Source organism: Camelina sativa, chromosome 12 (genome assembly GCF_030686135.1).
Source record: "Camelina sativa cultivar CO46 ecotype springtype chromosome 12, ASM3068613v1".
In the NCBI taxonomy this organism is placed as follows: Eukaryota; Viridiplantae; Streptophyta; class Magnoliopsida; order Brassicales; family Brassicaceae; genus Camelina; species Camelina sativa.
The window spans coordinates 29,034,084-29,106,172 of record NC_141891.1 but is presented as its reverse complement, the minus strand read 5'-3'; the positions used below and the strand labels follow the sequence as shown (position 1 = coordinate 29,106,172).

General features: G+C 38.1%; 5 protein-coding genes and 2 long non-coding RNA genes across 9 annotated transcripts; 4 read left to right on the top strand and 3 right to left on the bottom strand.

Annotated features, from left to right (window-relative positions):
* The first annotated feature begins 1,097 nt into the window (after window positions 1–1,097).
* Window positions 1,098–1,793, top strand: LOC147931035 (uncharacterized). The gene has a single exon (XM_087477149.1). The coding sequence runs from the start codon at window positions 1,098–1,100 to the stop codon at window positions 1,791–1,793; it is 696 nt and encodes a 231-aa protein (XP_087333275.1).
* Window positions 1,794–32,472: 30,679 nt separating this feature from the next.
* LOC147931034 (tyrosine aminotransferase) lies at window positions 32,473–34,874 on the top strand. Of its 2 annotated transcripts, XM_087477508.1 has the most exons (8): window positions 32,542–32,652; window positions 32,733–32,879; window positions 33,174–33,513; window positions 33,675–33,893; window positions 33,991–34,050; window positions 34,156–34,311; window positions 34,391–34,484; window positions 34,570–34,874. In XM_087477508.1, the coding sequence occupies exons 3-8, from the start codon at window positions 33,328–33,330 to the stop codon at window positions 34,683–34,685; spliced, it is 831 nt and encodes a 276-aa protein (XP_087333634.1). In that variant the 5' UTR covers window positions 32,542–32,652; window positions 32,733–32,879; window positions 33,174–33,327; the 3' UTR covers window positions 34,686–34,874. The 2 variants fall into 2 exon arrangements, with proteins under 2 accessions (XP_087333633.1, XP_087333634.1); XM_087477507.1 differs by having other exon boundaries at window positions 32,473–32,879.
* Window positions 34,875–36,167: 1,293 nt separating this feature from the next.
* Window positions 36,168–36,655, top strand: LOC147931033 (uncharacterized). Its single transcript, XR_015573803.1, has 2 exons — window positions 36,168–36,288; window positions 36,421–36,655. It is a non-coding gene; the product is annotated as an uncharacterized LOC147931033 (long non-coding RNA).
* A 4,874-nt stretch (window positions 36,656–41,529) lies between these two features.
* Window positions 41,530–42,148, bottom strand: LOC109128086 (uncharacterized). Its single transcript, XR_002034537.2, has 2 exons — window positions 41,891–42,148; window positions 41,530–41,803 (listed from the first exon to the last, which is right to left on the bottom strand). It is a non-coding gene; the product is annotated as an uncharacterized LOC109128086 (long non-coding RNA).
* Window positions 42,149–56,256: 14,108 nt separating this feature from the next.
* On the top strand, window positions 56,257–57,179 carry LOC104732577 (protein COFACTOR ASSEMBLY OF COMPLEX C SUBUNIT B CCB3, chloroplastic). 2 transcript variants are annotated; one of them, XM_010452136.3, is made up of 2 exons: window positions 56,257–56,481; window positions 56,567–57,179. In XM_010452136.3, exons 1-2 carry the CDS (start codon window positions 56,431–56,433, stop codon window positions 57,041–57,043), a joined length of 528 nt encoding a protein of 175 aa, XP_010450438.2. In that variant the 5' UTR covers window positions 56,257–56,430; the 3' UTR covers window positions 57,044–57,179. The 2 variants fall into 2 exon arrangements, with proteins under 2 accessions (XP_010450438.2, XP_087334442.1); XM_087478316.1 differs by having other exon boundaries at window positions 56,350–56,485.
* A 261-nt stretch (window positions 57,180–57,440) lies between these two features.
* Window positions 57,441–59,918, bottom strand: LOC104732576 (cytochrome P450 716A1). The gene is made up of 4 exons (XM_010452135.2): window positions 59,222–59,918; window positions 58,734–59,140; window positions 57,982–58,166; window positions 57,441–57,884 (listed from the first exon to the last, which is right to left on the bottom strand). The coding sequence occupies exons 1-4, from the start codon at window positions 59,758–59,760 to the stop codon at window positions 57,585–57,587; spliced, it is 1,431 nt and encodes a 476-aa protein (XP_010450437.2). The 5' UTR covers window positions 59,761–59,918; the 3' UTR covers window positions 57,441–57,584.
* Window positions 59,919–70,298: 10,380 nt separating this feature from the next.
* On the bottom strand, window positions 70,299–71,348 carry LOC147931032 (uncharacterized). Its single transcript, XM_087477148.1, has 5 exons — window positions 71,129–71,348; window positions 70,844–70,919; window positions 70,621–70,763; window positions 70,451–70,541; window positions 70,299–70,368 (listed from the first exon to the last, which is right to left on the bottom strand). Exons 1-5 carry the CDS (start codon window positions 71,346–71,348, stop codon window positions 70,299–70,301), a joined length of 600 nt encoding a protein of 199 aa, XP_087333274.1.
* Window positions 71,349–72,089: the final 741 nt, after the last annotated feature.

The following is a 72,089-nucleotide window of genomic DNA, read 5'->3' as shown; positions in this document are numbered from 1 at the left end:
AGGTTTTGGGACAGTGACTTTCCGGCGATTTTCCGGCCAAATTCCAGCCAAATGGCTGATCGGGATTGTCGGGTCGATAGTGCAATGGAAATCTGGTAACGAGTACTACAAGATGGTATACTCATACGTCCAAAACGGAGTTGATTTGAATGCAAAATAAGAGTGTGAAGTGAGCTACTTGGGATGTTTGGGAAAAAGCCTCACATCGGAAACAGGCCGTGGCCTCTTGGACTCTTGGGCTTTTGGGCTCTTGGGCTCTTGAGACTGTTGTAGGCTCATTTTTTTTTTGGAAAGACTTGGTGTGAACTCCAAGCAAACTTGGGCAGTACTCCGAGAATATTCAGTGAATATTTTCTTGATGCCTCCCTCCTTCCACTATATATAGAGACATAGCCTCTCATTATTTCTCACAATTAAAAACACAAACCCTCCTTCTAATAAGTCCAGCCGCAGAGCTCTCTCTCTCTCCCTCTCCTTTGCTTAGTCCAGAGTAAGTTAGTAGTCTTGAGAGTATAACGTAGATCTGTTCGCTTAAGTTCTATTACTGGTGTGCTACTGTAATAGTTCGTGATTGGTTGTATCCTCGGATTCATAAATCGTGATTGTCCGAAAGCACTTACGGCCGATTTATTGAATTAATGTAAGAAATATCATATCTTGCCTCCGTGATTTATTTTATGCTTTATATTATGCTGTTGTAATTCGTTTTTGATTTCGTTAATTTAAATATAATTCGCATCTTTTCTCAATTCGATTTTTGTGCTCCTAACAGTCTTAATTCAATAAATCCGCTTTCTGCTTATCGCTTTAAACGGATTGAGAATTTTTCGAATTTTTTGTTTTAAAATTGATTTCAAAATCTTCTGCAAAACTGTTTCTGCTTTCATATTTTGGTGCTTACCCGGAAAGTTTTTAGTTCTTTATTCTCTACTCCATCTGGTTTCCACGAACGCTCTTAATTGAGTGAGTTTGTGAAACAAGTTTCTGCGAACGCTTGTTAAGCGAGTTTGCAAAACTAATTCAGTGTAATTTAATTACTTGAATTGTTTGATTAATATATTAATCAGATCTGTATCTGTTTATTGTGAAACAGAAAAATGTCTAGAGACAACACCAACAACGTTGACGGTGCTAGGGTTCCTGCAACCCCTGTTGAAACTCCTGCGGAGTTGGCTTTACGCCTTGCTAAAGAACTTGAAAACACGAAGCTTACCGATTCGGGTATGGAAAACGTGAGCCGAAATCTGTTCGGTAATGGATCAACCCACATGGGGATACCACCTTCGGCTTCCCAAGAGATGATGCCAGATAAGTTCGATGGCAAAGCTGGGTTCAAAACGTGGCAAAACAAGATGCGCTACTACTTGGCCAGCATGAACATGGAACGATACCTCACAGAGGATCCACCAACGCTTCCACAAGGTGATACTGATGTGTATGTAGTTGGAAATATGGATAGATGGGCTCAAGGAGACTATTGTTGCAAAGGTCAGATTCTGAACCATTTGGTCAATGATTTGTATGACCTCTACAGTATGTACAAGACTTCAAAAGCATTGTGGCTAACTTTGGAGACCAAGTACAAGACTGATGAGTCTGGGATGCAGAAATTCTCAACTACAAAGTTCCTAAACTTCAAGATGGTGGATTCGAAACCAATTATGGAACAAGTGGAGGCTCTTCAACGCATCTTTCAGGAGATCGATTTGGAAGGGATGTCTATCTGCAATGTCTTCAAAACGAATTGCTTGATCGAGAAGCTACCACCAGGCTGGTCGAATTTCAAGCATTAACTTAACTTCAAGCGTAAGGCAATGTCTCTTAATGATCTCATCCGTCGGTTGAGAGTTGAGGACAACAATCATGAAGCTCATTCGGATGCTCAAAGCAAGGGGCATGATGTTCATGTAGCTGAGCATAAGGCCAAGTATAAAGGTAAGGGTAAAGGGATCTCTATTCCTCATAAACCGTTGAAGGTGTCATCTGGACCAAACTTCAAGAAGAGCAACCTTGAGAGGAAGTTCAAAGGAAATTGTCATCATTGTGGTAAGATTGGACACAATGCTGATGTTTGCAAAAGCACAGCAAAAGATCTCAAGTTGCAGGCAAACGTAACTGAAAAAGACATGGTTGCGGTGGTTACGGAATTTAACATGGTGGAAGACAACCCAGTGGAGTGGTACTACGACACTGGTGCTACCACACACATACACTCTGATAGGACCATGTTCACCACCTATGTGCAGAACAAGTCAAATGAGCAGCTTTTCATGGGAAACAAGGCGATGTCCAAGATTGAAGGTAAGGGCAAAGTGGTTTTGAATCTAACTTCTGATCAGGAGCTCACATTGAAGAACGTGAAGAACATACCTAATATACGGAAGAATCTCATCTCTGGAACAGTGCTAAGCAAGCATGATTTCTCCATTAATTTTGAGGCTGATAAGTTAGTTCTTAAGAAAAATGGGATGTATTTGGGAAAGGGTTTTGTTAAGGGTGGACTGATCAAAATGTCTGTAACGACAGTCCATCCAAAAATTGTAGCTTCTGCTTCTGTTGCTGAAATGAAAGAAAACCCTATTGCTTACTTGGTTGAGTCGTTTACTACTTGGCATGAACGTTTAGGACATGCCAATAACAAAACAATCCAAAAGATGCAAAACTTGAATTTGATTCCGAAATTCAAAACTAACCAAGAAAAATGTGAAGTTTGCGTACAGGCCAAACTTACTAAAACTCCCTCACCACGCGTTGAAAGAACAACCGAACCTCTAGGCTTAATTCACACAGACTTATGTGATTTAAAGTATGTGCAAACTAGAGGTGGGAAAAAATACTTTGTTACCTTCATTGATGATTGCACAAGATATTGCTATGTATATCTCTTGCATAGCAAAGAAGAAGCACTGGAAAAACTCAAAGAGTTCACCCTCGAAGTAGAAAATCAGCTTCAGAAAACTATAAAAGTAGTTCGAAGTGATAAAGGAGGAGAATATAATGAGCCGTTCAATGCATTTTGCAGAGAAAAAGGCATTATACATCAGACAACCACTCCCTACTCGCTAGAATCTAACGGAGTAGCGGAACGAAAGAATCAAACTCTGAAAGAGATGATGAATGTGTTATTGCAGGAATCTGGGTTAGCCCAGAACATGTGGGGGGAAGCTTTGCTTACCACATATTACATCGTCAACAGGATACCGCATAAGGTGACTGGCAAGTCACCATATGAGCTTTGGAAAGGTACAGTACCTTCGTAAAAATACCTCAAAGTGTGGGAGTGCCTAGCAAAAGTGGCTGTACCATCTCCTAAAAAGGTCACAATTGGGCCAAAGACCGTAGACTGTATCTTCATCGGATATGCACATAACAGTAGTGCATATCGATTGTTGGTTCATAAATCAGATATTCCAGATATCCATGTGAATACAGTTATGGAATCGAGAAATGCTTCATTTTTTGAAGACATTTTCCCCTTTAGGAAAACTCAAAAACGAACTCGTGAACAGCGAGATGCAACGACTTTGGAAGCTGGCAATACTTTGAGTACTACTTCTGTAGAAACAGAACTGGAACCTAGACGAAGCAAACGAGCTAGCAAAAGTAAATCGTTTGGTGATGATTTTCTAATGATGGCATTTCTAGTTGAAAATCTACCAAGAACATACGCAGAAGCTATGTCTACACCTGATGCACCTTATTGGAAGGAGGCAGTCAAAACTGAAATAGACTTTATCATGCAACATCATACTTACGAGATGGCAGATCTACCACAAGGATTTAAGCCTTTGGGGTGTAAATGGATTTTTACGATAAAACAAAAACCCAATGGCGATATTGAGCGGTACAAAGATAGGCTTGTAGTGCAAGGATTTTGGCAAAAAGAAGGCTTAGATTTCTTTGATACCTATTCACCGGTAACAAGACTATCTTCGATCAGGATGTTCATAGGTATTGCAGCCTTGAGAAATCTTGAAATCCATCAAATGGATGTAAAAACTGCTTTTCTCCATGGAGATTTAGAAGAGGAAATCTACATGAAACAACCTGAGGGATTTGTTATTCCAGGAAAAGAACACAAAGTGTGTAAACTTGTAAAGTCATTATATGGACTCAAACAGGCTCCTAAGCAGTGGCATGAGAAGTTTGACAGTATGATGATGTCTAATGGTTTTCGCATTAATGAATGTGACAAATGCATATACTAAAAAACTACTCCATCAGGGTACATTTTGTTATGCTTATATGTAGATGATATGCTCATCATTGGAAGCAACAAAGACATCATAACACAAACGAAAAACATGCTCAAAAGAAATTTTGACATGAAGGACTTGGGTTTAGCAGATGTAATTTTGGGGATAAAAATCATCAGAACTGATGAGGGTCTTATCTTGTCTCAAACCCACTATGCTGAAAAAGTGCTAGATCGATTCAAGCATTACTCAAATGGGACTGCAAAAACTCCAGAGGATCCTCAAATTCACTTGACCAAAAATTCTGGTGAACCTGTGCAACAGGTGGAGTATGCAAGGGTAAATGGCAGTCTAATGTACTTGAAAAACTGTACAAGACCAGATTTAGCACACTCTGTAAATGTACTTAGTCACTACACAAGTAATCCATTCCATGACATAAGCATTGGATGGCTATAACTAGAGTTTTGGACTATCTACGTTATACCAAAGATCATGGTTTGCACTATGGTAGAGAACTCAGAGTTTTGGAAGGTCAATTAGTGGCAACTTGTCATGTGGCAAGGTTGTTAAAGGGTGGGGACCAGAGTTCGAGGAACGCCTGGCGCACCAATAACCTACTGGTGGATTGGGAACTGTTAGGAGCGCGAAAATCGAATTGAGAAAAGATCCGAATTATATTTAAATTAACGAAATCAGAGACGAATTACAACAACATAATTTAAAGCATAAAATAAATCACGGAGGCAAGATATGATATCTCTTTCATTAATTCAATAAATCGGCCGTAAGTGCTTTTGGACAATCAAGATTTATGAATCCCAGGATACAACCGATCACGAACTATTACAGTAGCACACCAATAATAGAGCTCAAGCGAACAGATCTACGTTATACTCTCGAGACTACTAACTATAAGAACTTACTCTGGACTAAGCAAGGGAGAGGGAAAGAGAGAGAGCTCTGCGGCTGGACTTATTAGACGGAGGGTTTGTGTTTTTGAGTGTGAGAAATAATGAGAGGCTATGTCTCTATATATAGTGGAAGGAGGGAGGTCTCAAGAAAATATTCACTGAATATTCTCGGAGTACTGCTCAAGTTTGCTTGGAGTTCACACCAAGTCTTTCCAAAAAAAAATAAATGAGCCTACACCAATCTCAAGAGCCCAAAAGCCCAAGAGTCCAAGAGGCCACGGCCCGTTTCCGATGTGAGACTTTTTCCCAAACATTCCAAGTAGCTCACTTCACACTCTTATTTCGCATTCAAATCAACTCCGTTTTGGACGTATGAATATACCATCTTGTAGTACTCGTTACCAGCTTTCCATTGCACTATCGACCCGACAAATCCGATCAGCCATTTGGCTGGAATTTGGCCGGAAAGTTGCCGGAAAATTACTGTCCCAAAACCTGCAATTTTCTTAAACTTGTTTCTGAAAACTCAGTTCCAACACTTACATCATTGGAGAGAATGGATACTTGAAAAAAATGAATCTTGTTGTTGGAGGAAAAACAATTTGTTAACATGTATGTGCTCTTATTTCCCAAGTTTAGTGCAAATTGCATGACGTAAAGGGGGAGAGAATAACAAGAAGAGCAAAAGGATAGGGAAGAAGAGTGAGGGTGGAGCTAACCAACAAGGTTTAACACTAACCCAGTCGTAAGAAAACAAGAAGATGATGACTATACACTAAACAAGTCGAGATTTAAGGAAACAAGAAGACTAGTGATTCATATATAATGCGACAAATAAAGTTTGAATTTTTTTATAATATTGCCAGCTGATGCCTACATATTTAGTCTAGTTGTTGACTTGTTTCTGTAGTAAACATCAAAATCGTTTCATCACCCTACTCCTCTCTTTTCAGTTAAGTCCAAGATGCACTTATATTAACAAAATTACAGACAGTATTTTGATTTGCTATCCACCTGCAACATAATGATAAGTAATGAAAACAGAGGCCATGTTGAGAAATCAGAATCGTGATCTGGTCAGAACCTTTATCAAAACGTTACTTAAAAACTGAATACCATGGCACGCGATTATTTTTATTTTTTTATAAACCAAAAGCTGTTTAACAATGAAGGACATGTGAAAGCCTTAAACAGACAAGATTTCTCTAACGAGCAAAACTAAATAGAAAGAAAGACGAAACGCCCGTGGATAGACCTCGAACCCCTAGAATAATCGTCTATCTAGAAAGAACTCAAGACGATGCATAGAAACAAAATATAAACCCCAAAATACCCAAAACCGAAGATAATCCGCTGATGCTTTCCCAACAAGACGTTATACCAAATCGACATACATAAACATATTTTCATGACAGAATAAAAAAAAAAACAAAATAGAACTTAACACAATATATGCTATATTTATTTAAAATTTATAAAAAATACATTAAGATTATTAACTCGTGCTCTACCACGGATCCTATTCTAGTCTAAACTTCAATTGAATACACATAAAATGATTAATTTTAAACTTAAATATGTTTTTGTTTTTTTTAAACCCAACCTGAATGCATAAAATAAAAAACATTTACATTTTAAAGAAATTTTTTATGTATATTCAATCAAGTTTAGCCCACACAAAACTATGCTAAACTAAAAAAAAAAACAAATATATAAGGAACATGTTACGTATCCTTAAATCCCCTATATAATAAAACGGAAGTACACAACCTTTTTTGATAGACTATATAATTTTTATAAGTTGCTTACAAAATAAGTTATAGATTAAATATAGGTTGGTTACATGGTTACAAAAAAATGGTTATAGATTTAATTGGTCAATCTGTGGGCTATATGAATACAATTAAAAATATCCCAAAGAATCCTCTAAAAAAAATCTTGAATATTCCATATATTGTTATACTGTTAGACATAAAAATATATTGTTAATCGTAAAAAAGAATAAAATATTGGCAATTAATCACATTTAATCATGATTTCCAAGAATTTATTGTGCAGTTGAAAATAATATCTTACCTAACACCCTTCCAAGTTTTTAATATAAATCATTCATATCTCCATTCACCAAAATACATCTCTCATATTCATACCAAAAAAAAAAGAAAATAAAATGACAATCGTTTCTCAGTTTACAATGTTAAACCGTCATATAAATTAATTATATAAAATATATTTTATTTTAAAATTATAATATATATATAAATAATTTCAACCCGTACATCTAGTATGTTTTATTAAAACGGAAATACATTTACTAATATAACATTGTGTTTCTAAGATGTATACAATAAATCCTTGCCATTTAAATAAATACCACAATTTAAAGTTATTATTCGTAATACAATAAATATATATACATTTTCCTTACAAATGGATGCCCATCTTAACAAATCTATAAACAAATCATTTTTTATACCTAATCATTTAACCAAATTCCTTACGTTTTCCACAATATTAACAAATTTAACAAGATAAAAAAAATATACAAAATCTTCAAGATCTTTACCTTCTGAAATTTCTTTTGTAAACTCTTTCCCTCCGGTTTGGGCAACCAATCTTGGAGTTTTATTTTAATTTAATTAATGTTTGGTTGAAAAAAAAATATATACAAAATAAGATTAAAAATCTAAATATATCCACCAAATTAACAAAGTAATAATCACCTATATAATAAAACGGAAGTACACAACCTTTTTTGATAGACTATATAATTTTTATAAGTTGGTTACAAAATAGGTTATAGATTAAATATTGGTTGGTTACAAAAAAAGGTTATAGATTTAATTGGTTAATCTGTGGGCTATATGATTACACTTAAGAATATCCCAAAGAATCTTCTTAAAGAAAAAACTTAATTATTCCATATATTGTTATACTGTTAGACATAAAAATATATTGTTAAGCGTAAAAAGAAATAAAATCTTGGTCATTAATCACAATTAATCGTGATTTCCTAGATTTTATTGTGCAGTTGAAAATAATATCTTACCTAACACCATTGCAAGTTTTTTTTAATAAATCATTCAGATCTCCATTCACAAAAATACATCTCTCATATTCATACAAAAAAAAAATGGCATCGTTTCTCAGTTTACAATGTTAAACAACCATATAAATTAATTATATAAAATATATTTTATTTTAAAATTATAATATAAATATAAAAAATTTCAACCTGTGCTCTAGTCTGTTTTATTAAAACAGAAACACATTTACTAATATAACATTGTATTTGTAAGATTTATATAATAAATCCTTACCATTTTAATAACTACCACAATTTAAAGTTATTATTCATAATACGATAAATATATATACATTTCCTTACAAATGGATGCACATCTTAACAAATCTCTAAACAAATCATTTTTTATACCTAATCATTTAACCAAATTCCTTATGTTTTCCACAATATTAACAAATTTAACAAGATAACAAAATATACAAAATAAGATTAAAAAATCTGGATATATCCAACGAATTAACAAAGTAATAATCGGTTATACCAAATCGACATAAATAAACACATTTTCATGACATAATAAAAAGAACAATATAGAACTAAAACAATATATGCTATATTTATTTAAAGTTTAAATAAATTTATAAAAAAATACATTAAGATTTATTAACTCGTCCTATTCTAGTCTAAACTTGAATTGAATACACATAGAACGATTAATTTTAAACTTAAATATGTTTTTGATTTTTTTAAACCCAACCTGGATACATAAAATCAAAAATATTTAAATTTTAAAGAAATCGTTTATGTATATTCAATCAAGTTTGGCCCACACAAAACTACGCTGTATTAAAAAAAAAAGGAAAAGAAAAAATCTTAGGAAGACGTTACGTATCCTTAAATCACCTATATCATAAAACGGAAGTATACAACCTTTTTTGGTAGACGATATAATTTTTATAAGTTACTTACAAAATATATTATAGATTAAATATAGATTGGTTACAAAAAAAGGTTATAGATTTAGTTGGTCAATCTCTGGGCTATATGAATACACTTAAGCATATCCTAAAGAATCCTCTTAAAGAAAAAATCTTGATTATCTATATATATAAAGTTAACTTTGCTCACTTCTCCTTCCTCCACATCAGCATCCACCTAATCAATTTTTTTTTTTTCATAAAAATATATTATTTTTAATATTCATTAATTGCATATTTATTAGTTATAATTAATAACAGTAAAAAATAAATAAAAAATGAATTAACTAAAATTAATTAAATTTTAGAATAGTATAAACAATAATATAACTTTTTTAGTAAATAATAAAATTAATAACTATCTAAAAAATGAATTAAGTAAATTCAATGAAAATTTTAAAATAGTAAAAATAATACTATAAATTTGTTTTAGTAATAATATTATTATTAAAATTATAACCAAAAATGATTATATTCCAAAATTTAGAATGGGTTAATGGGTTTTAGAATGTAAGTAAGATTTTAATGCATGGTGGAATAAAAAAAAACAAGTTATGTAATTGTATTTATAAAAATCTAAACATGAAAATAAAATTGAAGTGAAACATTAGTTTCTAAGAAACATATACCATAAAGATTTATTATTAAATTTTACTTATAAGAAAGAAAATATTAATTACTTAACTTAACTTAACTTAACTTAAAATTTTTGATCTAAAACAAAGGGGCACACTTTTTTTTGGGAAAACTATGAAAAAGAATTTTGAAAAAAATCAAGAAAACAAAATCAATGGTCAGGAAATATAGAAAAAATAATATGCAAGCCGTTACAAAAAGTGGCATGTGATCTATGTAGCATATCTCATAAGGGGGAGCTACAATTTTATAACATGATATAAAATATATATAACAAATATAACATATATATATATCTATATATAATCAAATGCTTTTAACCCAAAACATTGGAATTTGTTCAAAAAAAAAGAAAAAAACCCAAAACATTGGCAAAAACAACATATTTAAAGTACACTATATTTTTTTTAGAAGACGAAAATGAGGTTATATCACAATATTAACATCTCCAAATAGCATATGAGATTTTAGAAATATATGTAGCTTGGAATAATGAATAGATATTCATTATGGGGTTTAAATGTTTCATCATTTAAGCATTTTTAACTTAGTCTGAAATTATATTATGACAGATGATGCATTTGGACAACCTCATTTTAGCGACATAGCAGTAAAACTGTTCATGAAACTTTGTATATTCGCATTTAATGTTGGATATCAATATGTTTAAATAGTCTCTATAATTAGGTCAATGATCGACATTGACGTTAGAACTTTTAAAATTATGTTTTCATGGGATATGAATATGGAATGAACTCTTTTAAAGATAAAATGTCAAAAGATTATCGACAATATTATTGCGACACCAGACAATATATGTTATATATAGATTAGTAAAATAAGTACGGCATTTATATAGATTTATCTTTTAATCTTTAAATTATATTCATATTCAATGATTCTTATTGATAAAAATTTTAACTAAAATCCCACGTAAAATCGCAAATAGATTTAACAAAGAAATGTTATCTTAAAAAATATATATGTTGTATATCATTGAGTAAAATAAGTTATATATTTATACTCAAAAGTCAGAATTATTATATTTGAGCTCAACAATTTTTGTTGATAAGAAATATTATAAATTAAAATCCCGCGCGTGAGCGGGTGCAAATTCTAGTTCCATATAATATTATACTGTTAGACATAAAAATATACTGTTAAGCATAAAAAGGAATAAAATCTTGGCAATTGAAACAACCAGACCCGTTTTTTTTTGTTGTAATAAATACAATACATAATTAAGCATCTCATACTACTTAATTAACCAACCCAAACCACAACTCATCATTAAACCAGCAATAACCATTAAGCACAGCGGAAACATACCAATAATACAAAACTAATACATCATCAATACAATAGCACTCCTAAACATCCTATCCAACAACCTAGCATAACTCTATCCAAGGTTCCAACATAAACAATATAACCAACAACACACAAACGAGACCCTAGATTATCCTCCTCCTCATCGCCATAATTCCACGTCACATACCTGCACACCACAAACAACAATCAAGATACGTAAGTATTATCATAAATACTTAGTGAGACAATCCTCCCATCTACTAAGCTAGACACACAAGCAACTGAGAACAAATGTTTAACAATTAACAACCAAACACAAACAAACCAGGGAAAACGAACATCAATCAATGATGAACAGGTTGGTGTCGACCAACACTACCTAAGTGTCGATCGACACACCTCACTTGGTGTCGATCGACACCGCCTCTGCAACTCGATTTGCACGAAGCCAAAAGTCGAAAAATCGCTTCCCAAATCCTCCAAATCGTCCGAAACTCCTCCAAAAGCCCTGGGAACACATGGGAACCACATCCTAACCACAAACATACAAGGAAACACCACAAACAACAACAATACAAGCAAAACAAAGAATTCTCAGGCTTAGATCAGCAATGGTCACGCACTCACCTCTTTTGCAGGAGATTTGATTGAAAAACGGTGGAAACAACTCCTCAAGAAGCTTCTCCTTCGTTCCCAGCAACAACCTCACCTTCCACAGCAACAGATCTCACCAAAAACCACCAAGAACAAGCCAAAATCTCACAAGAACACTCTCAAACACTTTCTCTCCTTTTTCTCTCTTTTTCTGATTCAACGGCAACCAAGACATGAAACCCTCGACTTGGGTCGATTCTCCCCTTATATATCCGGTTTAGGCAAACCAATTAACCCAAACCAACCCAAAATTGCGTAATTAAATTAATCTGGTCGAACCAGAAAAGCTGGTGTCGATCGACATTCCCATGGTGTCGATCGACACCCACCCCCAAATCACCAAATTTGGTTTGCAGGTGTTACGATTCTCCCCCACCAATATGGATTTGTCCTCGAATCCCGCAACGTCGTCCCTCCACCAAGGACTCTCGTGCAACTGTCACCATGGCCCGCAAATCCACGTGACCAAATGGCCACACAACCCTGACCCCACTAGTCAGCACAACACAAAAACACGAGATCAATCCCGACCTCCGAGGTCTACATCCAGTCACTACGCTCATAACCATGTTCTAGACATTGTTTGTTCTCACACTCACACGTTCTCAGGTTGCAACCTTCGAACTGCACCGCCTGCACTCTCAGACCGTCATCCTCGAACCATACCGTCTTACTCTTAGATCGTCACCCTCGAGATCTCGGTACCAGGGGAACTACTCATCCCCTCTAGGGAACTAATCATCTCCTAGGAGAAATAATCATCTCCTCTGCCGCTCTCAGGGTCGCAACCCGTCAAGCCCGCGGTACACCAGGAGAACTAATCATCTCCCCAAGGAGAACTAATCATCTCCTCCGAAGAACTAATCATCTCCTCCGAAGAACTAATCATCTCCCGAGGAGAACTAATCATCTCCTCATGAGCAAACAAGTCCTAACGTTTATAAGCATCTCCCGACCGGAACTACCTCCCGTGGTTTGCGTAAAACATCGCAGTGTCCTACCAACCACCATATTCCCTCACCGGAATATCACCCCCACCATAACCACTCCTCACGCCAACTCTAAAACATTTCAACCATTCGGGTGTTTACACATGCCCTTTCCAAGATAGACAAGTTCTAACTATTCATAGAACTTTCTATTTATTTGCAAACGTGTTATCCATAAATAGGCAAGGTTTAACTATTCATAAAACTTCCCATTTTTAGAATCCGCTATTCTCTTAGCACCATGACCTTACCAATCAAAAATCTTTGAGAACTGATCATCTCATAAGTGACCACTCTTCAGGTCAACTTCTGAACATTCCTGCCACTCTAGGCATTTCACACCTACTTTCCAAAAATAGACAAGTCCTAACTATTCATAGAACCTCCTATTTATGGAAACTTTCCTTTGCTGGATCTTTCTATTTTTCTTTTGCAACGACACTTTCCATAAATAGCAAAATTCTAGCTCCCTAAACACTTTCCATATTTAGTAACTTTCTATTTATGGAAACTTTCCATTTATAGAACTCCCGAGCGATTTCCTTTTTCCACAAGATCCACAAATGACAAAAACCAAAGAACTCCATTTTTATTAAAACCTCAAATGCAATAATCGTTTACAACTCCAAACGAAAATACATAACTGAAATAAAAATAAATAGAAACCAAACTAAATTCCGGGATTGGTGCCCGACCCTTCCTTCAGCTGCACCCCTCCCACTGTCAACTGCTGCAACTTTGGACACTGAGGCCTGATATGTCCCACCTCCTTGCAGTAGAAGCACACTCGAATGTTCCCTTGCGTCCCGATCCTCTTGGGACAGCTTGCCAACCTGTGATCCATGCTCCCGCACCCATAATATCCCTGACCGCCTTAGTTGGTCACCGATATGTCCTCCCGCTTCCTCTTATGCCTTTGCTCCGACCTGTTACCCTTGCTCGAAATGCTCTACTCCAATGTCTCCTCTGTCTGAACCGCTGGACTGACCACCACTACCTGTGACCTCAAGTCATCCTCTATCTCAGCTGCAGTCTCCACTAGCAACGCCTGCGTAGCGTAACCCCTCCCTCTGCAGTGGATCCTAAGTTCTCACGAAGCACCCTCATGAACCTCCTGATCTGATCCACCTCAGAATCCATCGTCTGACCCCCATAAGACAGAACTCGACTGAACTCCAGGTCCAGCTCTCGCGCTTACCGAGTTCCCTGAGATAACTGAAGGAACTGCACCTCCAATCGGTCTAACGCCTCTCTCGGAAAATACTTGCGGTTGAACTCCTCCACAAAGTCTGCACAAGTCATCTCCCTCTGCACTCTCCTAGCAGCCACTGATCTCCACCATACCTGAGCATCACCAATCAGATTGTGGACGCCTATGTCCACCTAAAACTCCTCAGGACATCTGAGTGTCTGGAAATTACGTTCCACACTCGTCCTCCATGCATCTGCAGCAGTAGGATCTGTACCACCCGAAAAGACGCACAGTATCAAGATTAGGCATCTCCCTCAGCATAGACAAATAACGAGCATGAGCTCTCACATCCGCAGCCATTGGCTGCTGTTCCTCTGCCACCACTGGTGGCACTACCTGAGCCTGAGCCGGACCCACTCCCGTTATCCGCTCCAATAGCTGTGTCAACAAGCCTGCCAGGTCCACACCTCCTACAGGGGCTCCACATGCTGGGATTCCCACACCCGGAACCCTAGCACCACCGGCCACTCGAGCACCGACACCGCCCGCACCGGCCCCCTCAGCGCCTACGGTCCTATCAGTACCACCACTGGCCACGCTTATGGACCCCTCCTCAAAGTCCTGCGACTCGCCGACACCCTCAGCTTTCACACTCTGCTCAACAGACTCACTAACTGCTGAAACTCTACCCCTACCATGACCACGACCGCGTCCCCCACCACGTCCGCGTCTATGACCAGCATCAGCTCCACCCTTAACCATCTGCACTACCGAGAACAAAAAGCTAAGCACACAATTCGAAACCGCACACAAAGCACACATCTTACCGTGGAATCTTATTGAAGGCTCCAAGAGGATGATACTAGGACTCCATACTCACTCAAATTGACTAACTACTCATAATCAATTTCCATCACAAAACAACCATTCACAAACATCAAGCAACAGGAAAATAATTCACCCAATTAAATTTCTAACCGCTCTAAACCATCCACTTAACCATCCTAGAACCGTAAGGGCTATGATACCAAATTGAAACAACCAGACCCATTTTTTTTTTAATAAATACAATACATAATTAAGCATCCCATACTACTTAATTAACCAACCCAAACTACAACTCATCATTAAACCAGCAATAACCGTTAAGCACAGCGGAAACATACCAATAATACAAAACTAATACATCATCAATACAATAACACTCCTAAACATCCTATCCAACAACCTAGCATAAGTCTATCCAAGGTTCCAACATAAACAATATAACCAACAACACACAAACGAGACCCTCGATCATCCTCCTCCTCATCGCCATGATTCCACGTCACATACCTGCACACCACAAACAACAATCGAGATGCATAAGTATTATCATAAATACTTAGTGAGGCAATCCTCCCATCTACTAGGCTATACACACAAGTAACTGAGAACCAAATTTTAACAATTAACAACCAAACACAAACAAACGAGGGAAAACGAACATCAACCGATGCTGAACAGGTTGGTGTCGACCGACACTACCTAAGTGTCGATCGACACTCCTCACTTGGTGTCGACCGACACCTACTTGGTGTCGATCGACACTGCCTCTGCAACACGATTTGCACGAAGCCAAAAGTCGAAGAACCGCTTCCCTAATCCTCCAAATCGTCCGAAACTCCTCCAAAAGCCCTGGAAACACATGGGAACCACATCCCAAACACAAACATACAAGGAAACACCACAAACAACAACAATACAAGCAAAACAAAGAATTCTCAGGCTTAGATCAGCCATGGTCACGCACTCATCTCTTTTGAAGGAGATTTGATTAAAAAAACGGTGGAAACAACTCCTCAAGAAGCTTCTCCTTTGTTTCCAGCAACAACCTCACCTTCTACAGCAATAGATCTCACCAAAAACACCAAGAACAAGCCAAAATCTCACAAGAAAACTCTCAGACACTTACTCTCCTTTTTCTCTCTTTTTCTCATTCAACGGCGACCAAGACATGAAACCCTCGACTTGGGTCATTTCTCCCATTATATATCCGGTTTAGGCAAACCAATTAACCCAAACCAACCCAAAATCGCGTAATAAAATTAATCTGGTCGAACTTGAAAAGCTGGTGTCGATCGACACTCCCATAGTGTCGATCAACACCCACCCCCAAATCACCAAATTTGGTTCGCGAGAGTTACAGCAATTAATCACGTTTATTCTAAGATTTTAAACTTAAATATGTTTATTTTTTAAAACCCAACATGAATACTTAAAATCAAAAACATTTAAATTCTAAAGAAATCATTTATGTATATTCAATCAAGTTTAGTCCCCACAAAACTACGTTGTATTAAAAAAAAAAAAGGAAAAGAAAAATTCTAAGGAAGACGTTACGTATCCTTAAATCACCTATATAATAAAACGGAAGTACACAAACTTTTTTGATAGACTTTATAATTTTTATAAGTTGGTTACAAAATAGGTTATAGATTAAATATAGGTTGGTTACAAAAAAAAGGTTATAGATTTAATTGGTCAATTTGTGTGCTATATGATTACACTTAAGAATATCCCAAATAATCCTCTTAAAGAAAAAATCTTGATTATTCCATATATTGTTATACTGTTAGACATAAAAATATACTGTTAAGCGTAAAAAGAAATAAAATCTTGGCAATTAATCACATTTATTCATGATTTCCAAGATTTTATTGTGCAGTTGAAAATAATATCTTACCTAACACCCTTCCAAGTTATTAATATAAATCATTCAGATCTCCATTCACCAAAATACATCTCTCATATTCATACCAAAAAAAAAAATGACAATTGTTTCTCTGTTTACAATGTTAAACCGTCATATAAATTAATTATATAAAATATATTTTAAATAAAAATAATTTTAACCCGTGCTCTAGCACAGATCCTGATCTAGTCTGTTTTCTTAAAATGGAAATACATTTACTAATATAACATTGTATTTGTAAGATTTATATAATAAATCTTTATCATTTAAATAAATACCACAATTTAAAGTTATTATTCGTAATACAATAAATATATAAACATTTCCTTACAAATGGATGCGCATCTTAACAAATCTCTAAACAAATCATTTTTTATACCTAATCATTTAACCAAATTCATTAGGTTTTCTACAATATTAACAAATTTAACAAAATAAAAAAATATACAAAATAAGATTAAAAAATCTGGATATATCCACCGAATTGACAAAGTAATAATCGGTTATACTAAATGGACATACATAAACATATTTTCATGACAGAATGAAAAGAACAATATAGAACTTAAAACAATATATGCTATATTTATTTAAAATTTATATAAATTTATAAAAAAATACATTAAAATTATTAACTCGTCTTATTCTAGTCTAAACTTGAATTGAATACACATAAAACGGTTAATTTTAAACTTAAATATGTTCTTGATTTTTTTTTTAAACCCAATCTGAATACATAAAATAAAAATTTTTAAAGAAATCGTTTATGTATATTCAATCAAGTTTAGCACATACAAAATTAGGCTGTATTAAAAAGAAAAAGAAAAAAAAAATTCTAAGGAAGACGTTATGTATCCTTAAATTAAGAATTTAAGATGAGATTAGTTTGGCGTTTTCGCTCATGTCATTAGTAAAAGAAATTGTTTACTAACGACAGCCACACCAGTCCCACTCACAAAATCATTGACAATCACACAACTTAATAGTTAGTTTCAGTTCTGTCTCGCTTCTGCTGAAGAACGAAAATGGGAGATAACAAGGAAGTCAAGCGATGGAACTTCGGAGCTAACGAGGTAGTCGAACGATCAAGCTCATTTACCATTCGTGATTATCTTAACAACTTAATCAGTAATCTCGATGGTCGCGACAACAGGCCTGTCATCCCCCTCGGACAGGGCGACCAGTAAGACCCCGACCCTAAAAATCCATACTCGGACCAAAACTGGCCGATAAAAATTTTCTAGGGCCGACGAATTCTATGCGATAATTAACTAAGTACAACAGCGGATATGAATAACAGGTGAACTAACTTAAACTTGCGAATTTATTAAATTATTAAGAGGTTCAATTCAACGAATAACAACTTGTCCCATGCATGGAAATAACGAAAAACTAGATAAAAATAACGCCATGAATATTTCTACCCAAAGCCACACCATCCTTCCTCCTCCCTTGCCTCCGTCACACGAGCTGGTCAGCCACTAAAGTCCCGATCATCGGACCTATCTTTTCCTGCGTCCATAAAAAGGAGGCGTAAGCAAACAAAGTTTACTTAGTGGAGCGGTCATCCCGTCTCACTAGGCTCAGTTCAACGATCTCAATCTAACACAGGGAATATTCCAATCAAGTCACGCAAGTCAATCAAATACCATGGATAGTCGCCTAAATCTCTTAGACCAACCATCATTCATATTGCAATAGTGTAACATCCGCGAACCAATTTTTGTAATTTTGGTGTGGGTGTCGATCGACACCCTTGGTGGCATCGATCGACACCATGTTTTTCCGGTTTGGTCGGGTTTGATTTTTAATTGCGGATTGGTTCGGTTTTGGTTCAATTAAATCCCTAATCGTGTTGTTAAGTGTCTGAGATGAGATTGAGGGTTTGGGAAAAGTCTTTTTGTCGCCGTTTTGTGAGAAAGGAAGAGAGAAAAAGAGAGAAAAACGTTTCTGAGTTTTCTGGGCTTGTTCTTGGAGATTTTGGAGAGATCTGAGGCTGTAGGAGGGTTATCTGTTGCTGGAAACGAAGGGGGAGCTTCTGGAGGTGTTGTTTTCCACGTTTCTCAATCCAATCTTCCTGTTCTTGAGGTGAGTGCTTGACCATGGTTGATCTAAGCATGAGATCTCTCTTGTTTGTGTGTTTTCTTTGCTGTTGTGTTGTTTTGTTGCTTGGGTTCGTTGCTTTTGTGATTCCCAGTGATTTCTGAGGTAATTGGGTGAGTTTGAGACGGATTCGAGATGATTGGGAAGGAGAGTTCGATGTTCGGTTTCGCGCAGATCGTGTCTGCAGAGGAGGCATCGTTCGACACTAAGAAGCATCGGTCGACACCATTTGGAGTGGCATCGGTTGACACTGTTTAGCATCGGTCGACACCATTGTTTGTAGCATCGATCGACACCGTGAGGCATCGGTCAACACTGGTCTCAGTCGAGACTTGTTTTCCTGGTTTGATGTATTGTTGTGTGTTGTTTGTTTTGCTTAAACTTGAGGGTCTCATATGCTTGTGTGTATAACCCAGTAGATGGGAGGACGGCCTCACTAAGTATTTATGATAATACTTACGCATCTCAATTGTTGTTTGTGGTGTGCAGGTATGTGACGTGGAATAATGGCGATGAGGAGGAGGATGAACTAGGGTCTCGTTTGTTGGTTATGTTGTTGGTCTTTGTTATAATGTTTAGGATGGAACCTTGGATAGAGATATGTTAGGTTGCTGGATAGAATGGATAGAAATGTTATTGTATTGGTTTTGTATTATTGATATGTTTCCGCTGTGCATGTAATTGGATGTTGGTTTATTATTGGTTGGTTACTGTGTGTGGGTCGGTTTGTTTAATTAAGTAGTATGGGATACTTAATTATTTATTGTAATTAATTAATAAAAAGAAAAAAAAGGGTCGGGTTGTTTCATTTTGGTATCAGAGCCTTTACGGTTCTAGGATGGTTAAATGGATGGTTAGAGCGGTTAGGAATTTAATTGGGTGAATTATTTTAATTTTTGCTTGATGCATGATGTTGTGTGATGGAATTGATTATGAGTAGTTAGTCAATTTGTTTGCGGTATGGAGTCCTAGTATCATCCTCTTCGAGCCTTCAATGAGATTCCACGGTAAGATGTGTACTCTATGTGCGGTTTTTGAATTGTGTACTTAGCCTTCTGTTCTGGGTAGTGCAGATGGCTAGAGAGGGTGCTGTGGGTCGTGGTCGTGGTCGGGGACGAGGTCAGGTTCCTGAGGCCAGTGTGAGTGTAGCCCAGAGCATGGCCAGTGAGGAGGTGGCGGAGTCACAGGTTCATCCTAGTGTGTCTGGAGACCAGGCTGGTTTGGGTGACGGCAGGGCGGATGGGCCCGGTGTCGGTCACGGTGTTGCCCCGGGTGTGGGGGTTGCAGCGGGAGCTGCTCCAGGCAGGGAGGATGTCTTGATGGACTTGCTAGCTCAGGTTTTGCAGCGACTTCCAGCAGTTGTGCCGCCAGTGGTTGGTGGGCAGGATCCAGTAGTGCCGCCAGTGGTTGGTGGGCAGGGTCCAGTAGTGCCGCCAGTGGGTGGTGGGAAGGGTCCAGCGGTGCAGCCTGTGGCGGGTTTGCAGGCAGGTGTGCAGCCGGGGGCCGAGGTAGTGGATGCACAGTATGTGCGGATGATGGAGCAGCTGCGGCATGTGGGAGCCGGGTATTTCTCAGGAAGTACCGATCCGAGTGTAGCGGATGAGTGGAGAGAGCGGATGGAGGATATTTTCCTTTCGCTTAGGTGTCCCGACCGGTACAGGGTGGATCTGGCAGTGTTTTACTTGTCAGGAGATGCTCGTGTGTGGTGGAGGTCGGTGACAGCACGGAGGGTGCAGCGGGGTATGTCTTGGGGAGATTTTGTGGGGGAGTTTAACTCGAAGTATTTTCCTCAGGAGGCTCTTGATTGTATGGAGGCACGGTTCTTGGGTTTGACTCAGGGGGACCGTACAGTGCGGGAACTGGATGCAGAGTTCAGTCGGCTTGTGGGGTATGCGGGCCGGGCTTGGGAGCCAGAGTCGGCTCAGGTGCGGAAGTTCTTGCTGGCTTTGCGAGATGATCTGAGGACTCGGTGCAGAGTGAGGAGCTATGCCACGAGGGCGGAGCTGGTTGAGGTTGCAGCTGGGATAGAGGATGACTTGAGGTCACAGTTAGTGGTGGTCAGTCCAGCGGTTCCTCAGAGGAGACATTGGAGCAGAGCATTCCAAACAAGGATAGGCAGTTGGAGCAAAGGCGTAAAAGGAAGCGGGAAGAGACGACAGTGGCGAACCAAGGTGGCCAGAGAGGTTATGGGAGTGGGAGCATGGATCACGTGTCGGCAAGCGGGGCCAGGGGAGGTGATTCGCAGGAGTACCGTCGAGTGTGTTATCATTGCGGGGAGGAAGGGCATATCAGGCCTTTCTGTCCTAAGAGGAGGCAGATGATGGAGGTTGCGGCGCAGCCGAAGGGAGGACCGGGTGTCCATTCCGGCGCTTAGTTTTAGCTTATGTATTCTTTCTTTCATTATGTATTTTCATTTGGAGTTGTAAACGATTATTGCATCTGAGGTTCTAATAAAAGTTGGAGTTCTTTGGTTTCGGGATTTGTGAAAAATCACTGGAAATGAAATAGCACGGGAGTCTATAAATGGAAAGTTTCCATAAATAGAAGGTTGCTATAAATGGGAAGTTTCTAAAAATAGAAGTTTCCAGAAATGGAAAGTGTTGAGGTAGATCTAGTCGGGAGATACTCGTTGACATCGGACTTATTTGCTCAGGATTGTGTGGGTCCAACTCATGTGATACCGATAGCTCACTGGACTTTGTGGCCAGAGAGTGGGAGTGGTATGTTTGCTTCGGATGACGATCCGTGAGCGCGCTTTAGGGTGACGACCTTAGAGCGGGATTTTGAGACTCCCTGGATACCGTAGCTGTGAGCCGTGGCTCGGCAGTGAGCCGGTATGTCTCGAGGGTTGCGACCCGAGAGCGGGGGGAGTGGGCGTGTAAGACTCCCTGGATACCAAAGCTGTGAGCCGTGGCTCGGCAGTGAGCCGGTATGTCTCGAGGGTTGCGACCCGAGAGCGGGGGGAGTGGGCGTGTGAGACTCCCTGGATACCGTAGCTGTAGGCTGTGGCCTGGCAGTGAGCCGGTATGACTCGAAGGTTGCGACCTGAGAGCGGGGGGAGTGTGTGTGTGAGTGACTTCCTGGATGCCGTAGCTTAAGGCGGTTGGCCTGATAGCGAGCCGGCATGATTCGTTGGTTGCGACCACGGACGGGGGAAGCACTGAGTTGTGAGCAAATAGTGTCTTTTATGTGAGTATGTTGACTAGAGGGAGACCTCGTGGTTCAGTCGGAGGTGTGCGGGCTCTTGCGACAGTGCGGGCTGTTGCGACAGTGCACGGTATTTAGTCCGGTCGGGGACGTGCGGGCCGTGTTGACGGTGGCACGGAGGTCCTTGATAGTTGGACGGTTTTGCGGGATTCGAGGACGAATCCATATTGGTGGGGGAGAATTGTAACATCCGCGAACCAATTTTTGTAATTTTGGTGTGGGTGTCGATCGACACCCTTGGTGGCATCGATCGACACCATGTTTTTCCGGTTTGGTCGGGTTTGATTTTTAATTGCGGATTGGTTCGGTTTTGGTTCAATTAAATCCCTAATCGTGTTGTTAAGTGTCTGAGACGAGATTGAGGGTTTGGGAAAAGTCTTTTTGTCGCCGTTTTGTGAGAAAGGAAGAGAGAAAAAGAGAGAAAAACGTTTCTGAGTTTTCTGGGCTTGTTCTTGGAGATTTTGGAGAGATCTGAGGCTGTAGGAGGGTTATCTGTTGCTGGAAACGAAGGGGGAGCTTCTGGAGGTGTTGTTTTCCACGTTTCTCAATCCAATCTTCTTGTTCTTGAGGTGAGTGCTTGACCATGGTTGATCTAAGCATGAGATCTCTCTTGTTTGTGTGTTTTCTTTGCTGTTTGTGTTGTTTTGTTGCTTGGGTTCGTTGCTTTTGTGATTCCCAGTGATTTCTGAGGTAATTGGGTGAGTTTGAGACGAATTCGAGATGATTGGGAAGGAGAGTTCGATGTTCGGTTTCGTGCAGATCGTGTCTGTAGAGGAGGCATCGATCGACACTAGGAAGCATCGGTCGACACCATTTGGAGTGGCATCGGTCGACACTGTTTAGCATCGGTCGACACCATTATTTGTAGCATCGATCGACACCGTGAGGCATCGGTCGACACTGGTCTCAGTCGAGACTTGTTTTCCTGGTTTGATGTATTGTTGTGTGTTGTTTGTTTTGCTTAAACTTGAGGGTCTCATATGCTTGTGTGTATAACCCAGTAGATGGGAGGACGGCCTCACTAAGTATTTATGATAATACTTACGCATCTCAATTGTTGTTTGTGGTGTGCAGGTATGTGACGTGGAATCATGGCGATGAGGAGGAGGATGAACTAGGGTCTCGTTTGTTGGTTATGTTGTTGGTCTTTGTTATAATGTTTAGGATGGAACCTTGGATAGAGATATGTTAGGTTGCTGGATAGAATGGATAGAAATGTTATTGTATTGGTTTTGTATTATTGATATGTTTCCGCTGTGCATGTAATTGGATGTTGGTTTATTATTGGTTGGTTACTGTGTGTGGGTCGGTTTGTTTAATTAAGTAGTATGGGATACTTAATTATATATTGTATTTAATTAATAAAAAGAAAAAAAAAGGGTCGGGTTGTTTCAAATAGAAACCATAACCATAAGACAAGCAATTAACAAGATTAAATAAACCACGGGTCAAGAGAATCAACCATGGAACTCGGCCACAGTCACGCACTCACCTTCAGTATCGACCTAAGGTGTTGATCTCTCGGTTTCTATGCTCGGATCTGATCCCCGCTTCTACACGGACAAATCGATACCATTAATATCCGAGATAAATCCCCTAACTATAACCATACCATCGACGGATCAAGGTGGAAAAACACTTACCGTTCTTCTCGACTCTAGACTTAGGATTTCTCTCGCTCGACCAAAACTCTCCTCTTTCTCTCTCGCGGCGGCTCTCGGATTCTTATGCGGAACTAGAGAAAATTCTTAAGGGTTTTATCCCTTATATAGGATCCACGAACCGCCCTAAGTTTCCTTGGAACGATAAGTCTCACCGCCCATAACTTCCCATAATTCTCGCATCTATCCTTATCCGATCACCTTTCCATTACCGCGAGTTTCCATTTCTCTCGGGTTTCCCTTTCCCGTAGGTCGGCTTAAATCTCCGCGAGATTTCGAGTCCTTTTAGTCCACTATCGGCCCATCGGCCAAACCATGCCACCTTGTCCATCGGCCCGGTCCATCGATCGCCGATGCAACCATTTCCGGATAGTGCACTTCACTATCACTATCACTTCACTACCACTATCACTACACTATCACTATCACTAGGACTTTCATTCCTATTTTACTCGGACTGTCTCCCAGACTAAGTACCGAAACCTCCCATCCCATTTCTCGGCAATTTACAGACCCGTTCGTCCTAACCAATTTTCATCCAGAAACTTGCAAGCCTGAATGATCTGATCACTGTAACTTGGGATTCCATTCCCTTAGTTCCAACATCTGCTCACTACTTCAGTAGTCTCGAACTCTTCATTTCTGTCGCCCAATCCCCATAATTTATCGAGTCTTAACGTCGGACTCTATCGTCGCCGGTTACCGCGTTCTATCGGCAACTCTCGATACCAAGTATCGGCAACTCTCGATACCAAGTATCGGCAACTCTCGATACCAAGTATCGGCAACTCTCGATACTCCTCGATAAAAATCCTTGATATAATTTCTCGATCCTCGATGAAATTCCTCGATACCATTCCTCGATCCTCGATGAAATTCCTCGATACCATTCCTCGATCCTCGATGAAATTCCTCGATAGAATCCTCGAGAGAATCCTCGAGAGAATCCTCGATAGAATCCTCGAGAGAATCCTCGAGAGAATCCTCGAGAGAATCCTCGAGAGAATCCTCGAGAGAATCCTCGATAACTCGACTCGGATTTCTCGACCCTCCCCTACCGAGGTTCCGGGTCGTTACATTTCTCCCCTACTTAGGACTGATTCATCCTCGAATCTTTACTCTCCTTACGAGGGATCTCTCTCTTGTCGAACCACTTCTTGAAGTTTACTTTCATAACTTCTTCTGGTTCACACGTCGTCTCCTCTATCCCTTCACAATCCCATACGACCTGAATTAACTTCGTCTTTTTCTTCTTATGCGGACCCCTCATCTTCGTACCAGTTATCCGAACTGGCCGACCGATGATGGTCATATTGACTTGTAGGTCAGGTGGGGGTTCGGAGATCACATTCTCCCATCCCGTGATGCACTTCCTTAGCATCGACACGTGAAACACCGGATGAAAAGCTGACATAGCCGGAGGCAACTCCAACTGGTAGGCCATCGGACCAATCCTCTCCAGGATTCGGTACGGTCCCATGTACCTAGGTGTCAACTTAGTGTTCAGTGCTACCCGATCCTTACCCTTATAAGTCACGGTTTTGAGATAAACCATATCTCCAACCTGAAACTCCAACTCCCTTCGGCGCTTATCCGCATAACTTTTATGTCTATCTTGTGCTTCCTTCATCTTCAGCTTCAAGATTTTGATCTTCTCGGTCGTTTCGTCCAAGAAATCTCGACCGTAAACACTTCGCTCCCCTACTTGTGTCCAGCACAAGGGTGTTCTGCAAGGTCGACCGTATAAAGCTTTGTACGGTGACATGCCTATACTAGCGTGGAAGCTATTGTTGTAGGCGAATTCTGCTAACGGCAGATGCCTTACCCATCTGTCTCCCCAATCCAGGACACTTGCTCGCAAGAGATCCTCGAGCGTCCGTATGGTACACTCGGACTGCCCGTCCGTTTGCGGATGGTTGGCCGTACTCATATCCATTCGCGTCCCAAAACGCTTTTGTAAGGCCTTCCATATCCCCGAAGTAAACTTTGAGTCCCTATCCGACACTATGCTCGCTGGAACACCATGCAACCGTACTATCTCTTGTACGTACACCTCGGCCAATTTCTCAGCCCCGTCCTTTTTGTTGATGGCCAAGAAATGTGCCGATTTGGTCAGTCTATCCACGACTACCCAGATGGCATCCTTCTTGTCGCACGGCGGCAAGCTCGTGACGAAATCCATGGTTATCATGTCCCATTTCCACTCGGGTATCGGTAAACTTTGCAACAAACCGCCCGGGACCTGATTTTCTGCCTTAACTCTCTGACATGTCGAACAAGCTGCGACCCATTCTGCCACATCTCTCTTCATGCCCGACCAATGGTAATACCTCTTCAAGTCTTGGTACATTTTGGTGGATCCAGGATGGATCGCCAACTGAGACTGATGCGCCTCCCTAAGGATTTCACCCCGAAGGTTTTTATCCGAAGGAACACACACTCGTCCCTTAACCAAAATGGTACCGTTATTCGCTGTCTCATACTCGGTTCCGTCCACCTTGGACAACCGTATCAGCTCTGCGTCTTTCTCCTGTGCTAACCGTACCCGTGTTAGCAAATCTGCCTGGTTCGCGGCCCCAAGGCCCAACGGTTCCAACTGCTCTGTCAACGCATTCAACCGCAAGGTTCTGATCATACCAACTAATTCCTCAACTTCTTTTTCAGCACTGATAGCCGACCCTCTCCTACTCAAGGCGTCCGCTACTGAATTGGCTTTACCCGGGTGGTAACTAATCTCTAAGTCGTAGTCCGCGACTAATTCCATCCATCTCCGCTGGCGTAGGTTCAGCTCTGACTGAGTGAAGATGTACTGTAAACTCTTGTGGTCCGTGTATATTTGCACCTTACCTCCATACAAGTAGGACCTCCAAATCTTTAATGCAAATACTACGGCCGCCATCTCCAAATCATGGGTTGGATAATTCGCTTCATGCTTCCTCAATTGTCTAGAAGCATAAGCTATCACCTTCCCATTCTGCATAAGTACACATCCCAAACCTCGACCCGACGCGTCCGTGTACACTACGTACGGGTCGTCCGGATCCGGTAGTGCCAACACCGGCGCACTAGTCAACATATCCTTAAGTCTTGAGAAACTCTTCTCGCACTCAGCCGACCACACATACGGTTCGTCCTTTCCCGTTAGCTTGGTCAGCGGCTGCGCCATACTCGCGAAACCTTTCACAAATCTACGATAGTATCCGGCCAGTCCTAGGAAGCTTCTGATTTCCGAGGCGTTTCGCGGTCTAGGCCACTCTGCTATGGACCGAATCTTCTCCTGATCCACGGACACTCCTTTGTCCGATACTACATGTCCTAAGAACCCAATCTCGCGCTTCCAAAAGCTGCACTTGCTTAGCTTGGCGAAAAGCTTCTGCTCCTTCAATTTTTCTAGCACTGTCCTCAAATGTGCGGCATGCTCCTCTTTACTCTTCGAGTAAACCAAAATGTCGTCTATGAACACAATCACAAACTCGTCCAGATATTCTCGGAAAACATTATTCATGAGCTTCATGAATGCTGCTGGGGCGTTGGTTAACCCAAACGGCATGACCACAAACTCGTAATGGCCGTACCTTGTCCTAAAAGCTGTCTTCCGAATGTCGGACTCCTCTATAGGGATTTGGTGATATCCCGAAGCCAAATCAATCTTCGAGAAATATGTGGCTCCTCGAAGTTGATCTAACAACTCGTCGATCCTTGGTAAAGGATACCGGTTCTTTACCGTAACCTTATTCAATCCTCGGTAGTCGATGCAAAGTCGAAAGGTACCGTCCTTCTTCTTTACAAAGAGTACCGGTGCACCCCATGGTGAGCTACTCGGTCTCACGAATCCTTTCTCCATCAGTTCTCCCAACTGTTTCTTTAACTCGGCCATCTCTGCCGGTGCCATGCGATACGGAGCTTTCGATATCGGAGCCGTACCAGGTTCCAACTCAATAGTGAACGAATCTGACCGTGATGGTGGTAACCCGGACAAAGGTCCGAACACGCTCCCAAACTCTCGTACCACTGGAATCTCCGCAATTTCTGTACCCGTGCCTACTTCCTCTATCATGATCGAAGCCAAGTAAGCTTCGCACCCATTACTAATCAACTGTTCGGCCTGCGTCGCCGAGACTAACAAGTTTCCCGGCAATGGCCTGATGCCCTGATATACTACTATCTCCTTAGCAGTCTCAAACAATACTCGCCCGCGATAGCAGTCCAAGTGAGCTCGGTATTTGCTTAGCCAGTCCATACCCAATATCACATCGTGTGCCTTTACTCGACATATGACTAAGTCCGCCGGCAAATCCATGCCGCATACCATGACCGAGATATTACGCACCACTCCGTACGTAAACATCACTTGACCGCCCGCTGCTTGTACTAAACCGAAGTGATCCCCGGGTTCCTTCCGGAAACCACCCTTACCAATCATGTCCGGACTCACAAAGCAATGCGTAGCCCCGGTGTCAAACATCACATGAGTTTCCACACCGCCCATGAGTAAAGTCCCTACACAATTCTACTTGCTAAGAACCTACACAAACAACACACGCACACACGCACACACGTACACAATATTCACGCAAGAAATTCACTAAGGTGAGTATCCAACTTACCAGTGATCTGCTGTGAAGTGCTCGCTTCCACCTGCCCGTCCGCGATCGAATACACCCTAGGCATAATCGCCGGCCGTTTCGGCGGTGGTGGCAACGGCAGCACCTCGCTGGCCCGTTTCTGCCCTTGCGTTCCTAACTGCGGACAATCCGGCCGAATATGACCCGGCTGTCCACATTGGTAGCACACTCGTGTGTCGCTCCCCCTCTTTGGACAGCTGCTTGCCATGTGACCCTTCTCACCGCAATTGAAACAAGCGCCCATCAACTGTCGGCACTGACCCGAGTGTCTCTTACGGCAAGTCGGACACAAGCGCACACTGCCCTTACCCGTAGGTTTCCGACTCCCACTCTGCTTGCCCCCGGTTCCCGGTTCAGTTTTCACCATCGGCGCCTGCTGCACCGTGATTCCTCCAGGATTCTGCCGAGCTTCCTCAGCCAGTCCGTCCTCCAACATGGCTGCCTTCTCCACCAGCTCAGCAAGACTCCCAAAGTTCCGAATCATACACCGGTTGCGGACATCCACCCTCATGCCCCGCAAGAACCGACGAATCTGAACTTGCTCCTCTACCATCTCATTCCCACCGTACCTCTTGAGTCGGTTGAACTTGGTCTCATACTCTCGCATGGACCAGTCCCCTTGCTTCAAGTCTAAGAATTCCGACTCAAGACGGTCGATAGCTTCTTGCGGAAAATATTTCGCAAGAAACAACCCGCAAAAAGTCTCCCAAGAACAATTCGGGTTGACCATACGGTTCGCCATGCCTGTCCACCACGCATGGGCTTCTCCGGACAGGTAGTGGGTAGCGATGTCCTTCCGATACTCCATCGGACAACGCACCGAGTCAAGTTCCTTTCGAGGCGACTTCTCCATTCGTCAGCCTCGGTCGGATTCGCTCCCCCACTAAAATACTGCGTACCCAACTTAAGCATGTGGTCAATGATAGTCAAGTACGAAGGAGCTGCCACCACTGGAACCACATTAGGTACAGGCGGGTTTGCGGCTTGAGGTGGTGTCATTTGGTTCAGTATTTGGACCAAGGTCTCCAATACTTGCCCCATCCCCACGTTCACAGTCGTATTAGCACCCGTACCCCCTACTGGTATCGCTCTCGTACCGACTCCCTGGGTTCCATGCCCTCCGGTTTCCGTCCCGGTCCTCGCACCCACTTGCTCAACATTCACCGCCGCAGTGTTCGGTGCTTCCTCAGTGTTCCCTCCGACCCCTGGTCTAGCCGAGGTATTAGCCGAGTTGCGAGTGTTAGGTGCCATCTGAAATACCATAACCGATTCTAAGTTAGCGTCCAAACCATCTTAGCCTATCACCCTATAATCTATACATGACCAGTCTTACCGTGAGACGTTATCGGCAAGGAAGGGATGGCTTTTCCGTAACAATAACCCATGCACCCATTATATGAACATGTCCTAGAACTATAACCGTGCTCTGATACCAAATGTAAGACCCCGACCCTAAAAATCCATACTCGGACCAAAACTGGCCGATAAAAATTTTCTAGGGCCGACGAATTCTATGCGATAATTAACTAAGTACAACAGCGGATATGAATAACAGGTGAACTAACTTAAACTTGCGAATTTATTAAATTATTAAGAGGTTCAATTCAACGAATAACAACTTGTCCCATGCATGGAAATAACGAAAAACTAGATAAAAATAACGCCATGAATATTTCTACCCAAAGCCACACCATCCTTCCTCCTCCCTTGCCTCCGAGATAAATCCCCTAACTATAACCATACCATCGACGGATCAAGGTGGAAGAACACTTACCGTTCTTCTCGACTCTAGACTTAGAATTTCTCTCGCTCGACCAAAACTCTCCTCTTTCTCTCTCGCGGCGGCTCTCGGATTCTTATGCGGAACTAGGGAAAATTCTTAAGGGTTTTATCCCTTATATAGGATCCACGAACCGCTCTAAGTTTCCTTGGAACGATAACTCTCACCGCCCATAACTTCCCATAATTCTCGCATCTATCCTTATCCGATCACTTTTCCATTACCGCGAGTTTCCATTTCTCTCGGGTTTCCCTTTCCCGTAGGTCGGCTTAAATCTCCGCGAGATTTCGAGTCCTTTTAGTCCACTATCGGCCCATCGGCCAAACCATGCCACCTTGTCCATCGGCCCGGTCCATCGATCGCTGATGCAACCATTTCCGGATAGTGCACTTCACTATCACTATCACTTCACTACCACTATCACTACACTATCACTATCACTATCACTATCACTAGGACTTTCATTCCTATTTTACTCGGACTGTCTCCCAGACTAAGTACCGAAACCTCCCATCCCATTTCTCGGCAATTTACAGACCCGTTCGTCCGAACCAATTTTCATCCAGAAACTTGCAAGCCTGAATGATCTGATCACTGTAACTTGGGATTCCATTCCCTTAGTTCCAACATCTGCTCACTACTTCAGTAGTCTCGAACTCTTCATTTTTGTCGCCCAATCCCCATAATTTATCGAGTCTTAACGTTGGACTCTATCGTCGCCGGTTACCGCGTTCTATCGGCAACTCTCGATACCAAGTATCGGCAACTCTCGATACCAAGTATCGGCAACTCTCGATACCAAGTATCGGCAAAATAAAGTTAAAATATTTGGATATATCCACTGATTAACAAAGTAATAATCGGTTATACCAAATCGACATACATAAACATATTTTCATGACAGAATAAAAAGAACAACATAGAACTTAAAACAATATATGCTATATTTATTTAAAATTTATATAAATTTATAAAAATACATTAAGATTATTAACTCGGTCTCTACCACGGATCCTATTCTATTCTAAACTTGAATTGAATACACATAAAACGATTAATTTTAAACTTAAATATGTTTTTTTTTAAAACCCAACATGAATACTTAAAATCAAAAACATTTAAATTCTAAAGAAATCATTTATGTATATTCAATCAAGTTTAGCCCTCACAAAACTACGCTGTATTAAAAAAAAGGAAAAGAAAAATTCTAAGGAAGACGTTACGTATCCTTAAATCACCTATATAATAAAACGGAAGTACACAAACTTTTTTGATAGACTTTATAATTTTTATAAGTTGGTTACAAAATAGGTTATAGATTAAATATAGGTTGGTTACAAAAAAAAGGTTATAGATTTAATTGGTCAATTTGTGTGCTATATGATTACACTTAAGAATATCCCAAATAATCCTCTTAAAGAAAAAATCTTGATTATTCCATATATTTTTATACTGTTAGACATAAAAATATACTGTTAAGCGTAAAAAGGAATAAAATCTTGGCAATTAATCACATATATTCATGATTTCCAAGATTTTATTGTGCAGTTGAAAATAATATCTTACCTAACACCCTTCCAAGTTATTAATATAAATCATTCAGATCTCCATTTACCAAAATACATCTCTCATATTCATACCAAAAAAAAAATGACAATTGTTTCTCTGTTTACAATGTTAAACCGTCATATAAATTAATTATATAAAATATATTTTAAATAAAAATAATTTTAACGCGTGCTCTAGCACGGATCCTGATCTAGTCTGTTTTCTTAAAATGGAAATACATTTACTAATATAACATTGTATTTGTAAGATTTATATAATAAATCTTTATCATTTAAATAAATACCACAATTTAAAGTTATTATTCGTAATACAATAAATATATAAACATTTCCTTACAAATGGATGCGCATCTTAACAAATCTCTAAACAAATCATTTTTTATACCTAATCATTTAACCAAATTCATTAGGTTTTCTACAATATTAACAAATTTAACAAAATAAAAAAATATACAAAATAAGATTAAAAAGTCTGGATATATCCACCGAATTGACAAAGTAATAATCGGTTATACTAAATGGACATACATAAACATATTTTCATGACAGAATGAAAAGAACAATATAGAACTTAAAACAAGATATGCTCTATTTATTTAAAATTTATATAAATTTATAAAAAAATACATTAAGATTATTAACTCATCTTATTCTAGTCTAAACTTGAATTGAATACACATAAAACGGTTAATTTTAAACTTAAATATGTTCTTGATTTTTTTTTTTAAACCCAATCTGAATACATAAAATAAAAAATTTTAAAGAAATCGTTTATGTATATTCAATCAAGTTTAGCACATACAAAACTAGGCTGTATTAAAAAGAAAAAGAAAAAAAAAATTCTAAGGAAGACGTTAGGTATCCTTAAATTAAGAATTTAAGATGAGATTAGTTTGGCGTTTTCGCTCATGTCATTAGTAAAAGAAATTGTTTACTAACGACAGCCACACCAGTCCCACTCACAAAATCATTGACAATCACACAACTTAATAGTTAGTTTCAGTTCTGTCTCGCTTCTGCTGAAGAACGAAAATGGGAGATAACAAGGAAGTCAAGCGATGGAACTTCGGAGCTAACGAGGTAGTCGAACGATCAAGCTCATTTACCATTCGTGATTATCTTAACAACTTAATCAGTAATCTCGATGGTCGCGACAACAGGCCTGTCATCCCCCTCGGACAGGGCGATCCTTCTCCGCTCCCGAGCTTTCGTACCGACCAAGCCGCTGTTGAAGCCATCTGCGATGCTGTTCGCTCCACCAAGTTTAACAACTATTCCTCTTCTTCCGGTATTCCTGTCGCTAGGAAGTAAGTTTGCTTTTTCTCTTCTTCTTTCTTGTCCTTTGTTTTTTTTTTTTTTTGTTAGTATCTCTAAGGGTCTCTGTTCTTGCTTCATGAATACTCAAAGACAATAAATGGTTAAATCAATGAGATCCTTACATGCATGATTTCAATTTACATCTGTATTTAGATCACATTCGCAATGTTTTCATGCTTGTTTCACATTTGTAATATATTGTATAATCAGAATACGTATAAACTTATAAAGGTTTTGAGAAAGAATTAATGATTTGGTTGTTTCTGTTCCCAATCTTTTAATAGGGCTGTTGCAGAGTACCTCTCCCGTGATCTCTCTTACCAGATATCTCCAAAAGATGTCCATATCACAGCTGGTTGTTTGCAAGCCGTTGAGATTTTGATATCCGCGCTCGCAACTCCAGGTGCCAAAATCCTGCTGCCTAGGCCTTCTTACCCGATGTATGATTCCCGAGCGGCGTTCTGCCAACTTGAGGTTCGTTATTTTGATCTCCTACCAGAAAATGGTTGGGATGTTGATCTTCATGGAGTTGAAGCTCTTGCGGATGACAAAACCGTTGCTATTGTTGTTATCAACCCTTGCAATCCATGTGGAAACGTGTTCTCTCGCCAACATCTTCAAAAGGTGCACACTTGCTTTATAATATTAGTGGTTCTGTAGAAACACTTTAAATCATCAACTTGGGCTCTCTCTCTCTCTCTCTCTCTCTCTCTCTCTCTCTCTCGGTTTAGTTGTTTTGAATTTGTTATGGAAATGTCTTTTTGTTGTTTATATGGTGGATGAAGATTGCGGAGACGGCTTCCAAGCTTGGAATACTTGTGATCGCAGACGAAGTCTATGACCATCTTGCCTTTGGGGACAAACCATTTGTGTCCATGGCAGAGTTTGCAGAGATAGTGCCTGTAGTTGTGTTAGGTGCCATATCTAAAAGATGGTTCGTACCTGGCTGGAGACTTGGCTGGATGGTGACTCTTGACCCTCATAGCATCATGAAAGATTCTGGGGTTTGTTGCTTTAACGATTGAGTTACGTTTTGTTGACTTAGCTAATATCATCTGAAGAATGTATTTGTGATCAATCTCTATTTTGTTTATCATTTAGTTTGTTCAGAGTCTTACCAATGTCCTCAACATGTCGACGGATCCTGCAACGTTCATTCAGGTATGTTGATGGGATGCGTTAATGTTGAATCATGGCCGGTAAGTATAATACATGCATGTTTCTGTCAAGAAAAGTAATAAAATTTTAATGTTTGGTCCGAGCCAGGGTGCAATGCCTGATATCATTGGGAATACAAAGGAAGAATTCTTCTCATCAAAACTCGAAATGGTTAGAAAATGTGCTGAGATTTATTACGAGGAGCTTATGAAAATACCTTGCATCACTTGCCCTTGCAAACCCGAGGGGTCAATGTTCACGTTGGTAATGAATCGATAAGAATCAAATAACTTATATGCAAAGCTCAAGATCAAGCTCATAGGCTAATCCCTTTGATGTACAGGTGAAGTTAAACCTTTCGTTTCTCGAAGATATCAGTGATGATTTGGACTTCTGCTCCAAGCTGGCTAAAGAGGAACCTATAATCATCTTACCAGGTGATATTATGGTTTTTCTTAACGAGCTTTCTTGACAATTATGAGCTGTTGAATTACTAATAGAGAATCGATGCTGTTCTTGCAGGTCGAGCTGTTGGGCTTGATAACTGGCTACGTATCAGCTTTGCAGTTGAGTTCGAGCTCCTCAAAGAAGGACTTTCAAGGCTAAAGAACTTTTCGAAAAGACACTCCAAGAAGTAGCCATGAGAACTGAGACCCTCTCATTTTCCAAAGCTAAAGCAAATTAGATTTTGCTTAGAGGCTTATTGCACAATAATATTGTTGGATTTGTAATAAATTTGCACAAACAATGATACAATAGTGCCAACAAACAGCAACATGATCATTAGTTATCTTGCATTATTTACAGTCAAAGCAAGGTTTGGTCAATTCTTGCTCGAGTCGGATCCCCTATTGCGAAAAATTAGTCATGTCCAGTTCCTTTGGAGGATCCATGGATCCATAAGTGAATCTACAACCACTTCTATTCTTGGAGCTGAGGTATATAAAGAATGGGCCTTTTGATTCCTTTCGTCCAGTGGTTCTGACATCAGTCTTTTCACGTCGAAGTCATGGGTTCGATTCCTATACTAGCTAGGTACTTTAAATTTCACCGAGGCTTATATGTTTAATATTATTGGCTGATGTCACTAAGAATTAGCAACTTTTAGTTGGCTCGCAGTCTTATATATCTCCTTTGTTTTCCTTTACAAAAGATAGAATTGAGACAAAATGTGATAAACACATCAGTTGTATCTGTCTAAGACATTTGTCGGCAATGAGCTAGCGGAGCTTTTAGAGGCGAAGGCTTAAATTGGTGCTATATGCGGTGCATGCATCATAAAATGGATCGAGGAGAATGTTATTTATGAGGGAGAAATGCATTAGATATGAAAAACAATGGAAATGAATGCATGTCGCTAGGTGTTAGCCCGACTAAGATCCGATCAAGAGAAAATAAACTACTCACTAATACCGATTATGTTTTTCGCTGATTTATGAAAATAAAATAAAATAACATGAGAGAAAAAATTGATGAACGAAAAACTCCAATCATCACTAGGTTTTAGTGTTTTGAAAAGGACAAACAAAAACCCTGTTATTAACTATAATTTTTATAAAAAATACCCAATATAAAATCATATATATACTTCCATCAAACAAAATTATGAACTTTAATCCAACCGATGATAAAACTGTGGAAGTCTCCGGACGGTCTATATATTGAACTATACCACTCTTCTCTTCTTTTTCCCCCCTTTCTTCCTAGGATTAAATCCATTAGATCTAAATAAATATTTAGATATGATATAGAGTTTTTCAATAAAAGCTTTAGAAAATACTTAATTTCGGACACCCATATATAGGCCATAACCTTTTAAATTAGTATGGGTTTTCCACACATTATTTTTTTATCTGATGTCTCCAAAGGACCGTTTCCACACGATATGATATATTGAAAATACGTATTTGGACCAATCACCGTAGATGTAATAGAAAAGACTTCTTCTTAAACAAGAAAATCGAAAAGTCAAGAAGCATCTTCTATTCTTCTAAATATACAAAAGACAAGTCAATTCACTAATACGCGTTTTATGATTATCAATTTAAAAATATAGTACTTGACTTGATTGCATTTTCTCTTACATATATATACACAAATTTTACATGTTACAAAACTCATAAAAGTTAGACCAAGAAAATAAAATGTACATGGCATGGTTAATAACATTGCTTCTTCTCGTGTTATCTGCATCCTCAAACACAGCTCTAGCAGGACTACCAAATGAATCTCCCAAAACAAGTAAGTTCTAAGTTATAAGAAAATATATCATTTATCTCTCAAATCGATTACCTCAATTCCTCTTTTTTATTCTTCTTTAAAACCGGAAAATTTTGTACCAATGGTTTCTGTTTTTGTTTGTAACTGAAATAGGACGAGATTGGAATAAAAATATAATCAGAGGAATCAAGCGTGAAGTACGAGCTAGTACTTCAGAACATGCAGGTGTAGGACATTAGAAAAAATCATCACCAACGTTAGACTTTACGTGCTAAGTTAGGCACCAGTAACTAGCAGGCGTTAGACCATCGTACAACATCTTCCACGGATGGACATAAGGATTAATTTTTGTAATTTTTTTGAATATAAAAATTTATTAATGTAAGCATATAATCAGTTGGAATGTGATATATATATATATATATATATATATATATATATATATATATATTTCTTATTATATAAAGCTTAGTTCTCAAAGTTAGTAACTCACCAGATCGTGACACGTGTCAATTTTAACGATCATATATCAAAGTTAAAATCTCACCAGATCGTAATACGTGTCAGTTTTAACGATTAAATATCAAAGTTGGTAACTCATCAGATCGTGACACGTGTCAATTTTAACGATCAAAAATTAAAATTTTCAAGCTTGGTAAAACGAAGCATATATAAGATCATTGTAATCCCCTATATATTAAAAGAGAAACATTTGGGAGAAAAAGCTGACGTGTCATCGCCAGAGAGCTCCGTACCTAATTTATTGTTCACCCTTAGTATTTCATAAAATTACATTAAACTGCCACTGCTATATATACTTCTTTTGTCAACTGCCATTGATATTCAATTTATTTATATACACAATATTTTGCTCATATAAATTGGTAAATATTATTCAAAAATTAAGAAATATTATCCTCTACATATTTTTGAAATTAAATTAATTTTATCATGTATGTAATATAATAATATAACTATATTATGAGATGTAAAAAATATATTTAAAATGATATCTTCAAAAATATAAATAATGTTACCTTTCTAATAATTTTATAAAGCTCTAATGGTGAAATAATCAAAGATCATTAAATATATAGGGGATTTACATTAAATTGTCATTAGTATAATTAAGGAATATTTCATTCAATAATTAAAGGAATTCTATACTATTAATTTGGAAATACACTTAAGGGTTAAAAAAAAATCATATCAAATATACATGTTGCCAAAATAACCCAATTTACATATTAAGAAGAAGATTAAACAACAAATTTATTATATTTTAGGAAATCGTTCAAATGAGTTCCATAATAATCATGTTATGAGAATTTTGTATGGGTATATTCATGTATGGCAATATACGGGACGAGAATTTGGGAACAAGAATTCAATCAGAACATATGCGGACATACTATTTACTCATATGAATTACGAGGAATGAGTTTTTTCAGGTCAAAAAAAAAAATAAACATTGCAATCACACATATTATACGGGTTTGATCGCCTGACAATTATATTTAGGTCATCTGGAAAGTCTATGATATGCAACGGGATGGGTATAGAAAAGTAGACATGAACATGGTACGATTACGGTTAATTAACTATTGGTTATGGTTAAATTCAAAACAAGACGAGCATCTCATATACAGAACATGATGAGTATCTCAGTAGTAACAACATTTAGTGGTCCCATATATTTAACAAGACGGTTTCAGTTAAATTCAATTTTAATATATTTAGCGTGATGTATACAAAACAAGACGAGTATCTCATTCTAATATATATACATCTAGGTTAAATACATGAAATAATTGAAACTGAAACCCAATCCAAATTTGATATGTTTAGATATGTTTAGATTACATTTAGAATAATATACATGTAATATAACGTATCTAAATTATATCTTTATTTTTTCTTATATATATCATTTATGTAGGTCTAAGTAGAGGTTTACATAAAAAGTTTCTAATTTTTTAAAATATTATACAAAAATAACTCCGCACGTACATGCGGGTCCAAACCTAGTATATATATATATCTCTCTTATTATATAAAGTTTGGTTCTCAAAGTTAGTAACTCACCAGATCGTGACACGTGTTAGTTTTAACGATCAGAGATCAAAGTTAAAAACTCACTAGATCATGACATGTGTCAGTTTTAACGATTAAATATCCAAGTTAGTAATTCATCAGATCGTGACACGTGTCAATTTTAACGATCATAAATCACATATCAAAGTTAATAACTCATCAGATCGTGACACGTGTCAATATTAACGATCAAAAATCACAGTTTTCAAGCTTGGTAAAACGATAAGATAATTATAATCTTATTATATTTAAAAAAGAATTTGTTATTCCTAAAAAGAAAAAGATTGTAAATACACCCCTCTATATAAGCAGAGAGATAACATATTTTTCACCAAATAAAATAATTTTGACTAGATTTGTTTTTCTTGGTAAAAATTTCTTCTTTGTTTTTTATTAACCTTTTGTTTGACACATCATTGTTCTTGAACAAGTCTCGAATGCAATTTGTTTGTTGTCTAATCAAAGCAACTATATAAAAAGATTCCTAGATATTATCACGTGTTTTCGTAGTCGTTTCTTTGAATTTTTTTTCGTTTCTCAATTTCATATTGCATACTACGCAATCTTTGACTTTGAATTGTTAACAAAGTTTCTTATGCATAATAACTAAGGTTTTTGGGATTAACAAATTCCTCACGGTGTTATTATTATTTCTATTAATTTGCAGGACATGTAGCATAGAAAAAAGATGAATACACAAATGCAATATAGCAACAGAGATTATATAACACTAGATCAACTAAACAGAAAGCGTTCTTATCGTCGAACGATAGTACGTCTTACAAAAAAAGTGGAAAGCAAGAATTCTTTTTAAAAAACAATGAGCACATTGGAATAAATTTTCTCACAAAATAGAAAAGGGATTAAGGAAAATATACAGGAAATTATTAATTCTAAAAAATGTAAATACTCACTTTTGTACAAACATCAATCGTCTCATATTATTCATCTAACAAAATAATTTATTCAAAAATATTGCTTTCAACTTTGTTCTATTGGTCAAACTTTTTTAATGGGAAAACAAATTTTCCTTATTTTTCTAACAAAAATATACTCCTACTTTCTACTTTTTCAGTTTGGAATAGGTAAGATTAATATGTTGACCCAAAAAAAATGGAAGATTAATAATATATGCATCTTCTTTTTCTAATACTGTATTTTAAAATTTATTGTAGTAGTTTTAGATTGTTTTATTAAATTTATATTTTCATTTTTGAATTATTTGAGATCCATATATCGCCGTGCTTATAATTTTCTATTATTTCATTAATTATGTCATATTAATTTTCTTTTAATTTCTCAACCTTGATTGGTTGGTCATAGATCTTTTTTTATACAAACATAATTGTTACCATTAGTTCAATCTCAAAAGGAGATAAAGAAGAGAAGGTCATCAACATAATGGTTGGATAAAATAGGCTAATCAAACACTACAACAAACATAGATAGATTGGAAAAACATAAATCGTTGTTGATAGATCTAGAGGAGCTTGAAGACAGAGGCTACATCATGGTGTGTCAAAGAAACTTCCATGAATACATTGAGAAATTTAACATTAGTTACCATCAAAAGATTTTGTGACATTAGAAAATGGTCTTTAGTTTCATTGGTTGCTGGAGTAAGCCACTTTGAGATAGCTAAAGACGTGAACATTTTTTCTCCACACAGGAGGAGGGCAGAGCCGAGATTCTCTCTATGGTGGAGGAGGTTGGACGCAAGGTTATCTCCTCAAGGGAGGAAGGTGGGGAGGTTGGACACAATGTTATCTTCCCAAAGGAGAAAGGCAGAGCGAAAGTTCTCTCCATGGTGGAGGAGGTTGGACGCAAGGTTCTCTGCATAAGAGAGGAGGGCAGAACCGAGGTTCTCTTTATGGTTAGTCATACACTATTGTGATGTAATTTATTTTTTATTCAAAATGTTTTTTGAGCCAACAATTTTAGTGATTAAAGAAACTATGCAAAAGTGAAAGTAAAGAGACATATAATAGGTGGCTTAATTTGTTCTAGGTGGTAGTAAATAATATATTTATAACATACAATATATCTAGGTGTAAAAAATAGACTTTTAATGGTAACATACATAAAATATTTGTATATGGATATAAATCAGTGTATTATAGCGAAAAAACTTTTTATAAATAATGTACAATAAATTTAAATATATTTTTATTAAATTCTATTTTATTTACAAAACGCTAAATCCGCACATCGGACGGATCCTTATCTAGTATATATATAATTTCAAACAAAATTAATAGTAATATTACGAAACTGACGTAATATTTTTCTCGGATAGTATAGGTTAGTAGAGATTTTCATGTCGGTCACATGGACAATTGTGAGACCATAAAGTTTGCGTCGTTTGATTCTCTGGTGAAATTTTTACCAAAGTTGTTGTGCCTAAATCATTGTGGAAGATCTTGTTGAGTTTTTCGGCGAACTTTTGTTTTTTATTTTTCATCTGGTAATTTTGTTTAAGTAAATCCCCTACAACATTAAAATAATTTTAATGCAGTGACTAATGGTAAGTTTTTAATGCACAAGACATCATCACATCATATATTAAGTTCCGCTCTTTTTCTAAAATGTAAGAATTTGGCTAAATAACCGACATGTTGAGGCTTAATATTTAAAAAAAAAAAACAACATTATCGCAATATCTTTTCTTGAAATGGTAATATGTTAAAAATCAAAAGTTGTCTTGTCCATGCACAATTTTGTTCTTTACATTACCGAAATGGTCATCACCATACAAAAGATAACTTAAATTTAAATCATCAGATTTGGGTTATTCTAATTATTTTTTTCCATGGAGTGTCATCTATAGAAAGGAGAAGTACGCCTATGTAGTTACACTTTTTCCTAAAAAATTACATTAAATGTCATTAGTCACAAGACCATTTCAAAAAATTTTAGCCTTGGACGTTCGGTTTAATCGGGTTAAACGGATAGGATTGTTCGGTTTAAAGGAAATTCGGTTTTTCAAAAATTCCACTGAATAGACCCGAATTAAAAATCGGTTTGGGTCGGTTCGGAAGTCGGTTTGTTCGGGTCGGTTCAGAAGTCGGTTTGTTCGGGTCGGTTATTAGCTAAAATTTATATTCCGAAATTGAACCGAATAATTTTTTCTTCGGTATTCGGTTTCTATTTCGGTTTACATATCACAAATACGAAAATTTACTCTATAAAAAAGATCCAAATCCACTAAAAACCCATTACAAATACAATAAAAGGCCCAAAATACAATTAACAAAAACCCAAGATTCAATTAATAGTCCAACCCAACAAAATGTTAGGGTTTTGACAAAGATATAGGCTGCCGCATGAGCAGCGACGGCTGTGATGGTAACGGTGACAGCAACGGCGTTCGCCGACCACCCTGTTACACCTTTAAGTGAGGCTGCGTTGAAGGATGTTGATGAGTCTGTTTCTAACATTTTCACTAAAACAAGAAAGTAAACAATTAAATCAGTCTAAGATCTAGACAACGAAAAGCATGCAAGACCAATAATCAAATGTAAACACAAACCTCACGCTGTAAGTTAATTGAAGGCGGATTAAGTTGAGGGAGATTCTCGGTCCTAGCTGCCATTGTTAAGTATGGATTAAAGCTTCCGATTTAGAAGAAAAAAACAAACGAAGATAATATGAGGATAAAGATGAGAACTAAGAAGACCAATATGTAGTAGAGTCTAGAAAAAGAGGAAGGAGAAGAAGAAGGAAGATGGTAAAGGAGAAGAGAGTGGAAGAAGGAGGCGAGATCTTTTTTTCTGTGATCGATGCAATGAATTAGATCTAGGGTTTTAAATTTTTATACCATGTTCCTCTTAACCGAATAAACCGATCGGTAATCGGATACCGAACCGAGAAAATCAAAATCCGAATCCTTAAAATAATTGTACCGATCGGTTTATTGCTCCTCTCTCAATCACTGCCGAAAACCGAATGTTTCGGTTTGATCGGTTTGGTTTGATCGGTTTTTGCCGATTGCCCAGGACTAAAAATTTACTCCCTCCGTTTCATAATATAGAATGTCTATAAAATTATTTTTGTTCCATAATATAGGATGTTTCCAAATTTCTATGCAATTTTTGAATTAATTTCATATTTTATATTATGCAATTTTGTTTATGATTGGTTAAACCTTTTAAAAGTAATAATTTCTTAATATGCGTGTTTTAACAAAAACATCATATATTTTGTGTAACATCTATGTTCTGAAATTATATTTTTGGTTGTGTTGAATAAATCAAAGGAGTGAATTTTAATTAATTTTGGTTTAATTATCGGTTTAATTAAATCCTGATTTAATCAGATTAAACCAAAAACCCTAGATTTTTTTTTTAAGTTTCGCCTCTTTTGTTTTGATTGAGTGTCGAAGTTGGAAGTCACCGAAAAGAGAGAGAGAGAGAGAGCCTTGGTCGATTTTGAGTGAAGGACAAGGAGAAGGAGAAAGAGATGAACAAAGTTTTGTTTTAGAGAGAAAGAGAAGGACATAATCGTCAAGGTTTGGGGAAAGGAGGATCCGACTGCTCAAATCGTTTCGAAAGGTATTTATTTTAGGTAGGTTTGTAGCTAAGAAATTTTCATACACTCTCCTTTTTACAGAAGTGAATTTGAGTTAATATTTTAGGAGATATCGGCAGTTTCGTAGAGCGTTTCTTCTCAGACACGGATTGAGATCAGCGGGTGTTTCGGGATCGATTGCGGTTTCATCTGAGATCCGATCGTGCTGAAATTTTGTGGAAAGCTTATGAACCTCTAGACCTTTCTTTTCATCGGAGAGATTGGAAAGTTAACGGTTCGTTTTGATTTCGTTGTTTCACTTGTGAGGTTGTTATTTTCTGATTTTTCTGGTAGTTTGTTTTCAATGTTTGTTTGTTGTTGTGATTGATTGTAGGAGCGAGTTTGGTTGTTCTTGGAAATTGGAGAGCTTCTCTTTTGGTTGTCGTTATGTTCGTGAATCACTTATTTAGATAAGCTCATCACCATAACAATTGATTCACGAAAATAACTACATCCAAAAGAGAAGCTTTCTAACAACCAATCACCAATCACAACAATAAACAAACATTGAAAACAAACTGTCAGAAAAATCAGAAAAGAACAATCTCACAAGTGAAACCACGAAATAAAAAGAAACTGTTACCTTTCCAATCCCTCCAATGGAAAGCAAGGTCTAGACGTCCCAAAGCTTCCCACACAATTTGTACAATCAGATCTCAGATGAAAGCGTAATCGATTCTGAAACACCAGCTGGTCTCAATCTGCGACTGAGAAGAAATGCCCCACGAAACTGCCGATATCTCTAGAATACTAACTCAAATTCACTTCTTTAAAAAAGAGAGTGTAGGAAAATCTCTTAGCTACAATCCTACCAAAAATCAATACATTTCGAAATGATTTGAGCAGTCAGATCCTCCTTCTCCCAAACCCTGACGATTCTGCTTCCTCCTTAAATCTCCTTCACGCCACAACAAGCTTCTCTCCTTCCCTCTCTCTTTCTTTCTCTCAACATCAGCAATGCAGCCACGAAATAAGAGAGAACAGGTGTCCAAAGCATTACAAAAACCATCACTAGGGCTTCCTAAAACCGGCCCTAAACCAGGTGAACTTAAACCAAACCGGTCAATTTCATTATTTAACATAAATTGATTGGTTCTTCAAGTTTTATTCTGAGACACGGGTGTCACAATTCTCCCCCTATAAAAATAGATTCGTCATCAAATTTGAAACCACCGCAGCCTATCTGCTAAACGCCTCCAACCACTGTTACAACGATGCACACCACAACCCGACCTAACGGTTCACAACACCCTGACCCCACTGGCCAGCACAAAACAGACTTTTCCAATCAATACAAAAACCATCACTAGGGCTTCCTAAAACCGGCCCTAAACCAGGTGAACTTAAACCAAACCGGTCAATTTCATTATTTAACATAAATTGATTGGTTCTTCAAGTTTTATTCTGAGACACGGGTGTCACAATTCTCCCCCTATAAAAATAGATTCGTCATCAAATTTGAAACCACCGCAGCCTATCTGCTAAACGCCTCCAACCACTGTTACAACGATGCACACCACAACCCGACCTAACGGTTCACAACACCCTGACCCCACTGGCCAGCACAAAACAGACTTTTCCAATCAATACAAAAACCATCACTAGGGCTTCCTAAAACCGGCCCTAAACCAGGTGAACTTAAACCAAACCGGTCAATTTCATTATTTAACATAAATTGATTGGTTCTTCAAGTTTTATTCTGAGACACGGGTGTCACAATTCTCCCCCTATAAAAATAGATTCGTCATCAAATTTGAAACCACCGCAGCCTATCTGCTAAACGCCTCCAACCACTGTTACAACGATGCACACCACAACCCGACCTAACGGTTCACAACACCCTGACCCCACTGGCCAGCACAAAACAGACTTTTCCAATCAATACAACCCTCCCCCCCCCCCCCCAGTACAAACCTGACCCTCCCGGTCAACACACATAAACCCTCCCCCGAGATTGAACCCCCATCAACCCTGCGATCTGCATTCGGTCTCAACCGAAAAACTGAGATTGATCACTAGGGCTTCCTAAAACCGGCCCTAAACCAGGTGAACTTAAACCAAACCGGTCAATTTCATTATTTAACATAAATTGATGGGTTCTTCCTGTTTTATTCTGGGACACAGGTGTTACAATTCTCCCCCTATAAAAATAGATTCGTCCTCGAATTTGAAACCACCGTAGCCTATCTGTTAAACGCCTCCAATCACTGTTACAACGATGCACACCACAACCCAAACTAACGGTTCACAACACCCTGACCCCACTGGCCAGCACAAAACAGACTTTTCCAATCAATACAACCTCCCCCCCCCCGCCCAGTATAAACCTGATCCTCCCGGTCAACACACATAAACCCTCCCCTGAGATTGAACCCCCATCAACCCCGAGATTTGCATCCGGTCTCAACCGGAAAACTGAGATTGAATCCCCATCAATATCCTAAATCCACATCCGATTACAATGCTTATCCTCACATATTTGACACTTTTGTCGCCAACTCATCTACTCTTAGGTCACAACCTTCAAGCAATACCGATCACACTTTCAGACCCCCGTCTTTGAGCCATACCGTCCCACCCTCAGATCTTCACCCTCGAGATCTTGGTACCAGGAGAACCCCCATCTCCTCTACCACTCTCAGGACCGCAGTCCCTCGAGTTATCGGTATCTAGGGAACCCCCCTTCCCCTCAGGAGAACCCCCATCTCCACATGAATTGTTCAGCACCCCCCGCCCTTACAGCAACCAGTCATAACGTCTATAAGCATTTCCTCAACCAGGACCACCCCCGTGATCCGCGTAAGACATCACAATGTCTTACCAACCATCATATTCCCTCTCGGAACATCACCACACTGAGGCCAGACTCCAAACATCCCAACCAATTTGGATGTTCACACACACCCTTTCCAAAAATATACATGTTCTAACTATTCATAAAACTTTCTATTTTTAGAAACTTTTTATTTATGGAAACTTTATATTTATGGAAGTTTTCTATTTAGGGAAACTTTCCATTTATAGAACTCCCGAGCGAATTCCTTTTTCCACAAGATCCACAAATCACAAATCCAAAGAACTCCATCTTTATTAAAAACCTCCAATGCAATAATTGTTTACAACTCAAAACAAAAGTCCATAAACGAAAGAAAGAGAACCAAAAGTTAAACTAAACTCCGGGTTGGGCACCCGGTCCTCCCTTCGGCTGTGCCACAACCTCCATCATTTGCCTCCACTTAGGACAGAATGCCCCTCCTCCCCACAGTGATAACACAATCGACAATATTCTTACGGATCACCTTTCTTGGGACAGTCGGCCAACCTGTGATTCCTGCCTCCACATCCGAAACACCCTCTCCCACCTTGTCGCATACCTGACGTGTCTTCCGGCTTCCTCTTCTGTCCTTGTGCCGGCTTGCTGCCTTTGACAGGAACGATCTTCTCTGGCGTTTCCTCTGTCCGCACTGTTGGGCTTAGGCTCCCTCAGGTCTTCCTTGATCTCAGTTGCGGTCACAACCAACTCTGCACGCGTAACATAACTCCGCCCTCTACAGTGAACCCTCAAATCAACACATAGGGCCTTCATAAACCTCCTTATCTGAGCATCCTCGGAAACCATCGGCCGGCCTCCCTGAATTCGACTGAATTCCACGTCCAACTCCTGCACTGACCGAGTCCCCTGAGATAACTGCAGGAACTGCACCTCCAAACGGTCCAATGCCTCCCTAGGAAAATACTTGCGGTTGAATAGCTCCACAAAGTCAGCCCAAATCATCTCCCTCTGCGATCTCCTAGCGGCCACTGATCTCCACCACACGTAAGCATCACCAATTAGGTTGTGGACTCCTATGTCCACCAAAATTCCTGAGGACATCTAAGAGACTGGAAATTACGCTCCACTTCCATCCTCCATGCATCTGCAACAGTAGGGTCTGAACCACCCGCAAAACGCTCAGTACCAATGTTGCGCATCTCTCTCAGCATACTAACATAGCGAGAATGAACTTCCCCATCTGCAGCCACCAACTGCTGCTCCACCGCTGCCACCAGCGGTACTACCTGAGCTGGACCCACTCCTGGTATCCGCTCTAACAGCTGTGTCAACAAGCCAGCCAGGTCAACACCTCCCACAGGGACTCCATCCGCTGGGACTCCTCCACCCGGGACCCTAGCATCACCGGCCACTCTGGCACCGACACCGCCCACACCGACTCTCTTAGCACCTACGGTCCTATTAGTACCTCCTCCGGCCACACTCATGGACCCCTCCTGGAAGCCCTGCGACTCGCCAACACCCTCAGCTGTCACACTCTGATCAACAGTCTCACTAACTTCTAGGACTCTATGATAGAACCAGACTTGGTTCTATCAAGGAAGTAACAGAAATAGATGAGAAACTGAAGAAGGAGGTGAGCAATTAGAAGAAATGGAAGGAGGAAGGAGAAGAACCACGAAGAAGAAGAGTTTGAATGTTTTGATTGATCTATTCGATAAACCATTACAGAGAGAACTAAGCAAATTAAATACAAAGAGACTGGACTTAAACCATAAGCCTTGGACAAGGCCCAAAATGGCTCAATATTCTGATCCGATTCCTAACAATACTCCCGCCATGAAGAACCAACTTGTCCTCAAGGTGGAAGGAAGTGAAATCTTTGGAAAAGAGACTGAACTTTGGTTGTTCCTGCACAAATAAACTTTTTCATGCTATTGAAGGTCACATTGATCTCATGAAGAGTATCAACCAACGGCTTCCATCCAATGTCTTCCACTTGTGTTTTCCAAGTGGTTTTGCCAACTGATGATGAAGCCAGTTTTGGGAAAAACTCGCTCTGCAACTCGCATCACATAAGAACACATTTGAAACAGCAAGCCAAGTCTGTCTATCAACCCTCACAGACAATATGTGTAGTGGCTTATCAGTCTCCTCTTCTTGATCTTCATCCAATACATCAACAACAAGTTGAAGTGTAAGAGACTGATCACTCCAAATGATCTCTCTTCAAACTTGTGAACTCTCCCCAATTGCAGCATCCCTCTCTCGACGAACAGAAAATGTGAAAACAGTTTTGGAGATTGTGTTCTCAACTGTAATTTCTATGTTTTGAGCTTCAATGGTTGGTTTTAAATCCTGTAGTATCAACACTTCACCACTGGACAATTCTGGTGGCCTTGGGGAGTGAGACACTTCATAGGTGAAGCCTCCCAGCTTAGCAGGGCCTGATGTGGCTCATGTACTCACGTCCTTCACAGCATTGGTGAGTTTGTACCTTTTTATAGTTGCATCTTCCTTGTTTACTGTAAGTTTTAGAACAAGAAGAAGGTCGAGTGTGTGTAACGAGAGAGAGAGAAAGTGTAAGCGAGTGTATGAGTGTTTGAGAGTGTAGAGAGAGAATAAGAAAAGTGTAGAAGAAGAATTCAACTTGTTACTTCATTTGGTTCCTAGTTACAAACTAAATATAGACACATGTGACACAAGGAATATCCTATACAAGATTCTATAGACAATTAAGACTATGAAAGCGACATGTCTTCTCTTAATACAACATGTGACTTTGACTTAGGCTCCCACTTGCTTTCTCATTTCCAACGACTACTTGGAAAGATTTTAGAGAACTTGTGACTGTTGGAGAGGCTTCATACACGAGTTGGGCCTTGTTATACATGAGACTGTACGGACGGTCCATTCACATGTTGTACGGACGGTGTGGTACGGACGGTCCGGTAAGGTACGAACGGTGTGCGATGTGAGGTTTCATACTCCCCCTCAAGCTTAATTGACACTCAGTAAAATCAAGCTTGGATTTTCACAAGCACCTACCTCATTAAAACCCTTAGTATAGAAAACAACTTGGAAAAAACTATACTTAAGGGAAAAAGAGTGTAGGTGCCATGAAAGGAGACTCATGGCCGAGTAAGGTATTTAAGGATGAATGTACTCACATACTTGTGGACTGGCTACCTTGGTAAGAATGTCAGCGAGCTGTTCAGAGCTGTTGGTGTGACATGGGAGAGTTACACCAAGTTGAATTTGTCCTCGGACTTTGTGGCAATCAACCTCGATGTGTTTTGTTCTTTCGTGAAACACGGAGTTAGTGGCTATGTGAATGGCCGCCTCATTGTCACAGTGCATTGTGATGGGTTTTGGTGACTCATCTCCAAGATCCTTTAATAAAGCTTTAAGCCCCATCAGTTCGGTAGTCAGCTTCCTCATGGCCCTATACTCGGCTTCCGCGCTTGATAGTGAGACCACCTTTTGTTTCTTGCTTTTCCATGTGACCAGGTTGTCTCCTAAGAACATGCAATATCCGGTGGTGGATCGACGGTCTTCACGGTCGCCGGCATAGTCAGCATCACAATATCCTACTAGTTCCGTGTTTTTGTTGCGTCCCATCCAAATACCTTGCCCTGGTGCACCCTTGATGTACTTTAGGATCCGGTTCACCATGTTCCAATGATGTACAGTAGGGTTTTGCATGTGTTGGCTAGCCTGGTTCACAGCAAAACAAATGTCAGGTCGAGTAATGGTAAGATATATAAGCTTACCCACTAGTCGCCTATATCATGTAACATCTTCGAATGGAGCTGCCTCAAGCTCCCCCTTTCCTCCTGCCTTATAGTTCTCCTCAAGTGGAGTTGTCACAGCCTTTGATCCAAGTTTTCCTGCTTCACTTAAGAGATCAAGAGCATATTTTCTTTGTGATAAGAATAATCCTTCATTAGACCGATATACCTCTATCCCAAGAAAATACTTCAGCTCTCCAAGATCCTTAATGTAAAAAACTGATTTAAGGAATTCTTTAGTATCTTTAATTCCTACCTTGTCATTTCCAGATATGATGATGTCATTAACATATACTAGAATAACTACAATACCTTTGTCGCTTGGTAGTGTGAAAAGAGTATGATCAGCTTCTGATTTGCGAAAGCCTCTCCCAAGCAAGGTAGTGCTTAGTTTGTGGTACCATGCCCTTGGTGACTGTTTTAAACCATAGATGGCCTTGTTGAGCTTAAACACTTTTCCCGGCCCGATTGTGTCTTCTAAACCGGGCGGGGGCCTCATGTAGACTTTGTCTTCAAACTCGCCTTGTAAGAATGCATTCTTCACGTCCATTTGCCATAGATCCCAGTCTAAGTTAGTGGCCAACGAGAGAACAACTTGAACCATGTGTAGTTTGGCCACTGGAGCAAACGTATCTCGATAGTCCTCCCCATACGTTTGGGTAAATCCTCGAGCCACAAGTCTGGCCTTATAACGCTCAATCTCCCCATTACTTTTGAATTTGATAGTGAAGATCCACCGTGATGTGACTGCCTTCTTGCCCTTTGGTAAATCTGCCTCATTCCATGTGTGGTTGCGTTCCATGGCCGTCTTTTCATCGCTGACTGCATCACGCCACACTTTATGTTCTTTGGCTTCATCATAGGTTTGTGGAACCCAATGTTTGACCGAGAAAGGCTTGTTGGCCACAGGAAAATGAGCAAGAGTACATACAGCTTGAATAGGATGGGCAACTGCAACATTGTTGTAGTACACGCGGGGAACATGTTGTAGTCATTGACTTCGCCATAAGGAGATAATCTCCCCATGATAATGTGCTTCATTATCATCATTGTCGTGTGCTTGATTATCATCATCGTCGTGTGTAAGTGGCTCATCAGGTTGACTCTCCTCCTCGAGTGCTTGGGGTTGTTCTTCATTGGACTCGGACGGGTCACCGGAGATTGACTAAGTGAGGATTTCCTTTGAACCATTGGGGTCGAGGTCAACAAGTGGAACAGAGTATCCTGGTGAGTTTGGGCCAGCTGGATTGTCTTTGGCCCGATCGTTTTCTACCCCTAGCCGCTCAAGGATGATACGGAGGTTCTTTGTACGATCGGAAGAGGAGGTAGATAGGTTGTGAAGATCTTCCCAATTTCTCTTGCTGTAGTACCCTTGAGATTCAAAAAACTTCACATCACGAGAGACTAGGACCCGTCTGGCCTCATGATCATAACACTTGTAGCCCTTTTGTGTGGTAGAGTACCCAATGAACATCGCTTTGGTGCTTTTAGCCTCAAGTTTCTCTCGTAGTTCACCTGGTCTCAAGACAAAACAAGTACAACCAAACACACGTAAATGATCAAAGGTCGGTTTTTCTTTGTTTAGTACCTCAAATGGAGAGACATCATGTAAAATCTTGGTAGGGATGCGATTGATGAGATAGCATGCTGCAAGGACCGCATTTCCCCAAAAACGCCTTGGAACGTTGGTATGAAACATCATGGACCGTGCTACTTCCATGAGGTGTCTATTCTTTCGTTCAGCCACACCATTTTGTTGTGGGGCATATGGACAGCTGGTTTGGTGAATGATGCTGTGATCGGTCAAGTGTTGTTTGAAGGCATGACTTGTGTACTCGCACCATTATCCGACCTTAAGATTTTAATCTTAACATTATAATGGTTAGTCACATAATTTTAAAAACTAAAGAATGCTTCAAGGACCCTATCCTTAGTAGGTAAAAGGGTTAACCAAGTATATTTAGATTTTTCATCAATAAATGTGACAAAATACTTTTGGTTTTCTCTAGACAAACATGGGGATGTCCAAACATCTGAATGAACCAAGTCAAAACAATTTTCATAAATAGTTAAGGACTTAGAAAAAACTGTTTTGCAATGTTTACCAAGAATACAAGCCTCACATTCATTGTTGTTAAAAGAAATACTTGGATATATAAGTTCTAAAGCACGATAATGAGGATGTCCTAATCGAGCATGCCAAATAGCATTGTTTGATTTAATAGAGATTGAACTAAAACAAGAGGCAATAGAAGAAGATAAATTTAAGTCTTCAAGCACATATATGTCATCTCTAGAGACGCCTTGTCCAAGTACTTGACTGGTCTCAATATCCTGAAAATGCACATTGTTAGGACCGAATATAGCATAACAATTCAAGTCGGTAGTAGCTTTCTTAACCGATAATAAATTTGAGGTAAAACTAGGCATGTAAAACGCTTTAGTTGTCTTATCAAATAGTTTTAAGTTACCGATTCCCTCAACTGGCACCTTCTCACCATTAGCTATAATTACGTTTCCAATGACAGGTTTAATTTCACTAATTAGCTTAGAGTCACTAATCATATGGTGTGATGCACCGGAATCAACTATAAGCGGTTTAATTTGATTTAAAGCAAGATAAGAGTTACCGGAGGCTTCCTTGAGGGCTTTGATGAGTGCATCAATGTCATACTTCCTCACCAGGTCTGAATTGGCAGCTAGTGCAGTTCCATTTCCTTTGGAGGTTCGCTGGTTTAGTTCAGCGGTTGATGGTTCCATGGTCGCTTGATGCGCTCTTGGCCCTCCACGGTTGATCATGGGTCGGTTGACTCGAAGATGTGGATGGAGTATCCAACACCGGCTCTTGAAGTGACCAGGCTTCTTACAATGGTCACAAACCGGAGGGTTCTTGTCTTCATGTCAATAGTACCCCTTGTTTGCAGCCGCTACCTCCACCTTGTTAGCGGTTACAAGCTCTCCTTTGCTTCCAAACAACCTAATCGAGCCATGTTCCTTTTGGATCTGGCTACACACATCATTTAGGCTTGGAAGCTTGTCTGACCTCAAGATGTGTTTTATGAGGTCATTGTAGGAGGGGTTCAAAGTCAAGAGTACACCGAACACCTTATCTTGTTCTCGCCGCTCATTCAAGATGGCTGGGTCGAGACTGGCCGGTCGGAGCATCTCAAGCTCTGCCCACAGGGACCTAAATTTTTCAAAATGTTTGGTGAACTCCATATCTTCTTGGCTGAGGTTGTTGATGGCCCTCTTGATCTCAAATACTCGGTTTAAGTTGGTGGTGTTGCCGAACACATTTTGTAATGTGTCTCATAGATCTTTGGCCGTTTCGCAGTAAGAGTAGGCCTCGAGTATTGGAGCATCAAGAGAGTTCTGAATGATGGCTAGAACACTTTGGTCTTCTTGGAACCACTTGTCTTCACCACTCTTAGCAGCTTCTTTTCCTTCTTGAGCCGCCTCCTCCTTTGGCGCTTCACTCGAAGTGATGTGAGCCCAAAGTCCTCGGCCACATAGTGTCGTTTTTGTTGTTCTTGCCCATAGCAAGTAATTCTCTCCCTTGAGAGTAACTGGAACAATCAAGGTCTTGGTGCCTTCCATGGTGAATTGTCCACCGGTTAATATTATTATCCAACGGTTAAAGAGAAATGACTTTTGAGATCGAAACAGAAACAAGAGAAGAAGATAGAGCGGAAGTGTTTGATGGATATGAGATTTAGATTATGGAACAACAAGGCTCTGATACCATGTAAGTTTTAGAACAAAAAGAAGGTTGAGTGTGTGTAATGAGAGAGAGAGAGTGTAAGCGAGTGTATGAGTGTTTGAGAGTGTAGAGAGAGAATAAGAAAAGTGTAGAAGAAGAATTCAACTTGTTACTTCATTTGGTTCCTAGTTACAAACTAAATATAGACACATGTGATACAAGGAATATCCTATACAAGATTCTATAGACAATTAAGACTATGAAAGCGACATGTCTTCTCTTAATACAACATGTGACTTTGACTTAGGCTCCCACTTGCTTTCTCATTTCCAACGGCTACTTGGGAAGGTTGTAGAGAACTTGTGACCATTGGAGAGGCTTCATACACGAGCTGGGCCTTGTTATACATGAGACTGTACGGACGCCATTCACATGTTGTACGGACGGTGTGGTACGGATGGTCCGGTAAGGTACAGACGGTGTGTGATGTGAGGTTTCATATTTACCCCGATCAATATACTTGCAACATCCAGATCTATCTCTAAGAAGTATCCTGCAGCTACTGACCCATCATAATTTTCAATCGCTACTGACCCAATATAAGTCTCTCTACTCATACCCCAAATTTCTACCTTGTCCTCAAGGTAGTTTACATCTCCTCGGAACACCCTTATGTGCTCCTTAGCAATTTTCTCACCATATGTTATGCTAGAAATCAACCTCTTATTCGAATGGGAAAACATACTCTCATTGCTTCTTTGCTCCTCTTCATTTCGTTCTTGCTTAGTTTCACTCCTCATCTTCACTTTTTTAGTACTTCTCTTAAGCTCTTCATCCTTATCATAAAGACTGATCTAGACCAATAAAATCAACACGGCATTCCTTATATCCTATTGAAATTCTTTGCTCCATTCTCGCAGAACTTCTAACCCCACGAATGCACCTGGTTCCCAACTGTAGTTAGCAAAGACAAGGTTGTCAGGTAGTGTATTGCATGTTCCAACTTTACTTGTTTAAGTCAGAACCTCATCTTGACAACATTGTGGATCCTGAGATGTTGCTTGAAACGAGGAATTCCTAACAAAAGAAGGAGGTGAGAAATCAAAAGAAATGGAAGGAGGAAGGAGAAGAACCAGGGAGAAGAAGAGTTTGAATGTTTTGATTGATCTATTCGATAAACCATTACAGAGAGAACTAAGCAAATTAAATACAAAGAGACTGGACTTCAAACATAAGCCTTGGACGAGGCCCACAAAGGCCCAATAATCTGATCCGAGTCCTAACACTCTGCCCCTACCAGGACCACATCCACGTCCACGACAACGACCGCATCCACGACCAGCAACAGCATCACCTTTAACCATCTGCACTACCATGAACAGAAGGCTAAGCAAATAATTCAAAACCGCACACAAAGCACACATCTTACCGTGGGATCTCATTGAAGGCTCGAAGAGGATGATTCTAGGACCATCTGCGGAGGGAGTATCATTTTCTCTCTCCAATTAACTAGTGGATGAAAAAATTGTTAAGCAAACAAAACTTTAAAATTAAGATTTTTTTTTATATAACAAAAGATCAGCTCATATGAGCCAATTAGGTGAAAAATTGTTTACAAACAACACATGATGAAGAGATGTACTCGCTTTGCGTGCCAAAGAATCCGCTTTTACATTTGCATTTTGATAAACATAAATCAAAAAGAAAGAAGAAAACTCCTCCCAGTGAATCCTAATGTCGTCTAAGTATGTTGCGAAGGCCGGCCAGTCGTGAGGAGAAGACACCATCTTCACCAAATCTGAACTATGTGTAAAGAAAGCCACATCTTGGAAATCGTATCCAATCATGCACCGCATTGCTCAGATAAAAGTTTCGACTTCTGCATGTAACAGAGAAAGACTGCACCGGTAATTGGTATCTCCGAAAATTGGTGACTATGCTTGTAAAGATGTACAAAACCATCATGCACCTGCAAAAACATCAGTCTCTTTCCAAGAGCTATCAACAAAACATCGATGTCCTAAATAAACCGAAGGAAGGAAAGATATGCTCCCCCAAATCTGAAGAGATGAAACCATAGGGGTTGAGGAAATCTCCTCATCTTCTACTTCCACCTGAGCCTGCTGCCAGGTAAATGCTTCACCTTTCACCATCTGGACAACCTCGTCGGATCATTTAACCTGATTCTCAAAAATACGAGCGTTCCTGGCTTTCCAAGTATACCACATAAGCCAAGGGAAAGCTGCTACTTGTGAACCCAGATTTTTAAAACCTAGAAAATGATTCACATTAGCATACACAGACTCCGTCATAAATTGGTGTGACCACATACTATTAAGATTTGATATCTAACTATCTAACTATACCATACTATTTGATTTTAATTATTTTATTTATCGGATGTCACCGAAGGGACAAGATAACCTAAATAATATTTTTTTTCTTTTTAAAAAAATATATTTTATTTAGGGTATCTTGTTTAGATTTAAAATTATGATTTTACTATCATGTATTTGATTTCATTTTCAAATTATTTTAAATTTTCATATAATATATATGTAGATTTGTTTTGTATAAGTTGTTATTCTTTTTTTAAACGGAGATACATTATTTAATTTATGAAAATATGTGTTTAACATTCTACATCAACGATTGGTAAAATTAAAGTTATGTGGGTTGGTAAATTTAGTAAATTTGATTTGATCACCATTACAATATTATAAATTTATAATTACTGAAATTTACTAAAAATAATTTGTGCTTGTGTAAAAAAAATATATAATTTGTTCTATGGTATAAATATTACTCGCTTACTATAGAGTGGCTTAAAGTTTAAATAAATATAGTTATAAAAATATATTTTTAGTTTAAAATATAATGAGTTATATCAAAGGTGTTAGCCGATCCTAACCAAGACCATATTTATTTTGAAACCACTCTGTATTAAAGTTCTATAATTTTATTAATAAAAATTTTAAATCTTAAAAACATAACATCATTAAATACAAAATAAAAGGAAAATTGTCTTGCAGTGTACCGTAGATTGTTATTTTTTTTTTTAATTTAAATAAACTATTGATTTTCGAAATTTGTAAAACAAACCCAAGTTCTTCGGGTCGTACGGGGATATGCACATTCCACGTCAGCACTTATCAGATTAACAACATCCTCCGGAACGCATTTACCGTCTCTTCTCAACCTTACGCTCGAGAATAGATTCACAAAACTCAGAGATTGTGATGACAACAATTGCCTCCGGCTTCGTTTCTTTCTCGCCGGCGCTGCTCCATGTGTGTGAGAGAATTCAGCAACACTTCATCACTCACTCAATCTCTCTCTCTCTCGAAATTGATGATTCTTTTTTTTTTTCTGCAGGCGAAATCTCGACGATCCGTTCCTAATTTCCGAAATCGCTCTCCGTCTCTTCCCATAGTTTCAGCATCACTGAGAAGCAACGTAGAAGCAGAGACACCAACAAACCTCTACCCCAACATACGAGAAACCAATTCGGTTTCGGATTTGTTACATAACATTACTCTGGCAGATTTAGATCCAGGAACCGCCAAGGTCGCAATTGGTATCTTAGGACCAGCTTTATCAGCTTTTGGGTTTCTATTCATCGTGAGAATCGTCATGTCTTGGTACCCGAAACTCCCGGTCGACAAGTTTCCTTATGTTTTAGCTTACGCTCCAACAGAACCAATCCTTGCACAGACTAGGAAAGTGATTCCGCCACTTGCGGGTGTTGATGTGACTCCTGTGGTTTGGTTCGGGCTTTTGAGTTTCCTTAGTGAGATTTTGGTTGGTCCACAGGGACTTCTTGTTCTTGTTTCCCAACAACAAGTTAGCTAAGAAATGATTCATTTTTATCATACTCTGGTCTGTGCTTACTGCTTAGTTCTCTTTTCAGACTTGTAGAGGAGTCTCCTTGTGGCACACAATGTTCCCACATCACTCACATATATGATTTTTTTTGCTTGGCTCTTAATTACCATCCTTCTTGTGTGATAATGATCATGTTTTGCTGTTTAAAACCAGTTGGAGTTTGTTTTCATGTCATAACTAACAATATCATTTAGTCGAGATTCTTGAGAGCAAATGGAAGAACACAAAGTCTAGCCAGTCCGAAGAGCCATTCGTCTAGAGAACACTTTGTGTAAACTTATTTATTGCTCCAAAGACCTTGTAGTCTCGGAGTTATCAAGACAAGTATTAGCGAAACTATGGGAAGAAGAGACTCCACTCCACGTTGCCAAGAACATAAGCGAAAATTTTATTATTATCCATGAGTGAACAATTACAATGAAGAAGACATGAGGCCAACACACTCTTAATTCTTATATAGGCTAGTGCACTAACTTTGCAACATTCAGTGATCCATCACGTTTTTGACTCAAGATTGAGGAAAAATTCTAATAGGGAGACCTTCGCTTGGTATTGGCAAGGGATCAACCACTATTTTACTTTCCTTTGGAGACACTAATTCCCACTTGAATCTCTTAACAAGATTGTGCATAAATATAAGAATCTCTAGACGACCATACTCTCTCCCTGGACACATTCTGGGACCTCCTCCAAATGGAACATATGTATAAGGCTTCGGACCACTTCCTTCGAATCGGTTTGGATCAAATCTCTCTGGTTCTGGGAAGTAGTCTGGATTCATATGTGTCGCGGTGGCACTCCAATATAACTATGTTTATGATTATGATCAGCACCCAAAGATTTAATGCATGAGTATGATATTGATATGTATGTCAATATATGTAAAGGACCTGGAGTAGCCTTACCTTCCATCCTTTAGGGATGTAAAAACCCTTAAAGGAGAAGTGATCGATGGCTTCACGAAAAGTGCCAGGAAGAGGAGGAACAATTCTCATCACTTCACATGCAACATTCCATGAATATCTCATTTTCTCAATGTCCTCCCACCTTAATCCTTTTTCTTTCTTCTGGTTTAGTATCTCCTTTTGCTCTGCAATTCCTTAGAGTACGTTATTTATTTTCTTGTAAAATTCAAAACCAAGGCATAAAATCTACCACCCAACACAAAGTTATTAATTTCGAGTTGTGTTTATCATGATGTCGACATGACAATAGGGTTAGCTATTTAAAAATAATATTTATTGGTATTATAGGAACATGATTGATAAGGAAAGAGTTGTCAAATTTTATGACACCAATAATACAAATTAGCAAAGCTAGTTTAATAGTATTTTCAGATTCATTCAGTAGTTTTAATTTTTACTTGCTACAACATTCATTACGCAGATCAATAACCGACATGCCGTAGATGAGTTTTGAATCCGGACAAACCAGTATGCTACATGTGTTTGTTGTCGATTCACTTGTAGTCATCATTTGTAGTGGTTGCTACCATATTATTTATTCATTATCCCAAAAAAAAAAAGTCATAAGATACGTATCCTAAAAAATGAGTCATTTATTATTATTGAGGAAGCTATCGTGAAGGACAGAACAAAATGAAAAAGGAGATGTACCTAATTAAACATATAAATATATCAGGGAGGTGCGTACGTACCTTGTAGCACACGTTGGTAGATATGAGGGAATTCAGCAAGATAATTAACAATAAAAGTGCATACAATACTGGCTGTGTCGTGTCCTCCGATTAACACTCCAATAATCTTATCCGCCAAATCCTCGTCTTTGGTCTCTCCTATGTTCATCAACATATGAGATAATATGTCTTTTTCCTCTAATGCTTTCCCATCTTTTAGCTCTTCTTTCCTCTGCCTTATGATCGCGGAAACCTCTTTTCGGAGTAACCTCGACGCCTTGATGGCTCGGTTAAACCGTGTTCCTGGTAAGTCTATCGGGATCGAGAAGACCCCTACCCCTACCGTATTGAATTTTTCTCTTAGTTGCCTTACTCTTTCGGGGTCGTCCATGCTGAGGAACGAACGGCATGCTATTGAAAACGTGAACCTGATTGAGATTTTTTATAAGTCATGAAACAGGTTTTTAAAATGTTAACATAAGATGCATGAGAAGCAGAGTAATACATACTTTTTGGTGAGAGGGAAGACCATGAGCTGATCTTGATTAGCCCATTCCATCTCAAAATGTCTTTGAGCAATCTCATCCATAACACCTACATATTTCCTCAAAGCCTCAGGTTTCATGAACTGCGAAAGAATCATCCTCAGCTTCTTGGCCTCTTCCTTGGAGCTCGTCTGCATTGAAGAAGGGAATATCTTATTAACGGAATCTGGCCACCACGAGACCACGAGCTTGTTCTCGTTGGTGAATAGAAACTTGTTTCCAGAGGCACCAGTCACCACCGCCGTGGGAGACCCAAAGAGGTGGGTCTTGAAGACACATGACGAGGAGGAGGAGTAGAAGCGACGAACTCGGTCGGTGATAAACTTCTCTGGATGGCCTCGACGGCCCGCAGAGAGGAACGAGAAACTCTCTCCGATTAAGGGAAAACCAATCTTTCCCGGAGGAAGGTTTTGATACGAGAAGTGTGAGAAATGTTTTCTAAGGAGTAATAAGAGAGAAACAATAATGGAGCTAATGGAGAGGAATATGAGTGTCAAATACATACTTTATTTTTCTTTATGGCTTATTCTAGTTTTGTTTTGTTCGGTTCACAATGCTTTTTTTATTTATAGACGTAGGTGAGCTTGGATTTGAGGTTGAGTATAAATGTTTTTTTGATTACTTTGCACTGTAAAAAAAGAAATATACTGACATGACATCACATAAACGTACACCATATAGAAAGATCTAGAATATCACAAGATTAATAACAATATATTCTATATTTATTATTTAGATATTTATGTATTTGCAATCATTATATTTTAGGAAATTCTTGTACTATATAATTCTATGTAACCTAAGGATTATGATTATGAGAGTCAATATAATATTTCCTAAACACTAAAGTGTTCATCTCTCATCAATCTCTAACACACCAAACTGATTAACCATGCATCTAGCTTTTTATTATTACTAAGATATTTTTTTGGGGCACATCAAACCAACTAACTATGTCAAAGTTTTATTAATCAAATGTTGGTAGGTTAGTAAACATCGTTTATATTAAGGTGTTTAAGTTAGTATTACTTATTAAAGATTTTATGAATTTTTATATTTCAGCCTTGTAAGATATTGCCTAATCCATCGTCCATGCGTCTATATATTTCAGCAATCGTTTATTTCTCCTTACATTTCTAGTTCTTTTTTCCTTTTAAGTTGCTGTTAACTTATTTCATCATGCTTCTCTTGAGCAACAACATCACCATAATGATCAACTAACAACTACCCTAAGCATTTACTCCTAATTTTCACCATCAGCATCAACCAACAACTAACAAATATAGCATTAATTAATTTGACGAACCATATTTTGTCCTATAAATAAATGAAATTTAAAAGTGACTTTCATAATACTAATATACTAGGATATATCCCGTGCTTAAAGCACGGGTCAACATTTTTTTTAAAATTATAATAATAAAAATTATTGTTTTATTTTTTTTTAAATATTTTGTTTGAGATAATATTTATTTTTAATTGTTATGTATTAGTCTTTTTGAATACTAATTATTTCAGAATATTATAGTATTTTATTTTTGATGTACTATTACAGTTTTATATTGTTTATTTGTTATATTTGCATCATTATTTTGTGAAATATAAAATAATAATTTTAATATTATAATTGTGAGCAAATAAAAATTATTAATTTATCATCTATATAAATTTAGTTTTACCAACCCGCCAATGTGGAAATTAAAACACACATTTTCATACATTGAGTAATATATCTTCGTTTTAAAAAATTAAAATCACAACATACGCAGAAAAATATGCATTTTATTAATTATAAATATTATATGAAAATTCCAAAAAAATTGTAAATAAAATAAAATAAAGATGATAGGAGAATCATAATTTAAAATCTTAACAAAATCTTCGAATTTAGTTATTAAAAATAATTGTATTGTATACTTGGATATAAAATTTTAGTTTTTAAAATTATGATTGGTTTATATATATTTTTTTAAAAAAATAATTAGTAATTTCGTCCATAATTTATTAGAGAGAGAAAATATTTTTTTTGATTTTTAAAGATTTTTTAATATTTAATCTATGAGTATTTTTTATTTTTAATTAATTATATTTATTTAAATTAGTTAATTAATTTAATTATGTTTTTCTAGTGGCAATTGAATGTAATTTTTTACACATTTAAAGGTTAGTTTCATATTTGTACTTCTCAAAGTAGGATATACCATCATTTCTATCACATTTCAATTTTAAAAAAATTAACTTATCAGCATTGTGACTTCCGATCATTAAATATAGCTTTACATTAGTTTTATCCCATAGGATATATTATTTAAGAAACATAAAATAAATAAGTGACTGAGCCACAAATTTTAGAATTAAGAAGAAAACAATAAGAATTAAATTATAAAATCAAAAGTAATGAATTAAATGAGAAAACAGACAAATTTAGATCTGGATATGGTTAAATTTATATTCACTCAATAATTCTTGTCTTCAGTTCAGCAATGATAGGCGAGCAAGTCACGACACGACAATACAACAACCCAATAGACTCTGATTAAACAAACATTAATCCCACTCCGTGACCGTGATCATGCAAGCTACAACACTTAACCCTTGTCAGTTTAACGTATCACTAAACCTGGCCGGAACACAAATCAACTTAGTGAGCTCAGGTAACGCACATCATGATAATACACAATCGCATTATTAAAACACAATACTAGTCGAAAACCCAATCCATCGGCTTCGGGCGTACGGGTGATTGTTGCCTTTTACATCAGTACATGTTCTTTTTTTTTTTTTTTTTTCAGCACATCAGTACATGTTCATCATGCATTCATCATGCTAACTAGTGACATGAATTTAATCAAACCTATTTCCCTGAACCTTCTGTACGTAGTCAAGTCACAAATTTCTTACTTGCACGCATCTATATATATGTTTAATTCTAAAATTATCAATTCATAATTTCCAAAAAAGAAAAAAAATTTATCAATTCATGAGAACTTATATTTTCAAGGGCCCCATTTTCAAATAAAAAAGTAATTTATATATTTGTGCTATATAGAAGAATTTTTAATACCTTTTTGATAATAATAAAAAATATTTGCTAATAACTTTTTTATATAAATTATTTTACAGTTTTTCTTATTTTACTTTATATAATTTAAATTATTTTTCTAATTTTATTTCATATGTGGTCGCCATATAAGCCCTAAGACGGAGTTGAATGCCATGTTTGTTGTTTTATCTAATTAACTAGATTTTAACATGCAGTACATTGCGGGACAAATTATTTGTAACTAAAAAAATTAAATTTGTTTATTAATTTTTGTTCGTTTTGTGTACTGTGTAAGAATATATAAGTGTATTTTGATTGTTAGTTTTATGATTTAATTAACCCGCAACATACTGGGGGACAATTCGTTAATAATTATTTAGATATCAAACTAAATATTTGTTTAATAATTATTTCCATAAATTTCTCTACTTAATTCAAACAAATTTAATTTTATTTAAATTAATAATCAAATTAAAACTTAGAAATTTTTGTTTCGAATAACTTTCCATGCAAATAATTACAACTCAAAGGGTAGCACATCAAATATTTTTTAAAAATGTTAACATAGAACAAAAAAATTGTTCTAATAAGTTATAAGAATTTATAAGCTTATTGACCAAAGCCATACATACAACATAACTATCCCAGATATCCAATTCTAGTTATTTTTACTATCGGGTCCGGATTTGCCTGTACCGAATATCCTATTTTCCGGATTGAGCAGAATGGATCTTTGATCGGATGCCAGACTCCAGATAACAAGTCTAGGGTTACCGGCTATACCATATTGTTTGTTTTATCGTGGATTCAACTTTTCTTATTTTAATCTTATTTTTGTATGTATTTTAATGTTATATTTAGTTTTCAATATTAGTATTCATATCACTTTCCTAAAATGAACACCACTTTCCTTTTTTCCAATAATTATATTCAACTTTTTCAAATACTAATATAAATTCAACATGCATTTATTGTATAATGTAGAAAACCAATCTTTTCGGCACAAGAAATAAAATCTAGAAAAACAAACTCTCCCATGTGGTATTATTTTGAAAACTACCTTCTTTTTTTTTTTGTTGAAAACTACACCTTTTTATTTTAATTAAAATTATATTTTCAATAATTAAAATGACAATTTTGTCCTGATTTCATTTAAAAGTGTTATATTTACTAAACCAAAACTAATTAGATTCGAACTTTATAAAATAAGATAAACTAAATTTAAAATAAACATTTATTATTATTATGAGATTCTTTAAGAGAATGATAGTTTATATAAACCGAAATAAAAAAAAATATCTTTTTTTTTTCAACTAAACATTAAATTAAAAGATGACTCCAAGATTGGTTGTCCAAACTGGAGGAAAAGAGTTTACAAAAGAGAATTCATAAACTAAAGATCTTGAAAAACGAGCCAGACAATCTGCCCTCGCGTTTGTCGTCTTCGGAATCTGGGTCAGAGTGAAAGAGGGGAAGGATGATCTAAGAGAATGAAAATTTTTAAATTTGAGAAAGCTGGCCAATCGTCTGGGGCCTGCACCGTCGCAACCAGCTCGGAACTATCCATTTCAAAATTCTGACAATCTACCTCCGCCGCCCGAAGAGACTCTATAGCCCAAATTAAGACTTGTAACTCCGAATGAAGAGGAGAAGGGCTGCGTCTAAGGCTTCTTGCTCCCAAAAGTAGCGTCCTATCTTCACGGTTACCATACCACCATTCCAAACCTACCAATGGATCTGAACCTTTCCAGGATCCATCAACCTGGCATCGAGAAGAAATATCCCGTACCTCCGGGGAAGGCTGTGAATCTAAATAATTCGCAGAAAAAGACTTGGCCTCCTGCCAAAAAGTTTATCATTAAACACCTGATTTATAATATCAATTGGCTTTGCCTCTATTCTCTGAAAAACCTTCTTATTCCTATCGTTAAAAAATATATTTATTCTTACAAGATAATATCTAAAAAAATTATTTATTAAGCTTATATAAAGCCAAATAGTTTTGAAAAATCCAAACATATATATAAGTTTATTTTTTTGGGAAACCTTTATAATTATCAGCTAAACAAATTCAGATCTTTTTTGGTATCGATATCCTCCTAGATGTCATTAGCCATTATTCCCTATAGATATTGAAACTACGGTAGTAAAGTCATCCATGTTTAGAGTAGTTTAGTGGTTGTGACTGCTTTAAAAACATATAGGACGAGGGATTGAATATAGGTGCCTTAACTAATCCTTTTCTGTTTTCGGATTGGACACAAAAGAATATTTTTACAGATCTGAGAATATTTATTACAGATAGAATTTTTTTTTTTTTGTCAATTGGATTTATATTGATATTTTAACAAGGTTACATACATATATTCATTGACTTGAGTAAAGTCAAGGCCTATTTACCCAAAAAATTCCTACCCCCTACTAAATAGGCCACTAAAAGCCCACTAAACCTTCCCTGGACTTTACAAAAATGAATCTCTAGAGATCATACGCATAGAAAAGCTTAAATAGAGGAAATCATTCTCTCATCGTTAAATAAACCTGTTAACCAGAAGGGGTAGCCTTTAGCTACATAAGAATGAATCCTCCCTTCTTCTGTCACACTGTTTGCAATGAGAGCAGCTCCTCTATTAGCTGATCCTAGTTCATTCTTCAAAAGCCAATCCTCCAACAAGAATAATTCCGATAAGATCACCGTCGAATGATACCTGAAGGATGGCCAAGCTTTTGGTCTGTTTGTATTACAGATAGAATTCTAGATTGTATTTTTAAAATATAAAAGATAATTAGAAATAATAATTTAATTTGTTTCTCTTTAGTAAATTTTCATTGAGGCTATTTTAGTAATTATAAATATTTAAAAATAGATTTTAACCTAAATTTTTTTTTTTTAAAAGGAAAGTTAAAACCAATGAATTTTTCCAAATTCGCTCAAAAATATATATTGAATAACTAAAATCATATATATAAAAGTAAGGTTTCACTCTCTCCTTATTGGTCCACTTGGCAATGCAATTTTAACAAAAAAAAATATTTATATTAAATTACAAATTAAAAACAATTAATTTTCACATTTAACTCACATAATATAAACCTGAAATCATATAAATTCTCCCTATAAATTATGCATTAACTTTATTTCTCCACTAAGTGTATTAATCAATTGTATTAAAACAAAACAATAAATTAGAATTGTAACTTTCATTTTTCTAAATGTAATTTTTCATCATTTCTCTTCCTATAAATACTCATTATCTTATTCTCTTAGTCTATCACTCTTTCATTCTCTCATCTTCTTCCACTACTCTCAAATCTCTTTTTTGTTTTGTTTTGTTTTGTATTTTTTTTGTTATTGTTGTTGTATGGGTTATAAAAATTCAAATCAAATATTATTGTAAAAGCTTAGTTTTAGAGTTTATATGATATGTATATCTTATATATTTATTTTAATCTTTTAAAATGTTTATCTCCATTTTCTATTTTATATTAACATCTTATAAGTCATTAGTTTCATACTTCCTTACAATATTCACCACACCATAAGATCATAAAGTTGAAATGATCCATATGTAATTATCTATTATGTCTCTGGTTATCTCACATATTCATGTATCATTTTTAATAATTTATAAAGATCAATATAATTATCCATTTATCCATTTATAAAGACTATTTTGTTTTGTGATCCAATTGATAAATCTGCAGAGATTATTATAATATATATATATATATATATATATATGGGAGAGTTACTAGAATATTGCATAAAAGCTTCCTTATTACAAAAGTAACACACAATTGTTTGTAATTACTAGAATAAACCACTGTACCTATACCACCCCTAAAACTAGTGTTGGGAAAAAACGTAATTACGGCTAATGCCATTAGAAAAAAAAAACATTGGAAACTGGGACTAAGTCTACCGAGCCTTTTATGGTAGATTTATACAGGTGGACTGATTAAAGGTGTACGTCAGATATTTTTGGTACACTTAGTTTTAGTGCTGGTACACTTAACCGTCGACGTAGATGGTACACTTAGTTTTAGTGTTGGTACACTTATCCGTCGACGTATATGAAATCGATTCGTTAGATTAAGTTGGTAGAGGAATTTCCCTTTGATGATAGACTTATGTTTTTAGCGTGTGTGGCGGCAAACGTAAAAGGGTGGGAAGATATTTATGGTAGACTAATGGGCTGTTGCGACAGATTTATGCGACATCGTTCTCTCGTTACAGATATTTTTGGTATACTTTGTTTGTTTTTTGAAATAGTTTTCGTAGTGTTGTGGTAGGCTTCTTGTCCGTGGTAGATTTAGTAAGCAAGATTGTCAGCTGTAAAGTCTTACCAGAATAACACGAATTTGTTTGAGCTGGCAAAGACAGTCTAGCGTTGCGATAGACTTATTGGAGGAAGATCTAAACAGGTTTGCTGTTCTTCCCTAAATCTTTCCTCTGGGTGCATCCATGGAAGAGCAAGATATCGTTCTGGCGTGTGGGAGGTGGAGTGTAGACAAAAAGCGATGGTTGTTTGATGTTGATACCAGCAAAGGGTGCAGGATTATAGTTGCCGATAAAAAAACGAAGTTTGAAGACTTTACTGCTATGGTGTTCGATGACTTTGGTTTCTGTAATGTAACTTCCAGCATAAAGTTGAGCTATATGTTAGATAGATATAAAAAAAGCGGATGTGATATGCCACCGGTGATTGTTTCGAATGGTCGGCAGTTTTAAAACTTTCTCAAACAGAGCAGGGGTGAACTCATCCGGCTATGCGTTGAGATTATTGATAAATCTGGTGAAACCTTGTTCGAGGAAGTTAAGCCGAAAACACTAGAACCAACACCCAAGACCCCTGAAGTCGTTGTAGATGATTTCGTAGGCAGGGCAGAGGAAATGGGACAGAAAGATGAAGAGTACGAGAGTCGGAAGGTAGACGGTGAAGATAATGTAGGAAAGGATGTAGATGAAGATGAAGCAGATGACGAGGAGAACAGTAGATTTGATTACTGTGACGACAGCGATGGTGCAAGTTCAGGGGATGAAGACTATCTCCTTTACTCCAACTTCGCCCCGGATGGACCAGAGGAATCATTGGACGACGGACCTGGGGGTGGGTCTTGTATAGAGGAAAAGATGTGTAACAAAGAGTCAAATATCCTTACCCGCAAGACTAACACTGCAGCTGAAGCAATTGAGAAGGAGGTTCGCAAAATAGAGAACGGAGGTGGTGATATTGCTGTGGGGGATAAGTTTGATAGCAAACGTTGGTGGCAAGGTTGAGGGTGCTGAGTGTATTAGATAAATATGATTACAATGTTCGATATTCAACGCCCAGTTTGTTAATCGTTGAGTGTTTGGTAAATCGTTGTAAATGGAGAATACGAGCTTCAACCATGGGTGATTCGCCGGTGTTTCATATTTGCTTATATTGTCGTGAACATACTTGCTCTGTTACGGAACAATTTGGCCGTAGCCGTAATGCTAAACCACCAATCCTAGCTCAATTATAAAAGGATTATGTTGGTGGTGTGGGAGGTTTTGTTGTGCCAAATCTTGTTGGGGAAGGGCTCAACCTACGATATGGTGTACAGGTGGGCTACTGAAATACTCTAAATCCAGTCTTTTTAACATGTTTGTTTTTTGGTTGGCTTTGTGTATGTGATGGTATATAGAGTGTAAACGGAGAAGTTTCTTATGTTGCTAGGGGGCTTTTTGTACGTGAAGACGTAGTGGAAACAATAACAAACAGATCATAGCTTTAGTTTGTTGGTTTTCTCAGAAATTAGTTGATTCTATGGCCTGCACATATATATAATTCGACCTAGTTGATATTGTTGAGTGCTGTTGTCTTTGACTGACCATTTTCATATAATAGCTTGGCTACTGGAAGGCACATCGTACACTTATAAAGGCGCGGGAGTATGTTAGGGGTACACCTGAAAGTGGATACGCTGAACTACCTGCATATTTATACAGGCTGAGGTCCTCTAATCTGGGGACCCTTACTAGACTGGTCGTTGATGCAGAAGACAGATTCAAGTATGTTTTCATTGTGTTTGCTGGATGCATTAAGGGTTTCAGGTATATGCGGAAAGTTGTAGTTGTATATGGAACCTTTTTGAAAGGTGAATTCAAAGGGACTCTTCTGATAGCGACAACACAAGATGGCAATTTTAATATTTTCCCTCTGGCGTATGCGGTTGTTGATATAGAGAACGACGTCTCATGGGAATGGTTCTTTACGCAATTAAGTAGTGTAATTCCTGATGATGAAGAGCTTGCACTGATATCTGACCGGCATAAATCTATTGGTAAAGCTATCGCTAAAGTGTACCCCCTGGCAAGTCGAGGAATCTGCACGTATCATCTTCAAAAGAATATTATCCTGAGATTTAGTGGGAGCGAAACATTCCGGCTGGTAAAAAAAGCAGCTGCAGCGTACCGTGTAGTTGATTTCGAAGAAATCTTCCAGCAAATTCAAGAAGCGAATCCGCAACTGCATGCTTACTTGGTGCGTGCAGATGTATCCAAGTGGAGCAGGGCGCACTTTCCTGGTGATAGGTACAACTTCACCACGAGCAACATTACAGAATCGCTAAACAAAGTATTGAATCCTGCGAGAGCCTATCCCATTGTAGAGTTATTAGAAGCTGTTTGGGATATGTTGACACGTTGGTTTGCTACAAGGAGAAAACAAGCTGCCGCAATGCCAACTTTACTCACCAAAGGAGTGGAGAACCTGTTACAGGTATGAGATTCATTAACATATCCATCGATATATATGTTAACGAAAGGCCTGGAAAATGATAGTGGATATGTTGTGTTGCTTTGGTTATATGAACTTACACTTTCATTTACTCATAGGCACGTATTGAACATTCAAGGCGTCTGAAGGTTCAAGAAATTGATGAAGATCGATTTCAAGTAAGTGGTAGTACCTCAACGCATGTTGTCAATCTGAGGTATAAGAGGTGTTCATGTAGGCGTTTTGATCTAGAAAGGATGCCTTGCGTACATGCTATCGCAGCCGCATATACGGCTAACCAATCATTTATAAACTAGTTCCATCCATACTTCCGCAGAGACAGCCTCTGCAGTGGGTATGCGGAGGCGATAATGCCAATAGATACATCCTGCATCGTCCCTACTGATATTACACCGTCCAGATGTAAACCGCCTTTTGTTAGGAATCCTCCAGGAAGGCCAAAGATGTCGAGGATGAAGTCTTTTGTCGAGGTTGCGTTGGAGACGAAGCGGCCCCGCAAACAGCATGCCTGTTCTCAGTGTCAACAGGTTGGCCACAACCGTACAATATGTCCAACTAATACGTAACTGCATGCGAGACAATAGACGTGTTTTCTTTTCATGGAGGATAATACTCTTTTTTTCCTAAGTGCCACCATAGGTTTTCGTAACATGTTTATAATGGACCTTTTTAATTTGTAAGCCCACCTTTTTGTTTAGGGAACTATAATTGTTGTCGAAATTGGTTCCGACTGCCCTAATTGGGCCTCATACTCGTGTGGGCTTTTTAGAAATGTCAAGCAAACGGTTTACTGTTTGAATAAGATAATTTCAAAAGCGAAATATATCTGTTTGTGTATTTTATGTGGTTCATTAGAGAGGACATAATGCGATGGAAGGATAGTGTTGCAAATGTGTTAACCAAATTTGCTGTACCTATGTCAACGGACCAAAGAAGTATGGTTCCTTCATCCGTTTTTTTTATGAACGGTTGACATGTAAACTTATCGTGGATAACTATTGATGTGTACGTACATATATTATATTACGGAGTAGCAAATTTTAGATTTTGTTGACAAAATACAACCATTAATTATCCAGAATCAGCGCGTACCATTCGGTTTATTCAAAAGTACAAACACACACACCAGGAAAAAAAAACAAAAAAAATAGTTTGCATAGTTCTGTAGATGGTTCTTTCAATATAAGTAACTCCCTGAACTCTCCCTTTCGCCAACCTAGTTCCTTTTTTCTTAAGGTCCTGCATTCTCCCCAACGTGCTCCATTATATGTTCTATATAGTAACGTCCAGCGAATTCAGATCTGCGGTAATATAGAAAGTGTATTAACGTATTTGACAGTAGCAACATATACAAAATTATGGGTTTTCAATAGGAAAACAAACAGCTTACATCGCCTTGTGATGTTCCATTCCTCGAAATCTGGTTTTATATAGATTTGCGAAGAGGCAGCTGTGTTGACGAGACATGGAGCACCTACAGAACATTTACAAAATTAGATGTATATGGTTTTACAAGGCTAGTTTCCTTATCTGATCTATCAAATCGAACGTACCTTCGTAGCTTCCAACCTTCCAGAACCGCAAAATACAAAAGACGGGTTCGGATGTAAAAGTAAGATGACACCCGAGTGCTTCCCAAGCATTTATGAAGCGAGCAGCATAGTCATCTAGGGCACGACACTTGAGGGTTTCATTCCTACGATTTTCTCATGTTAATATAGAACGGGAATTGGATAAACCTTTATATTAAAATGTATTGGCACAAATCTCCTTTACCTCCCATTCAGTAGGGTGAGGACAACTTCATTGGCCGCATTTGCCCCCTCGAGCAATCTTCTGTCTTCCACTCCAACTACACACCCACAGACATCTGATTCGGGGTAGACACATACTGTAAACGTTACGACCTATGTATTTTGATATGAAATTGTCTACTAACCTACTTATTTAGTATCAGGCCGAAAAACTAGTAATGTTCACAAATATATCAATTAGTTAAAGCAATCGTTTTTAACGTTGTTCCAAACGATTTGTGTAATTGAAAATTGAAGATAAGCGTACCGAATGATATGGGATGGGTAATTCTCCCTCGAGATATATCACCCAAATCCTCGAAACGGAAGTAGTGTTTTTGATTCACCGGTTCGAGCAGACACATCGTCGAATCATCAGTGAATTTGATTTGTAAAGGATGATGTGTATTCCTCTCCTTAAGCGTTGGCTGGATGACCTTGAAAGTCCTAATTTCATACCAATCACCATCATAGATATACTTCCTCATTTTCTTGTAGGTCCCTGGTTAAAACGCCATCTCGACTGTGTCACCCAATAAATTGCATATCAATCGTGTATAAGATCACTGTGTTGGTTAACATCTTCGTGCAAAATTTATTATCAATCGTAAAGTGGACTAACCCGTGTATCAGCAAGGAGCAGAACCCGCTATTGAAAGAACTCAGTAACATACCACAAATTCAAGACCTTCACTTGTATAATCCAATTCGTTCTTCCTGGTCTAAGATCAGCGATGGCATCAACTCTAAATTCCATGGTTTTTTCTGATAATTTCCTGTTACTCGTTTCTACCCTAGGTTTGGAAAGGAGATAGGGTGATGCTATTTAAATAAAACAAAACGTCGCCACTGGTAGTTGCGTCTTTCTACCGACTCCCCCTCTCTCCTTCTCTAATAAGCGCGACTCTTCGCTTTCTTCGTTTATCTTCGGGTGTATATTTCAAATTTTCTTAATTACGGGTCGATCGATCAGATTACGTATGTTATAATACATCAATAACGTTATGTAATTACATGTAACATGGTATTGAATACGTTATTATATTGTAAATGCAATCTTGTGTTGGACGCCAGTTAATCGTTATGTACTGTATACTGTATAGATACACGTACACTGACAAGTTACAATCTTGTGTACGTTCAGTCATACTTTAATTCTTACTGTACGTACATACAACTAATTTACGTTGTGTACGTGGTATTATTTTATTATCTTGTTGATGTATGTT

What these genes read in the sequence shown, in the direction of transcription:
- LOC147931035 (XM_087477149.1), top strand. Translation starts at nt 1,098, where the DNA reads ATGTCTAGAGACAACACCAACAACGTTGACGGTGCTAGGGTTCCTGCA.
- LOC147931034 (XM_087477507.1), top strand. Translation starts at nt 32,605, where the DNA reads ATGGGAGATAACAAGGAAGTCAAGCGATGGAACTTCGGAGCTAACGAG. An exon ending in CTCGCCAACATCTTCAAAAG is followed by an intron (nt 33,514 to 33,674) that starts GTGCACACTTGC and finishes TGGTGGATGAAG; the next exon opens with ATTGCGGAGACGGCTTCCAA. An exon ending in AGGGGTCAATGTTCACGTTG is followed by an intron (nt 34,312 to 34,390) that starts GTAATGAATCGA and finishes TTTGATGTACAG; the next exon opens with GTGAAGTTAAACCTTTCGTT.
- LOC104732577 (XM_010452136.3), top strand. Translation starts at nt 56,431, where the DNA reads ATGACAACAATTGCCTCCGGCTTCGTTTCTTTCTCGCCGGCGCTGCTC. An exon ending in TCTCGCCGGCGCTGCTCCAT is followed by an intron (nt 56,482 to 56,566) that starts GTGTGTGAGAGA and finishes TTTTTTCTGCAG; the next exon opens with GCGAAATCTCGACGATCCGT.
- LOC104732576 (XM_010452135.2), bottom strand. Translation starts at nt 59,760, where the DNA reads ATGTATTTGACACTCATATTCCTCTCCATTAGCTCCATTATTGTTTCT. An exon ending in GTCTTCCCTCTCACCAAAAA is followed by an intron (nt 59,141 to 59,221) that starts GTATGTATTACT and finishes AATCTCAATCAG; the next exon opens with GTTCACGTTTTCAATAGCAT. An exon ending in CTACCAACGTGTGCTACAAG is followed by an intron (nt 58,167 to 58,733) that starts GTACGTACGCAC and finishes AAGGAATTGCAG; the next exon opens with AGCAAAAGGAGATACTAAAC.
- LOC147931032 (XM_087477148.1), bottom strand. Translation starts at nt 71,348, where the DNA reads ATGAGGAAGTATATCTATGATGGTGATTGGTATGAAATTAGGACTTTC. An exon ending in TACCCATCCCATATCATTCG is followed by an intron (nt 70,920 to 71,128) that starts GTACGCTTATCT and finishes GTGGGTGTGTAG; the next exon opens with TTGGAGTGGAAGACAGAAGA. An exon ending in CTCACCCTACTGAATGGGAG is followed by an intron (nt 70,764 to 70,843) that starts GTAAAGGAGATT and finishes AGAAAATCGTAG; the next exon opens with GAATGAAACCCTCAAGTGTC.